Consider the following 71,673-nt stretch of genomic DNA (forward strand, 5'->3'; position numbering starts at 1 on the left):
GAGAGAATGTGTCAAACATAGGTAAGTGTGGAGAGAATGTGTCAAATGTGGGTAAGTGTGGAGAGAATGTGTCAAACATGGGTAAGTGTGGAGAGAATGTGTCAAACATGGGTAAGTGTGGAGAGAATGTGTCAAACATGGGTAAGTGTGGAGAGAATGTGTCAAACATGGGTAAGTGTGGAGAGAATGTATCAAACATGGTTAAGTGGAGAGAATGTGTCAAACATGGGTAAGTGTGGAGAGAATGTGTCAAAGGTGGGTAAGTGTGGAGAGAATGTGTCAAAGGTGGGTAAGTGTGGAGAGAATGTGTCAAACATGGGTAAGTGTGGAGAGAATGTGTCAAAGGTGGGTAAGTGTGGAGAGAATGTGTCAAACATGGGTAAGTGTGGAGAGAATGTGTCAAAGGTGGGTAAGTGTGGAGAGAATGTGTCAAACATGGGTAAGTGTGGAGATAATGTGTCAAACATGGGTAAGTGTGCAGAGAATGTGTCAAACATGGGTAAGTGTGGAGAGAATGTGTCAAACGTGGGTAAGTGTGGAGAGAATGTGTCAAAGGTGGGTAAGTGTGGAGAGAATGTGTCAAACATGGGTAAGTGTGGAGGGAATGTGTCAAACGTGGGTAAGTGTGGAGAGAATGTGTCAAAGGTGGGTAAGTGTGGAGAGAATGTGTCAAACATGGGTAAGTGTGGAGATAATGTGTCAAACATGGGTAAGTGTGGAGAGAATGTGTCAAAGGTGGGTAAGTGTGGAGAGAATGTGTCAAACATGGGTAAGTGTGGAGATAATGTGTCAAACATGGGTAAGTGTGCAGAGAATGTGTCAAACATGGGTAAGTGTGGAGAGAATGTGTCAAACGTGGGTAAGTGTGGAGAGAATGTGTCAAAGGTGGGTAAGTGTGGAGAGAATGTGTCAAACATGGGTAAGTGTGGAGGGAATGTGTCAAACATGGGTAAGTGTAGAGAGAATGTGTCAAACATGGGTAAGTGTGGAGAGAATGTGTCAAACATAGGTAAGTGTGGAGAGAATGTGTCAAATGTGGGTAAGTGTGGAGAGAATGTGTCAAACATGGGTAAGTGTGGAGAGAATGTGTCAAACATGGGTAAGTGTGGAGAGAATGTGTCAAACATGGGTAAGTGTGGAGAGAATGTGTCAAACATGGGTAAGTGTGGAGAGAATGTATCAAACATGGTTAAGTGGAGAGAATGTGTCAAACATGGGTAAGTGTGGAGAGAATGTGTCAAAGGTGGGTAAGTGTGGAGAGAATGTGTCAAAGGTGGGTAAGTGTGGAGAGAATGTGTCAAACATGGGTAAGTGTGGAGAGAATGTGTCAAACATGGGTAAGTGTGGAGAGAATGTGTCAAACATGGGTAAGTGTGGAGAGAATGTGTCAAAGGTGGGTAAGTGTGGAGAGAATGTGTCAAACATGGGTAAGTGGAGAGAATGTGTCAAACATGGGTAAGTGTGGAGAGAATGTGTCAAACATGGGTAAGTGTGGAGAGAATGTGTCAAACATGGGTAAGTGTGGAGATAATGTGTCAAACATGGGTAAGTGTGGAGAGAATGTGTCAAAGGTGGGTAAGTGTGGAGAGAATGTGTCAAACATGGGTAAGTGTGGAGAGAATGAAGCAAGGAGAGAAGTCCATCCATGGTTCAGTTCTTTGTGGCCATGAAGCAAGGAGAGAAGTCCATCCATGGTTCAGTTCTTTGTGACCATGAAGCAAGGAGATAAGTCCATCCATGGTTCAGTTCTTTGTGGCCATGAAGCAAGGAGAGAAGTCCATCCATGGTTCAGTTCTTTGTGGCCATGAAGCAAGGAGAGAAGTCCATCCATGGTTCAGTTCTTTGTGGCCATGAATCAAGAAGAGAAGTCCATCCATGGTTCAGTTCTTTGTGGCCATGAATTAAGAGGAGAAGTCCATCCATGGTTCAGTTCTTTGTGGCCATGAATCAAGAAGAGAAGTCCATCCATGGTTCAGTTCTTTGTGGCCATGAATCAAGAAGAGAAGTCCATCCATGGTTCAGTTCTTTGTGGCCATGAAGCAAGGAGAGAAGTCCATCCATGGTTCAGTTCTTTGTGGCCATGAATCAAGAAGAGAAGTCCATCCATGGTTCAGTTCTTTGTGGCCATGAATTAAGAGGAGAAGTCCATCCATGGTTCAGTTCTTTGTGGCCATGAATCAAGAAGAGAAGTCCATCCATGGTTCAGTTCTTTGTGGCCATGAATCAAGAAGAGAAGTCCATCCATGGTTCAGTTCTTTGTGGCCATGAAGCAAGGAGGGAATTCCATCCATGGTTCAGTTCTTTGAGGCCATGAATCAAGGAGAGAAGTCCATCCATGGTTCAGTTCTTTGTGGCCATGAAGCAAGGAGGGAATTCCATCCATGGTTCAGTTCTTTGTGGCCATGAATCAAGGAGAGAAGTCCATCCATGGTTCAGTTCTTTGTGGCCATGAAGCAAGGAGGGAATTCCATCCATGGTTCAGTTCTTTGTGGCCATGAATCAAGGAGAGAAGTCCATCCATGGTTCAGTTCTTTGTGGCCATGAAGCAAGGAGGGAAGTCCATCCATGGTTCAGTTCTTTGTGGCCATGAAGCAAGGAGAGAAGTCCATCCATGGTTCAGTTCTTTGTGGCCATGAATCAAGAAGAGATCAGTACTTTGTGGCCATGAATCAAGGAGAGAAGTCCATCCATGGTTCAGTTCTTTGTGGCCATGAAGCAAGGAGAGAAGTCCATCCATGGTTCAGTTCTTTGTGGCCATGAATCAAGAAGAGAAGTCCATCCATGGTTCAGTTCTTTGTGGCCATGAAGCAAGAAGAGAAGTCCATCCATGGTTCAGTTCTTTGTGGCCATGAATTAAGAGAAGTCCATCCATGGTTCAGTTCTTTGTGGCCATGAATCAAGAAGAGAAGTCCATCCATGGTTCAGTTTTTTGTGGCCATGAATCAAGAAGAGAAGTCCATCCATGGTTCAGTTCTTTGTGGCCATGAAGCAAGGAGAGAAGTCCATCCATGGTTCAGTTCTTTGTGGCCATGAAGCAAGGAGGGAATTCCATCCATGGTTCAGTTCTTTGTGGCCATGAATCAAGGAGAGAAGTCCATCCATGGTTCAGTTCTTTGTGGCCATGAAGCAAGGAGGGAAGTCCATCCATGGTTCAGTTCTTTGTGGCCATGAAGCAAGGAGAGAAGTCCATCCATGGTTCAGTTCTTTGTGGCCATGAATCAAGAAGAGAAGTCCATCCATGGTTCAGTTCTTTGTGGCCATGAATCAAGAAGAGATCAGTTCTTTGTGGCCATGAATCAAGGTGAGAAGTCCATCCATGGTTCAGTTCTTTGTGGCCATGAAGCAAGGAGAGAAGTCCATCCATGGTTAAGTTCTTTGTGGCCATGAATCAAGAAGAGAAGTCCATCCATGGTTCAGTTCTTTGTGGCCATGAATCAAAGAGAGAAGTCCATCCATGGTTCAGTTCTTTGTGGCCATGAAGCAAGGAGAGAAGTCCATCCATGGTTAAATTCTTTGTGGCCATGAATCAAGAAGAGAAGTCCATCCATGGTTCAGTTCTTTGTGGCCATGAAGCAAGGAGGGAAGTCCATCCATGGTTCAGTTCTTTGTGGCCATTAATCAAAGAGAGAAGTCCATCCATGGTTCAGTTCTTTGTGGCCATGAAGCAAGGAGAGAAGTCCATCCATGGTTCAGTTCTTTGTGGCCTTGAAGCAAGGAGGGAAGTCCATCCATGGTTCAGTTCTTTGTGGCCATGAATCAAGGAGAGAAGTCCATCCATGGTTCAGTTCTTTGTGGCCATGAATCAAGGAGAGAAGTCCATCCATGGTTCAGTTCTTTGTGGCCATGAAGCAAGGAGAGAAGTCCATCCATGGTTCAGTTCTTTGTGGCCTTGAAGCAAGGAGGGAAGTCCATCCATGGTTCAGTTCTTTGTGGCCATGAATCAAGAAGAGAAGTCCATCCATGGTTCAGTTCTTTGTGGCCGTGAATCAAGAAGAGAAGTCCATCCATGGTTCAGTTCTTTGTGGCCATGAAGCAAGAAGAGAAGTCCATCCATGGTTCAGTTCTTTGTGGCCATGAAGCAAGGAGGGAAGTCCATCCATGGTTCAGTTCTTTGTGGCCATGAATCAAAGAGAGAAGTCCATCCATGGTTCAGTTCTTTGTGGCCACACCAGCAGGGGGCGCTGACACGGTGACTTCACCGACAGCGGGTGCGCGTGGCCTCCACCACCTTCTGGTGCTTGCGTTTGTTGAACCTCCTGACGTAGTTGTTGCTCCTCAGGATGCCGTCGCCCGCCTTCAGCCTGCCGCCCAGCAGGGTCAGGAGGTCGGCAGGAAGATGGCGCCTCCGGTGGTAGATTTGTCCCATTGCAATGTATCTGCTGCCTGGGGAAGTGAGGGGAGCAGTGAGGGACAACCAGCTGATGCTATGGCGCTCCACACTTCTACACTGAGGGCCACAATTCAAGCATGCAGGGGCCATTTTGCTATTTTCATTTTCAAAAGATATATTTTTACCTCTCGAGTCTCACCTTTAGTCTCGGTCATAACACTTTTCTAAACAAGTCTTCTTTCACAAAGAAATCCCTACATGTCAAACTGGAGGACCCCAAAGTCTGTCAATAAATGACTCTTTGTTGTACTATAAGCATTCCTTCTTTCCATTTGGACAGGAACAAATACTCACCGTTTACACTTGAATCTTTTCCAAAGAACATATGAATGTAAAAGTGTTGAAAGTAAGACTTAGATGATTGATTAAGTTGTAAAAGTGTTGAAAGTAAGACTTAGATGATTGATTAAGTTGTAAAAGTGTTGAAAGTAAGACTTAGATGATTGATTAAGTTGTAAAAGTGTTGAAAGTAAGACTTAGATGATTGATTAAGTTGTAAAAGTGTTGAAAGTAAGACTTAGATGATTGATTAAGATGTAAAAGTGTTGAAAGTAAGACTTAGATGATTGATTAAGTTGTAAAAGTGTTGAAAGTAAGACTTAGATGATTGATTAAGTTGTAAAAGTGTTGAAAGTAAGACTTAGATGATTGATTAAGTTGTAAAAGTGTTGAAAGTAAGACTTAGATGATTGATTAAGTTGTAAAAGTGTTGAAAGTAAGACTTAGATGATTGATTAAGTGGAATATTTGCTCATTGGAGCCTCGATGGTTGAATTCATGTCTCTCAGGATCAATAAAGTATGTCATTCTATTTTTATTTGGAACAAATACAACTTTGATGGGGAAAAAAGAGGCTTTGTGTCAACATTGCAACTTATTCCACCTCTACACTCTTTTATTCCACTTTTTCTGACAGTATGTTAGCATGTGGCGCTAGCCATTAAGAAGTTAGCTGCAGGATGCCCTGTGATATTTGTACTATAACAATCTACAAGGTTACCAAAGTCTTCTTCTTTCTCTTCCCCTCCATTTATCATTTGTAACACAAGTTGTCATGACATGTATGAATTGTTGTATTTAAAACAATTGTATTGTTGACATGTATGAATTGTTGTATTTAAAACAATTGTATTGTTGACATGTATGAATTGTTGTATTTAAAACAATTGTATTGTTGACATGTCTGAATTGTTGTATTTAAAACAATTGTATTGTTGACATGTATGAATTGTTGTATTTAAAACAATTGTATTGTTGACATGTATGAATTGTTGTATTTAAAACAATTGTATTGTTTACATGTCTGAATTGTTGTATTTAAAACAATTGTATTGTTGACATGTCTGAATTGTTGTATTTAAAACAATTGTATTGTTGACATGTATGAATTGTTGTATTTAAAACAATTGTATTGTTGACATGTCTGAATTGTTGTATTTAAAACAATTGTATTGTTGACATGTCTGAATGCCAGAACCACCTCATCTGGCTCCTCTCCATGTGGCTTTACTTTGAGCTCCCCCCGGATGGCAGAGCTTCTCACCCTATCTCTAAGGGAGAGACCCGCCACCCGGCGGAGGAAACTCATTTGGGCCGCTTGTACCCGTGATCTTGTCCTTTCGGTCATAACCCAAAGCTCATGACCATAGGTGAGGATGGGAACGTAGATCGACCGCTAAATTGAGGGCTTTGCCTTCCGGCTCAGCTCCTTCTTCACCACAACGGATCGATACAGCGTCCGCATTACTGAAGACGCCGCACCGATCCGCCTGTCGATCTCACCATCCACTCTTCCCTCACTCGTGAACAAGACTCCGAGGTACTTGAACTCCTCCACTTGGGGCAGGGTCTCCTCCTCAACCCGGAGATGGCACTCCACCCTTTTCCTGGCGAGAACCATGGACTCAGACTTGGAGGTGCTGATTCCCATCCCAGTCGCTTCACACTCAGCTGTGAAGCGATCCAGCGAGAGCTGAAGATCCTGGCCAGATGAAGCCATCAGGACCAAATCATCTGCAAAAAGCAGAGACCTAATCCTGCAGACACCAAACCACATCCCCTCAACGCCTTGACTGCGCCTAGAAATTCTGTCCATAAAAGGTATGAACAGAATGGGTGACAAAGGGCAGCCTTGGCGGAGTCCAACCCTCACTGGAAACGTGTCCGACTTACTGCCGGCAATGCGGACCAAGCTCTGGCACTGATCATACAGGGAGCGGACCGCCACAATCAGACAGTCCGTTACCCCATACTCTCTGAGCACTCCCCACAGGACTTCCCGAGGGACACGGTCGAATGCCTTCTCCAAGTCCACAAAGCTCATGTAGACTGGTTGGGCAAACTCCCATGCACCCTCAAGGACCCTGCCGAGAGTGTAGATCTGGTCCACAGTTCCACGACCAGGACGAAAACCACACTGTTCCTCCTGAATCCGAGGTTCGGCTATCTGGCGCAGCCTCCTCTCCAGTACACCTGAATAGACCTTACCGGGAAGGCTGAGGAGTATGATCCCACAATAGTTGGAACAAACCCTCCGGTTCCCCTTCTTAAAGAGAGGAACCACCACCCCGGTCTGCCAATCCAGAGGTACCGCCCCCGATATCCACGCGATGTCTTGTCAACCAAGACAGCCCCACAGCATCCAGAGCCTTAAGGAACTCCGGGCGGTTCTCATCCACCCCCGGGGCCTTTAACTACCTCAGCAACCTCAGCCCCAGAAATAGGAGAGTCCACCACAGATTCTCCAGGCACTGCTTCCTCATAGGAAGACGTGTTGGTGGGATTGAGGAGGTCTTCGAAGTATTCCCTCCACCGATCCACAACCTCCGCAGTCGAGGTGAGCAGAACACCATCCTCACCATACACGGTGTTGACAGTGCACTGCTTCCCCTTCCCTTCTTGAGGCGGCGAGTGGTGGTCCAGAATCGCTTCGAAGCCGTCTGGAAGTCGTTTTCCATGGCCTCCCTGAACTCCTCCCATGTCCGAGTTTTTGCCTCCGCGACCGCTGAAGCCTCACACCGCTTGACCTGTCGGTACCTGTCCGCTGCCTCCGGAGTCCATCCATCCATCCATTTTCTACCGCTTATTCCCGTCGGGGTCGCGGGGGGTGCTGGAGCCTATCTCAGCTACAATTGGGCGGAAGGCGGGGTACACCCTGGACAAGTCGCCACCTCATCGCAGGCCTCCGGAGTCCTATTAGCCAAAATAACCCGATAGGACTCTTTCTTCAGCTTGACGGCATCCCTCACCGCCGGTGTCCACCAACGGGTTCTAGGATTACTGCCACGACAGGCACCAACCACCTTGCGGCCACAGCTCCAATCAGCCGCCTAGACAATAGAGGCGCGGAACATGGTCCACTCGGACTCAATGTCCAGCACCTCCCTCGACAATAGAGGCGCGGAACATGGTCCACTCGGACTCAATGTCCAGCACCTCCCTCGACAATAGAGGCGCGGAACATGGTCCACTCGGACTCAATGTCCAGCACCTCCCTCGACAATAGAGGCGCGGAACATGGTCCACTGGGACTCAATGTCCAGCACCTCCCTCGACAATAGAGGCGCGGAACATGGTCCACTCGGACTCAATGTCCAGCACCTCCCTCGACAATAGAGGTGTGGAACATGGTCCACTCGGACTCAATGTCCAGCACCTCCCTCGACAATAGAGGCGCGGAACATGGTCCACTCGGACTCAATGTCCAGCACCTCCCTCGACAATAGAGGCGCGGAACATGGTCCACTCGGACTCAATGTCCAGCACCTCCCTCGTGACATGTTCAAAGTTCTTCCGAAGGTGGGAATTGAAAGTCTCTCTGACAGGAGACTGCCAGACGTTCCCAGCAGACCCTCACAATGTGTTTGGGCCTGCCAGGTCTGTCCGGCATCCTCCCCCCACCATCGCAGCCAACTCACCACCAGGTGGTGATCGCTAGAAAGCTCCGCCCCTCTCTTCACCCGAGTGTCCAAAACATGAGGCCGCAAATCCCATGAAACAACTACAAAGTCCATCATGGAACAATTGTATTGTTGACATGTATGAATTGTTGTATTTAAAACAGGGGTCACCAACGCGGTGCCCGCGGGCACCAGGTCGCCCGTAAGGACCAGATGAGTCGCCCGCGGGCCTGTTCTAAAAAAAAAAAAAAAAAAAAAAAAAAAAATTAAAAAAAAAAAAAAAAATTTTTTTTTTTTTTTTTTTTTAAATTAAATCTACATAGAAAAAACACAAGATACACTTTCAATCAGTGCATCAACCCAAACAACCTCCCCCATGCACACTCATCCACACCCACTCACACAAAAGGGGTTATTTCTTTCTGCTACCAATATTCTGGTTCCCACAACATAGACAACACATCTGCAAGGGACACAGTCCCTGAAGCACACATGATTGTATAGGCTGCTGGTCCACTAACATTTTAATTAATTACTATTTTTTATGTAATTATTTTTATATTGTTTTACTTTCTTTTTTATCCAAGAAAATGTTTTTTATTTATTTATCTTATTTTATTTTATTTTTTTAAAAAGGGCCTTATCTTCAACAGACCAGGTTGTCAATGAAATTAGATTTGTTTAAAGGTTTTTTTTAAACCAGGCCCAGTCCAGATAATGTCCAAGTCGGACTCAGCAACACACACCTTCATTCATGTACACAGAAAAAAATTAGGGAACACAACAGATTGCATATAATTTATAAACAAAATTACATTTTCAAAATAAGCATTTATGTACAGTCCAGATTATGTCCAGGTCACTCAAATTAGGGAACACAACAACAGATATCATATAATCTATAAACATAATTATACTTTCAAAATAAGCCTTTGAGGACTTCTCATCTTTTTTTTAATGTTTTTTGGCATCATTATCGTTTTCAACCATGTAACTTTCTAAAATTAGAAAATACCGAATAAATGTTTTAAAGAAAGTAATACTAAGTGAATATCTGTTTTTGGCCTTAAAAATAAACATTTTACCGAGTACTATAATTAAATTGACTAAATCATGATAGTCAATGAACTCTCCTAAAATAACAGAAACCACATTAAGCTTCATAAACAAACCAATCCTTAAACACATTTTTTCAACTTCCACCCAAAATAAAGACACAATATGACAATACCAAAACAAATGCAGGGTGGATTCAGGCTCCTGACAACAAAATCGGCAATCATCTGACTCTGTCATATTCCATAATTTTAACATTTTCCCTGTGGGTAAGAAGTTATAAATAATTTTAATTTGAAAATAACGATTTTGCACATCTATAGTGGTTTTATAGATTAGTTTGAATATGGCATCCCATGGCAACGGGCAGTCAAAAAAGTCCTCCCATTGTCCATTTGTGTTGTATGAGGCAGCCTTCAAAGATTTATTTATTAAATAAAAATTATATATTTTTCTATTTATTTTAGTTCCTTTTTGCCAACTAGAATTTCTTGTTCGAGGTTTACAAACTAATAATTTAGTAGTTCCATAATTAATTATTTGTTTCCATCTTTTCCCAATTCCTCCAGTTAGTTGATAAAATGAAAATCTTGAGCAAGCATCACCATACGTAGCTCTAAATTCATCATACTTCATAATTTTACCATTCTCATTGATAATATCATTGACAAAAATGATTCCTCTTTCAAACATATTTTTCCAAAAGAAAGGCTTTCCATCTATTACAATATTAGAGTTCATCCATATTAACTGCTGCAAAATATCGTCTCTTTTTTTCTGGCACATAAAATTGAAAACACCACTATGAGTGGATTGTTTCCTTTATGAACCCCGCCATGTTCCCCAGCAGACTCTCTGGGAGGGGATCACTTGTAAAAAAGGATACAATTTCTATTGATACAGTACATGTTTTTTTTCCAAAAGGACATTTGTGTACCACTCAATGTTTAAATACATCTTTGGAACAATTGATGCTTTTAAAGACAGACACATAGCTTCAAGGTTGAGAAGTTTCAGGCCCCCATATTCATACTCTTTGTACAAAACATTTCTTTTAATCTTTTCTGGTTTGCCGTTCCAGACAAAATCGAAGACCCTCCGCTCATAAATCTTAAAAAAGTTTTGTGATGGAGCTGGTAATGACAAAAACTAATAAATAAATTGAGGAATAATTAACGAGTTGGCAATAGACATTTTACCATACAAGGTTAGGGATTTCCCTTTCCATAATTGCATAATTTTGTCCAGCTTTCTTAGTCGATTATCATAATTTACTGAGCCTAGATCTTCCAGATTCTCTGGGACAACAACACCAAGTATGTTAACTGGTCCATCTGTCCACAAAACAGGCACTTTGCATTCCATTCGAAAGGACGTTCCCTTTAGATTTCCGATCCTTAACATTTTGCATTGATTATAATTAAGCTTGAGGCCAGATTGCTGTGAAAATATGTCCAAAAGATTTAGAAGGTTCCGCAAACAATGAGGAAAAATCTTATCTTTGTGAATCAGCCTTTTCTGACATGAACTTCATCAAGAACAAACACAGAACACGCCTCACTGATGCACATCTGCAAGACTCACTCAGAGTTGCAGTGTCAAGTTACACACCAGAGTACAACACACTAGTTAACAGCATGCAATGCCAGGCTTCCCACTAACTGACAAAGAAACAGATAACAGATTTGGTGTCCAGTTCAAAGTGTGACACGATTTAAAAATTTGAGAGTTTACTTTTGTATTTTACATGAGTTATTATTTGTACAAACATGGTGCAAAGTAATTCATGATTTGTTAAAAAATGTTAGTGGCTAGCTAGTTAAAAATGGGATATTGTGATTTCACAAGACTGTCTTAGAAGTCATCATTTGAAAATGTTCAATATGAAAAATGTGCACTTAAATAAAATATAAAAATAAAGTGTTGCATATTGATATTTATCTGTTTCTATATATATTTATTGTGAGAAATCATTAAGATGATCAGTGTTTCCACAAAGATAAATATCATTAATTATTAATAATAACAGAGTTAAAGGTAAATTGAGCAAATTGGCTACTTCTGGCAATTTATTTAAGTGTGTATCTAACTGGTAGCCCTTCGCATTAATCAGTACCCAAGAAGTAGCCCTTGGTTTCAAAAAGGTTGGTGACCCCTGATTTAAAACAATTGTATTGTTGTATTATGACATCCACATACCACACTCACCTTGGACAGCCAATAAAAGGAGTAAAATTGGAATAAAAGGAGTAGAAGTGTAATAAATGGAATAGAAGTGGATAAAAGGAGTAAAAGTTGGAATAAAAGGAATAAAAGTGTAATAACAGGAGTAAAAGTGTAATAACAGGAGTAAAAGTGTAATAACAGGAGTAAAAGTGTAATAACAGGAGTAAAAGTGTAATAAAAGGAGTAGAAGTGGGAATAAAAGTGGAGTAGAAGTGTAATAAAAGGAGTATAAGTGTGAATAAAAGGAGTAAAAGTGTAATAATAGGAGTAAAAGTGCAGTAGAAGTGTAATAAAAGGAGTATAAGTGTGAATAAAAGGAGTAGAAGTGGATAAAAGGAGTAAAAGGGGAGTAGAAGTGTCATAAAAGGAGTAAAAGTGGAGTAGAAGTGTCATAAAAGGAGTAGAAGTGGGAATAAAAGTGGAGTAGAAGTGTAATTAAAAGGAGTAGAAGTGTGAATAAAAGGAGTAAAAGTGTAATAATAGGAGTAAAAGTGCAGTAGAAGTGTAATAAAAAGAGTATAAGTGTGAATAAAAGGAGTAGAAGTGGAATATAAGGGGTACAAGTGGAGTAGAAGTGTAATAAAAGGAGTAGAAGTGTGAATAAAAGGAGTAGAAGTGGATAAAAGGAGTAAAAGTGGAGTAGAAGTGTCATAAAAGGAGTAAAAGTGGAGTAGAAGTGTCATAAAAGGAGTAGAAGTGTGAATAAAAGGAGTAGAAGTGGGAATAAAAGTGGAGTAGAAGTGTAATTAAAAGGAGCAGAAGTGTGAATAAAAGGAGTAAAAGTGTAATAATAGGAGTAAAAGTGCAGTAGAAGTGTAATAAAAAGAGTATAAGTGTGAATAAAAGGAGTAGAAGTGGAATATAAGGGGTACAAGTGGAGTAGAAGTGTAATAAAAGGAGTAGAAGTGTGAATAAAAGGAGTAGAAGTGGATAAAAGGAGTAAAAGTGGAGTAGAAGTGTCATAAAAGGAGTAAAAGTGGAGTAGAAGTGTCATAAAAGGAGTAGAAGTGTGAATAAAAGGAGTAGAAGTGGGAATAAAAGTGGAGTAGAAGTGTAATTAAAAGGAGCAGAAGTGTGAATAAAAGGAGTAAAAGTGTAATAATAGGAGTAAAAGTGCAGTAGAAGTGTAATAAAAGGAGTATAAGTGTGAATAAAAGGAGTAGAAGTGGAATATAAGGGGTACAAGTGGAGTAGAAGTGTAATAAAAGGAGTAGAAGTGGATAAAAGGAGTAAAAGTGGAGTAGAAGTGTCATAAAAGGAGTAAAAGTGTGAGTAAAAGTGGAGTAGAAGTGGATAAAAGGAGTAAAAGTGGAGTAGAAGTGTCATAAAAGGAGTAAAAGTGGATAAAAGGAGCAAAAGTGCAGTAGAAGTGTAATAAAAGGAGTATAAGTGTGAGTAAAAGGAGTAGAAGTGGAATATAAGGGGTACAAGTGGAGTAGAAGTGTAATAAAAGGAGTAGAAGTGGATAAAAGGAGTAAAAGTGGAGTAGAAGTGTCATAAAAGGAGTAAAAGTGTGAGTAAAAGTGGAGTAGAAGTGTCGTAAAAGTGGATAAAAGGAGTAAAAGTGGAGTACAAGTGTCATAAAAGGAGTAAAAGTGTGAGTAAAAGGAGTATAAGTGTGAGTAAAAGGAGTATAAGTGTGAGTAAAAGGAGTATAAGTGTGAGTAAAAGGAGTATAAGTGTGAGTAAAAGGAGTATAAGTGTGAGTAAAAGGAGTATAAGTGTGAGTAAAAGGAGTATAAGTGTGAGTAAAAGGAGTATAAGTGTGAGTAAAAGTGCTGACCGAGTGTGATGTCAGGACATGGCTTGCTGCAGTGGAAGGTGTCCAGGACCAGGAGGTGCACTTTGAAGAAGAAGGAGTCAGGAGCGGCGTACAGACGACTGCTCTTGTAGAAGCCATCACTGCTCACCATCAGGGTGACTAGGCGTACTCCTCTACGCACCACCTCCAGCTGGTGAACCACACCATTGACGGCTGTCAGGACATGTTGAAGACCACAAGACATGTTGAAGACCACAGGACATGTTGAAGACCACGGGACATGTTGAAGACCACGGGACATGTTGAAGACCACGGGACATGTTGAAGACCACGGGACATGTTGAAGACCACGGGACATGTTGAAGGCCACGGGACATGTTGAAGACCACGGGACATGTTGAAGACCACAGGACATGTTGAAGACCACAGGACATGTTGAAGACCACGGGACATGTTGAAGACCACGGGACATGTTGAAGACCACGGGACATGTTGAAGACCACAGGACATGTTGAAGACCACAGGACATGTTGAAGACCACAGGACATGTTGAAGACCACGGGACATGTTGAAGACCACGGGACATGTTGAAGACCACAGGACATGTTGAAGACCACAGGACATGTTGAAGACCACGGGACATGTTGAAGACCACGGGACATGTTGAAGACCACAGGACATGTTGAAGACCACAGGACATGTTGAAGACCACAGGACATGTTGAAGACCACAAGACATGTTGAAGACCACAGGACATGTTGAAGACCACAGGACATGTTGAAGACCACAGGACATGTTGAAGACCACAGGACATGTTGAAGACCACGGGACATGTTGAAGACCACGGGACATGTTGAAGACCACAGGACATGTTGAAGACCACAGGACATGTTGAGCTTCCTCCTCCTCCTCCTCACCTACCAAACTGGCTGTAGCACAGGTGCTCCTTCTCCTCCTTCTCCTTCCTGCACTCGCTCATGCAGAAAGAGTCGTGCGTCGCCTCCGACTCTGCAAGGAAGAAAACATCTCAACTATTTGTCAACACAAACTGTAATATGCTGGCCTAAGAAGCAGAACAATGGAAGTTCCCTTTTGGGCTTCATCTTTGAAAAGGAGCATTGATTTAGACAGAAAACTGTGGTTGATCTTTGAAAAGGAGCATTGATTTGGACAGAAAACTGTGGTTGATCTTTGAAAAGGAGCATTGATTTAGACAGAAAACTGTGGTTGATCTTTGAAAAGGAGCATTGATTTAGACAGAAAACTGGGCTTCATCTTTGAAAAGGAGCATTGATTTGGCCAGAAAAAGTGTCATTGTGTAAGAATGATGCTGGCAAAAGAAGTGGGAAGTTCTTTCCTTGGTGAGTATTTGTGAAAAAGCAGCCTCGTATTTGACCTGAAAGTACATAACAGCTGTGAGAAAAAAGATATGCTGTCAAAAGAAGGAGGAATCTTTGTGTGTTTTTTTGATTGATTAAATGAGTCATGATCTTCAACTAAAACGCGTGAACATTCTGGCAAAAGAAGGAGAACATGTTGGGGTTTTTCTAATTGAATTAGTCCTTTCCTACCTTAAATAAATGTGAGTAAAACATGTGATCATGCTGGCAAAAGAAGGACAACGTGTTGGTATTTCTTTTATTAGATTAGCTATGATTTCCACCTTAAATGTGTGATCGTGCCGGTAAAAGAAGAGCGTCTTGCTATTTTTTTTAGCTTAGCCATGATTTTCACCTAACAAAATATGATCATGCTGGCAAAAGAGGAGGAAAAAAGTTGGTGTTAAAAGTTAACAGCCATGATTTTGGTCAGTATTTTTGAAAAATAACATTGATTGAGACCCAAATTGTACATTACAAAAATTGCAATAAAAAGGGGGACATTCTGTCTAAAGAACAGCAATAATAAGATGTGCTGGCAAAAGAAGAGGACTAAAAGCCCGGTAAGAGAGACCAGCGTGCTGACTAAAAGCCCGGTAAGAGAGACCAGCGTGCTGACTAAAAGCCCGGTAAGAGAGACCAGCGTGCTGACTAAAAGCCCGGTAAGAGAGACCAGCGTGCTGACTAAAAGCCCGGTAAGAGAGACCAGCGTGCTGACTAAAAGCCCGGTAAGAGAGACCAGCGTGCTGACTAAAAGCCCGGTAAGAGAGACCAGCGTGCTGACTAAAAGGCCGGTAAGAGAGACCAGCGTGCTGACTAAAAGCCCGGTAAGAGAGACCAGCGTGCTGACTAAAAGGCCGGTAAGAGAGACCAGCGTGCTGACTAAAAGCCCGGTAAGAGAGACCAGCGTTCTGACTAAAAGCCCGGTAAGCGAGACCAGCGTGCTGACTAAAAGCCCGGTAAGAGAGACCAGCGTGCTGACTAAAAGCCCGGTAAGAGAGACCAGCGTGCTGACTAAAAGCCCGGTAAGAGAGACCAGCGTGCTGACTAAAAGCCCGGTAAGAGAGACCAGCGTGCTGACTAAAAGCCCGGTAAGAGAGACCAGCGTGCTGACTAAAAGCCCGGTAAGAGAGACCAGCGTTCTGACTAAAAGCCCGGTAAGAGAGACCAGCGTGCTGACTAAAAGCCCGGTAAGAGAGACCAGCGTGCTGACTAAAAGCCCGGTAAGAGAGACCAGCGTGCTGACTAAAAGCCCGGTAAGAGAGACCAGCGTGCTGACTAAAAGCCCGGTAAGAGAGACCAGCGTGCTGACTAAAAGCCCGGTAAGAGAGACCAGCGTGCTGACTAAAAGCCCGGTAAGAGAGACCAGCGTGCTGACTAAAAGCCCGGTAAGAGAGACCAGCGTGCTGACTAAAAGCCCGGTAAGAGAGACCAGCGTGCTGACTAAAAGCCCGGTAAGAGAGACCAGCGTGCTGACTAAAAGCCCAGTAAGAGAGACCAGCGTGCTGACTAAAAGCCCGGTAAGAGAGACCAGCGTGCTGACTAAAAGCCCGGTAAGAGAGACCAGCGTGCTGACTAAAAGCCCAGGCTATGGACTGCTGTTGAAGTTGAAGTCAGGGAAGTTTCTTCCTTCCACACAAAGCTCACTGACCTGGTCTGAGGACGTCAAAGTGCTGCAGCAGGCTTGAAGAGCGGCGGTTGTAGCTGACCGCCGGCCGGCTGTTGTTTCGGGGTGGCGTCACAGCTATGCCCGCCTGGAAGAGGCCGGCCTTCCCTGGCCGGTTCTCCTCAGGGTCCATGCGTCGGCCGGGGGGGTCTCTGCCAGGAGCCGGAGCGCTTCTGGCTCTGGAGTTGGGATGGTCCTCTGGCTGGGTGGGCTGAGGCGGGCTGAGGCCCATCTGGACCGTGCGGTTTGCCGGTTTGGGAAGCAGACCGCTCGCTTCTCCTCGGCTTTTGTCAGTGCTCACTTCCAACATCTTGCCACCTTTCTTACTCTTGTTGTGGTGGCGCAGGACGGGGGACAGGTGGCTGTGCTTTGGCCACACGGAAGACGGGAGAGGATGGAACTTGGACTCGGACGTCCTGCTGCTCTTCTCCAGAAGCTCATTGATGGCCAGTGAAGGTTCTTTCACCATCAGCCTGCTCTGGTTGGTCTGGGGTGGCTCCACTAAAGTGCCCTGACTCTTTTCCAGGAGAGAATAGAACTCTGCAATTGAAAAGAACATCTCTAAGGACAACTAACATTTCTAAGGACAACTAACATCTCTAAGGACAACTAACATCTCTAAGGACAACTAACATTTCTAAGGACAACTAACATTTCTAAGGACAACTAACATCTCTAAGGGCAACTAACATCTCTAAGGACAACTAACATCTCTAAGGACAACTAACATTTCTAAGGACAACTAACATCTCTAAGGACAACTAACATCTCTAAGGACAACTAACATCTCTAAGGACAACTAACATCTCTAAGGACAACTAACATCTCTAAGGACAACTAACATCTCTAAGGACAACTAACATTTCTAAGGACAACTAACATCTCTAAGGACAACTAACATCTCTAAGGACAACTAACATTTCTAAGGACAACTAACATCTCTAACGACAACTAACATCTCTAAGGACAACTAACATTTCTAAGGACAACTAACATTTCTAAGGACAACTAACATCTCTAAGGACAACTAACACGGTTCACCGTGCGTGACTGCTCGCCGTCTGTTCGCTGTTGCGAAAAAGCTAAGTAGCGCTCTATCTGTGTGCTTTTAATTGTTCTACAGCTTTCTTTATCACTTCTCAAACATTTTTAGTGGTACTATTTAACTTGCAAATCACCCGATCTCTGTCCCACCCTTTCCTCAGCTAGCTAGCTGCTAAGCTAGCGCGGAGAAAGGCAGCGCCGGTCAGTAAGAAGCTACTCCTACAGACCGCGACCACTTCCCTGAGGACAGCAGGAACTTCACTCGGTGACAGAAAACACTGTGAGTAATGGCTTCCTGCGCGTCTTGCACCATACTCACGGAGAGGTTGGCTCTGCTAGAGGGCCGTGTCCGCCAGTTAGAGCAGAGTAATGTCGTAACTTTAGATGTTGCGGACACATCTGCTAGCGTTAGCTGTAGCGAGCTGACTAGCCCAGCTTGTAGCAGTCCTAAGCGGCCTACAAGCTACGGTGTACCGGTTGAGACGCATAATAGATTTAGCTCTTTAGCTAGTCCTACACCCCAGTCTACCGGGCACCACACCTTAGTTATAGGGGACTCCATCACCCGAAACATAAAGCTTAGCAAACCAGCCACAATAAAGTGTATCCCCGGGGCCAGAGCACCTGACATTGAAGCTAATCTTAGGGAGCTAACTCGCAACAGGCCTAGTAAACACGTACGACAGGCTAATCGCACCACTAATTATGCGAATATAGTTGTACACGTTGGCTCCAATGACACTAGAATGAGACAGTCAGAGATTACAAAGAGAAACATAGCCAGGACTTGTGATCTCGCCAGAAAGATGTCCAGGCATCGAGTAATTGTCTCTGGCCCCCTGCCTGCGAGAGGCAATGATGAGAGATATAGCAGATTAGTCTCGCTTAACACGTGGTTGGCTAGCTACTGTAGGACGCAGGGACTAACGTTTATTGATAACTGGCCCTCTTTCTGGGGCAAACCAGGCTTGCTGATGAGAGACGGCCTTCACCCTAACCAGGAAGGCGCCATCATCCTGTCTAGAAACATAGACTACTATTTAAGTCTCACTTGACTGACTACACTAGAGCAAGCCCGGTCACAGGCAATTACAATGTCTGTTAGTCCGGGTGAGGAGTCAGTTAAGCTAGAACTAGCCAGCGCCAGGCTGGATAATCCATGTACGCATAGCAATTCTCTTAGAATAATACACAATTCACATAATGTTTTTTCTGTTGTGTCTGTGTCAGAGGTGGACATGCATTCTACTGAGGTGGCAAATTATGATATGTCCAGTCTATTGCAGCACCAAGCAAACAATCGGAAAATTCCCGTCATATCAATTCCTAGATATGGTCGAAACTATTTAAAGTGCACTACGCATAATAAACGCAACATTGTTAATATTGCCACTACGGATAATCTTAACAAAAACTCGTCAAAACAGCCCAATACCTATAATATGGGCTTTTTAAACATAAGATCATTGTCTCCCAAGGCGTTATTGGTTAATGAGGTCATTAGAGACAACAATCTTAACGTCATTGGTCTTAGCGAAACCTGGCTCAAACCGGACGAATTTTTTGCGCTCAATGAGGCATCTCCTCCTAACTATACGAATGCGCATGTTGCCCGCCCTCTTAAAAGGGGAGGGGGTGTCGCACTAATATACAATGAAAATTTCAACCTTACCCCTAACCTAAATAATAAATATAAATCGTTTGAGGTGCTTACTATGAGGTCTGTCACACCGCTACCTCTCGACCTGGCTGTTATCTACCGCCCCCCTGGGCCCTATTCGGACTTTATCAGTGAATTCTCAGAGTTCGTTGCTGATCTAGTGACGCACGCCGACAATATAATCATAATGGGGGACTTTAATATCCATATGAATACCCCATCGGACCCTCAGTGCGTGGCGCTCCAAACCATAATTGATAGCTGTGGTCTTACACAAATAATACATGAACCCACGCATCGCAACGGTAATACAATAGATCTAGTGCTTGTCAGGGGTGTCACCACCTCCAAAGTTATGATACTTCCATATACTAAAGTAATGTCCGATCATTACCTTATAAAATTTGAAGTTTTGACTCTTTGTCAACAAGCTAATAATAATAATAACTGCTATAGCGGCCGCAACATTAATGCTGCCACAACGATGACTCTTGCTGACCTACTGCCTTCGGTAATAGCACCATTCCCAAATTATGTCGGCTCTATTGATAAACTCACTAACAACTTTGACGATGCCTTGCGCGAAATTATTGATAGTATAGCACCGCTAAAGCAAAAAAGGGCCCCTAAAAGGCGCACCCCATGGTTTACAGAAGAAATTAGAGCTCAGAAATTATCATGTAGAAAACTGGAACGCAAATGGCGCGCGACTAAACTTGAGGTTTTCCATCAAGCATGGAGTGATAGTTTAATAACTTATAAACGCATGCTTACCTTAGCTAAAGCTAAATACTACTCAAATCTCATCCGCCTCAACAAAAACGATCCTAAATTTCTGTTTAGTACAGTAGCATCGCTAACCCAACAAGGGACTCCTCCCAGTAGCTCCACCCACTCGGCAGATGATTTTATGAATTTCTTTAATAAGAAAATTGAACTCATTAGAAAGGAGATTAAAGACAACGCATCCCAGCTACAACTGGGCTCTATTAACACAAATACGACTGTATATACGACGGACACTGCCCTCCAAAATAGTCTCTCTATTTTTGATGAAATAACATTAGAGGAATTATTACAGCGTGTAAGTGGGATAAAACAAACAACATGTTTACTTGACCCACTTCCTGGGAAACTTATCAAGGAACTGTTTGTATTATTAGGTCCATCAGTGTTAAATATTATAAACTTATCACTTTCCTCCGGCACTGTTCCCCTAGCATTCAAAAAAGCGGTTATTCATCCTCTGCTCAAAAGACCTAACCTCGATCCTGACCTCATGGTAAACTACCGACCGGTCTCCCACCTTCCGTTTATTTCCAAAATTCTCGAAAAAACTGTTGCACAGCAGCTAAATGAACACTTAGTGACTAACAATCTCTGTGAACCTTTTCAATCCGGTTTCAGGGCAAATCACTCTACGGAGACAGCCCTCGCAAAAATGACTAATGATCTATTGCTAACGATGGATTCTGATGCTTCATCTATGTTGCTGCTTCTTGATCTTAGCGCCGCTTTCGATACTGTTGATCATAATATTTTATTAGAGCGTATCAAAACACGTATTGGTATGTCAGACTTAGCCTTGTCTTGGTTTAACTCTTATCTTACTGACAGGATGCAGTGCGTCTCCCATAACAATGTGACCTCGGACTATGTCAAGGTAACGTGCGGAGTTCCCCAGGGTTCAGTTCTTGGCCCTGCACTCTTTAGTATTTACATGCTGCCGCTGGGTGACATTATACGCAAATACGGTGTTAGCTTTCACTGTTATGCTGATGACACTCAACTCTACATGCCCCTAAAGCTGACCAACACGCCGGACTGTAGTCAGCTGGAGGCGTGTCTTAATGAAATTAAACAATGGATGTCCGCTAACTTTTTGCAACTCAACGCTAAGAAAACGGAAATGCTGATTATCGGTCCTGCTCAACACCAACATCTATTTAATAATACCACCTTAACATTTGACAACCAAACAATTAAACAAGGAGACTCGGTAAAGAATCTGGGTATTATCTTCGACCCAACTCTCTCGTTTGAGTCACACATTAAGAGTGTTACTAAAACAACTCTCTCGTTTGAGTCACACATTAAGAGTGTTACTAAAACAACTCTCTCGTTTGAGTCACACATTAAGAGTGTTAATAGAACAACTCTCTCGTTTGAGTCACACATTAAGAGTGTTACTAAAACAACTCTCTCGTTTGAGTCACACATTAAGAGTGTTACTAAAACGGCCTTCTTTCATCTCCGTAATATCGCTAAAATTCGTTCCATCTTGTCCACTAGTGACGCTGAGATCATTATTCATGCGTTCGTTACGTCTCGTCTCGATTACTGTAACGTATTATTTTCGGGCCTCCCTATGTCTAGCATTAAAAGATTACAGTTGGTACAAAATGCGGCTGCAAGGCTTTTGACAAAAACAAGAAAGTTTGATCATATTACGCCTATACTGTATATACCTTTATATACATATATATATATACCTATACTGGCTCACTTGCACTGGCTTCCTGTGCACTTAAGATGCGACTTTAAGGTTTTACTACTTACGTATAAAATACTACACGGTTTAGCTCCAGCCTATCTCGCCGATTGTATTGTACCATATGTCCCGACAAGAAATCTGCGTTCAAAGAACTCCGGCTTATTAGTGATTCCCAGAGCCAAAAAAAAGTCTGCGGGCTATAGAGCGTTTTCTATTCGGGCTCCAGTACTCTGGAATGCCCTCCCGGTAACAGTTAGAGATGCTACCTCAGTAGAAGCATTTAAGTCCCATCTTAAAACTCATTTGTATAATCTAGCCTTTAAATAGACCCCCCCTTTTTTAGACCAGTTGATCTGCCGTTTCTTTTCTTCTCTCCTCTTCTCCCCTGTCCCTTGCGAGGGGGAGTTGCATAGGTCCGGTGGCCATGGATGAAGTGCTGGCTGTCCAGAGCCGGGACCCCGGGTGGACCACTAGCCTGTGCATCGGTTGGGGACATCTCTGCGCTGCTGACCCGTCTCCGCTCGGGATGGTTTCCTGTTGGCCCCGCTGTGGACTGGACTCTCGCTGATGTGTTGGATCCACTGTGGACTGGACTTTCACAATGTTATGTCAGACCCACTCGACATCCATTGCTTTCGGTCTCCCCTAGAGGGGGGGGGGGTTACCCACATATGCGGTCCTCTCCAAGGTTTCTCATAGTCATTCACCGACGTCCCACTGGGGTGAGTTTTTCCTTGCCCGTATGTGGGCTCTGTACCGAGGATGTCGTTGTGGCTTGTACAGCCCTTTGAGACACTTGTGATTTAGGGCTATATAAATAAACATTGATTGATTGATTGATAACATCTCTAAGGACAACTAACATTTCTAAGGACAACTAACATCTCTAAGGACAACTAACATCTCTAAGGACAACTAACCTCTCTAAGGACAACTAACATCTCTAAGGACAACTAACATCTCTAAGGACAACTAGCATCTCTAAGGACAACTAACATTTCTAAGGACAACTAACATCTCTAAGGACAACTAACATCTCTAAGGACAACTAACATTTCTAAGGACAACTAACATTTCTAAGGACAACTAACATCTCTAAGGACAACTAACATTTCTAAGGACAACTAACATCTCTAAGGACAACTAACATCTCTAAGGACAACTAACATCTCTAAGGACAACTAACATTTCTAAGGACAACTAGCATCTCTAAGGACAACTAACATCTCTAAGGACAACTAACATCTCTAAGGACAACTAGCATCTCTAAGGACAACTAACATCTCTAAGGACAACTAACATCTCTAAGGACAACTAACATTTCTAAGGACAACTAACATCTCTAAGGACAACTAACATCTCTAAGGACAACTAACCTCTCTAAGGACAACTAACATCTCTAAGGACAACTAACATCTCTAAGGACAACTAGCATCTCTAAGGACAACTAACATTTCTAAGGACAACTAACATCTCTAAGGACAACTAACATCTCTAAGGACAACTAACATTTCTAAGGACAACTAACATCTCTAAGGACAACTAACATTTCTAAGGACAACTAGCATCTCTAAGGACAACTAACATCTCTAAGGACAACTAACATCTCTAAGGACAACTAGCATCTCTAAGGACAACTAACATCTCTAAGGACAACTAACATCTCTAAGGACAACTAGCATCTCTAAGGACAACTAACATCTCTAAGGACAACTAACATTTCTAAGGACAACTAACATCTCTAAGGAAAACTAACATCTCTAAGGACAACTAACATCTCTAAGGACAACTAGCATCTCTAAGGACAACTAACATCTCTAAGGACAACTAACATCTCTAAGGACAACTAGCATCTCTAAGGACAACTAGCATCTCTAAGGACAACTAACATCTCTAAGGACAACTAACATCTCTAAGGACAACTAACATCTCTAAGGACAACTAACATTTCTAAGGACAACTAACATCTCTAAGGACAACTAACATTTCTAAGGACAACTAACATCTCTAACGACAACTAACATCTCTAAGGACAACTAACATTTCTAAGGACAACTAACATTTCTAAGGACAACTAACATCTCTAAGGACAACTAACATCTCTAAGGACAACTAACATTTCTAAGGACAACTAACATCTCTAAGGACAACTAACATCTCTAAGGACAACTAACATCTCTAAGGACAACTAACCTCTCTAAGGACAACTAACATCTCTAAGGACAACTAACATCTCTAAGGACAACTAACATCTCTAAGGACAACTAACATTTCTAAGGACAACTAACATTTCTAAGGACAACTAACATCTCTAAGGACAACTAACATCTCTAAGGACAACTAACATTTCTAAGTACAACTAGCATCTCTAAGGACAACTAACATCTCTAAGGACAACTAACATCTCTAAGGACAACTAGCATCTCTAAGGACAACTAACATCTCTAAGGACAACTAACATCTCTAAGGACAACTAGCATCTCTAAGGACAACTAACATTTCTAAGGACAACTAACATCTCTAAGGACAACTAACCTCTCTAAGGACAACTAACATCTCTAAGGACAACTAGCATCTCTAAGGACAACTAACATCTCTAAGGACAACTAACATCTCTAAGGACAACTAGCATCTCTAAGGACAACTAACATTTCTAAGGACAACTAACATCTCTAAGGACAACTAACATCTCTAAGGACAACTAACATTTCTAAGGACAACTAACATCTCTAAGGACAACTAACATCTCTAAGGACAACTAACATTTCTAAGGACAACTAACATCTCTAAGGAAAACTAACATCTCTAAGGACAACTAACATCTCTAAGGACAACTAACATCTCTAAGGACAACTAACATTTCTAAGGACAACTAACATCTCTAAGGACAACTAACATCTCTAAGGACAACTAACATCTCTAAGGACAACTAACATCTCTAAGGACAACTACCATCTCTAAGGACAACTAACATCGCTAAGGACAACTAACATCTCTAAGGACAACTAACATCTCTAAGGACAACTAACATTTCTAAGGACAACTAACATCTCTAAGGAAAACTAACATCTCTAAGGACAACTAACATCTCTAAGGAAAACTAACATCTCTAAGGACAACTAACATCTCTAAGGACAACTAACATCTCTAAGGACAACTAGCATCTCTAAGGACAACTAACATCTCTAAGGACAACTAACATTTCTAAGGACAACTAACATCTCTAAGGACAACTAACATCTCTAAGGACAACTAACATCTCTAAGGACAACTAACATCTCTAAGGACAACTAACATTTATTCTTCCTTTTATTATTTACAATTACTTTTGGAAATAAGCATGTGTCTAAATGTTCTCTCTAGATCAAACTTTTTCCACTTTAAAAGCATGCTGGGGACATTTAGATCCTCACACTCACTCTGCCAGCTGGCAACACAACCTTGAAACAACCTGATGTTGAGCAACACAACCTTGAAACAACAACCTGATGTTGAGCAACACAACCTTGAAACAACCTGATGTTGAGCAACACAACCTTGAAACAACAACCTGATGTTGAGCAACACAACCTTGAAACAACAACCTGATGTTGAGCAACAAAACTTTGAAACAACAACCTGATGTTGAGCAACACAACCTTGAAACAACAACCTGATGTTGAGCAACAAAACTTTGAAACAACCTGATGTTGAGCAACACAACCTTGAAACAACAACCTGATGTTGAGCAACACAACCTTGAAACAACAACCTGATGTTGAGCAACACAACCTTGAAACAACAACCTGATGTTGAGCAACACAACTTTGAAACAACAACCTGATGTTGAGCAACACAACCTTGAAACAACAACCTGATGTTGAGCAACACAACCTTGAAACAACAACCTGATGTTGAGCAACACAACCTTGAAACAACCTGATGTTGAGCAACACAACCTTGAAACAACAACCTGATGTTGAGCAACACAACCTTGAAACAACAACCTGATGTTGAGCAACACAAACAACATTCCTAGTTTGGATCAACTACAACTTTCTTCTTTGGAGGTGTAAAAGCCAAGGAAAAGTAGTTCTGACTTACCGTTGAGGTGTTCCTCCGCCATGAGAAGAGGCAGCACGAGGAAGCAGACACACAAAGTAGTCCTCATGGTGCAGAAAGATGGTAAAGATGGTAAAGATGGTAAAGATGGTGTCGCTGCACATCAAGACAGAAAATGACAGCAGAGGACAGACTTTTAAAGACATGGCAGGACCTCCTAAACACTAATGACACACCCACTAATGACACACCCACTAATGACACACCCACTAATGACACACCCACTAATGACACACCCACTAATGCCACACCCACTAATGACACACCCACTAATGCCACACCACTAATGACACACCCACTAATGACACACCCACTAATGACACACCCACTAATGACACACCCACTAATGCCACACCCACTAATGACACACCCACTAATGCCACACCCACTAATGACACACCCACTAATGCCACACCCACTAATGCCACACCCACTAATGCCACACCCACTAATGCCACACCCACTAATGACACACCCACTAATGACACACTCACTAATGACACACCCACTAATGCCACACCCACTAATGCCACACCCACTAATGACACACCCACTAATGCCACACCCACTAATGACACACCCACTAGTGACACACCCACTAATGACACACCCACTAATGACACACCCACTAGTGACACACCCACTAGTGACACACCCACTAATGACACACCTCCAATTCCATCAACAGCAAAAAAAGAGGTTTTCCAACAAGGTTCATATATAATATGTGTACATTATAACAGTTCATATATAATATGTGTACATTATAACAGCTCATATATAATATGTGTACATTATAACAGTTCATATATAATATGTGTACATTATAACAGTTCATATATAATATGTGTACATTATAACAGCTCATATATAATATGTGTACATTATAACAGTTCATATATAATATGTGTACATTATAACAGTTCATATATAATATGTGTACATTATAACAGCTCATATATAATATGTGTACATTATAACAGTTCATATATAATATGTGTACATTATAACAGCTCATATATAATATTTGTACATTATAACAATTCATATATAATATGTGTACATTATAACAGTTCATATATAATATGTGTACATTATAACAGCTCATATATAACATGTGTACATTATAACAGTTCATATATAATATGTGTACATTATAACAGTTCATATATAATATGTGTACATTATAACAGCTCATATATAATATGTGTACATTATAACAGTTCATATATAATATGTGTACATTATAACAGTTCATATATAATATGTGTACATTATAACAGCTCATATATAATATGTGTACATTATAACAGCTCATATATAATATGTGTACATTATAACAGTTCATATATAATATGTGTACATTATAACAGTTCATATATAATATGTGTACATTATAACAGCTCATATATAATATGTGTACATTATAACAGTTCATTTATAATATGTGTACATTATAACAGCTCATATATAATATGTGTACATTATAACAGTTCATATATAATATGTGTACATTATAACAGTTCATATATAATATGTGTACATTATAACAACTCATATATAATATGTGTACATTATAACAGTTCATATATAATATGTGTACATTATAACAGTTCATATATAATATGTGTACATTATAACAGCTCATATATAATATGTGTACATTATAACAGCTCATATATAATATGTGTACATTATAACAGCTCATATATAATATGTGTACATTATAACAACTCATATATAATATGTGTACATTATAACAGTTCATATATAATATGTGTACATTATAACAGTTCATATATAATATGTGTACATTATAACAGTTCATATATAATATGTGTACATTATAACAGCTCATATATAATATGTGTACATTATAACAGTTCATATATAATATGTGTACATTATAACAGCTCATATATAATATGTGTACATTATAACAGTTCATATATAATATGTGTACATTATAACAGTTCATATATAATCTGTGTACATTATAACAGCTCATATATAATATGTGTACATTATAACAGCTCATATATAATATGTGTACATTATAACAGTTCATATATAATATGTGTACATTATAACAGTTCATATATAATATGTGTACATTATAACAGCTCATATATAATATGTGTACATTATAACAGTTCATATATAATATGTGTACATTATAACAGTTCATATATAATATGTGTACATTATAACAGCTCATATATAATATGTGTACATTATAACAGCTCATATATAATATGTGTACATTATAACAGTTCATATATAATATGTGTACATTATAACAGCTCATATATAATATGTGTACATTATAACAGTTCATATATAATATGTGTACATTATAACAGTTCATATATAATATGTGTACATTATAACAGCTCATATATAATATGTGTACATTATAACAACTCATATATAATATGTGTACATTATAACAGTTCATATATAATATGTGTACATTATAACAGTTCATATATAATATGTGTACATTATAACAGTTCATATATAATATGTGTACATTATAACAGCTCATATATAATATGTGTACATTATAACAGTTCATATATAATATGTGTACATTATAACAGTTCATATATAATCTGTGTACATTATAACAGCTCATATATAATATGTGTACATTATAACAGCTCATATATAATATGTGTACATTATAACAGTTCATATATAATATGTGTACATTATAACAGTTCATATATAATATGTGTACATTATAACAGCTCATATATAATATGTGTACATTATAACAGTTCATATATAATATGTGTACATTATAACAGTTCATATATAATATGTGTACATTATAACAGCTCATATATAATATGTGTACATTATAACAGTTCATATATAATATGTGTACATTATAACAGTTCATATATAATGTGTACATTATAACAGTTCATATATAATATGTGTACATTATAACAGCGTCATGTCCAAATGTATGTTTTATAAACTTTTACACACATTTTTTAAAATTATTGTGAACCCTTTTAAATGTAAAAAACAACCTAATGACTTTGTGTTAGCTTGATGCTACTCGCCAGTGACCTCCCCCTGGTGGTGGGAGTGGTGAACTGTAACAACTTCATGGCTGAATCTTGACCTCCCCCTGGTGGTGGGAGTGGTGAACTGTAACAACTTCATGGCTGAATCTTGACCTCCCCCTGGTGGTGGGAGTGGTGAACTGTAACAACTTCATGGCTGAATCTTGACCTCCCCCTGGTGTTGGGAGTGGTGAACTGTAACAACTTCATGGCTGAATCTTGACCTCCCCCTGGTGGTGGGAGTGGTGAACTGTAACAACTTAAGGGGTGAATCTTGACCTCCCCCTGGTGGTGGGAGTGGTGAACTGTAACAACTTCATGGGTGAATCTTGACCTCCCCCTGGTGGTGGGAGTGGTGAACTGTAACAACTTCATGGCTGAATCTTGACCTCCCCTGGTGGTGGGAGTGGTGAACTGTAACAACTTCATGGCTGAATCTTGACCTCCCCCTGGTGGTGGGAGTGGTGAACTGTAACAACTTCAGGGGTGAATCTTGACCTTCCCCTGGTGGTGGGAGTGGTGAACTGTAACAACTTCAGGGGTGAATCTTGACCTCCCCCTGGTGGTGGGAGTGGTGAACTGTAACAACTTCAGGGGTGAAGTTTGACCTCCCCCTGGTGGTGGGAGTGGTGAACTGTAACAACTTCATGGCTGAATCTTGACCTCCCCCTGGTGGTGGGAGTGGTGAACTGTAAGAACTTCAGGGGTGAAGTTTGACCTCCCCCTGGTGGTGGGAGTGGTGAACTGTAACAACTTCAGGGGTGAATCTTGACCTCCCCCTGGTGGTGGGAGTGGTGAACTGTAACAACTTCAGGGGTGAATCTTGACCTCCCCCTGGTGGTGGGAGTGGTGAACTGTAACAACTTCAGGGGTGAATCTTGACCTCCCCCTGGTGGTGGGAGTGGTGAACTGTAACAACTTCAGGGGTGAATCTTGACCTCCCCCTGGTGGTGGGAGTTGTGAACTGTAACAACTTCAGGGGTGAAGTTTGACCTCCCCCTGGTGGTGGGAGTGGTGAACTGTAACAACTTCAGTGGTGAATCTTGACCTCCCCCTGGTGGTGGGAGTGGTGAACTGTAACAACTTCAGTGGTGAATCTTGACCTCCCCCTGGTGGTGGGAGTGGTGAACTGTAACAACTTCAGGGGTGAATCTTGACCTCCCCCTGGTGGTGGGAGTGGTGAACTGTAACAACTTCAGGGGTGAATCTTGACCTCCCCCTGGTGGTGGGAGTTGTGAACTGTAACAACTTCAGGGGTGAAGTTTGACCTCCCCCTGGTGGTGGGAGTGGTGAACTGTAACAACTTCAGTGGTGAATCTTGACCTCCCCCTGGTGGTGGGAGTGGTGAACTGTAACAACTTCAGGGGTGAATCTTGACCTCCCCCTGGTGGTGCGAGTGGTGAACTGTAACAACTTCAGAGGTGAATCTTGACCTCCCCCTGGTGGTGGGAGTGGTGAACTGTAACAACTTCAGGGGTGAAGTTTGACCTCCCCCTGGTGGTGGGAGTGGTGAACTGTAACAACTTCAGGGGTGAAGTTTGACCTCCCCCTGGTGGTGGGAGTGGTGAACTGTAACAACTTCAGGGGTGAAGTTTGACCTCCCCCTGGTGGTGGGAGTGGTGAACTGTAACAACTTCAGGGGTGAATCTTGACCTCCCCCTGGTGGTGGGAGTGGTGAACTGTAAGAACTTCAGGGGTGAATCTTGACCTCCCCCTGGTGGTGGGAGTGGTGAACTGTAAGAACTTCAGGGGTGAAGTTTGACCTCCAAACTATATCAATGAATACAGTTCAGTATAAATAATAGACATTGTTTTCATACACTGCACTTCTTACTCAAACATTTGTGTGTTGAAATATTTAGTTGGGAATAAACAATGACTCTCCATTGTTTGGGAGCAGTTTAGCTTGTCTAGATATATTATATTATTATATGCTATTCTTGTAAAGATATATTATATTATTATATGCTATTCTTGTAAAGATATATTATATTATTATATGCTATTCTTGTAAAGATATATTATATTATTATATGCTATTCTTGTAAAGATATATTATATTATTATATGTTATTCTTGTAAAGATATATTATATTATTATATGCTATTCTTGTCTAGATATATTATATTATTATATGCTATTCTTGTAAAGATATATTATATTATTATATGCTATTCTTGTCTAGATATATTATATTATTATATGCTATTCTTGTCTAGATATATTATATTATTACATGCTATTCTTGTAAAGATATATTATATTATTACATGCTATTCTTGTAAAGATATATTATATTATTACATGCTATTCTTGTAAAGATATATTATATTATTATATGCTATTCTTGTAAAGATATATTATATTATTATATGCTATTCTTGTAAAGATATATTATATTACATGCTATTCTTGTAAAGATATATTATATTATTATATGCTATTCTTGTAAAGATATATTATATTATTACATGCTATTCTTGTAAAGATATATTATATTATTATATGCTATTCTTGTAAAGATATATTATATTACATGCTATTCTTGTAAAGATATATTATATTATTATATGCTATTCTTGTAAAGATATATTATATTATTATATGCTATTCTTCTATTAGGATGCGAGTGTAAAAGACTGACTTGTACTTGGCAAAGTTCTAATAAATGACGGAGGCGGTCTAGACTTCCTGTAAAAACGACCCAGATGGGACTCGAACCCACAATCCCCAGCTCCGGAGGCTGATGCCTTATCCATTAGGCCACTGGGTCGGCATACTACACCGACCGGAGAAAATGGTCTTATAAAGGCTGAGAGCGGACTCATGATTCGTGTTGGATTTGGTGACGCGTGCGCAGATATACGGTGTACTTTACATGACGTCATGGAGGGTGACAGTCTCGCGCTGATTTGGAAGACTTGGACGACTTGCTGTTCGTGCAGTTCACCAGAAGAGGGCGCCAACCACCTTCTTCATTTGGAATGAATGCCGAGGACATATTTGATCATCATTGTCAGACATGGTGAGACTAATTATACAACATCATTGAATATGAATCATTGTCAGACATGGTGAGACTATAATGACTACAAGATCATTGAATATGAATCATTGTCAGACATGGTGAGACTATAATGACTACAAGATCATTGAATATGAATCATTGTCAGACATGGTGAGACTATAATGACTACAACATCATTGAATATGAATCATTGTCAGACATGGTGAGACTATAATGACTACAAGATCATTGAATATGAATCATTGTCAGACATGGTGAGACTATAATGACTACAAGATCATTGAATATGAATCATTGTCAGACATGGTGAGACTATAATGACTACAAGATCATTGAATATGAATCATTGTCAGACATGGTGAGACTATAATGACTACAACATCATTGAATATGAATCATTGTCAGACATGGTGAGACTATAATGACTACAACATCATTGAATATGAATCATTGTCAGACATGGTGAGACTATAATGACTACAAGATCATTGAATATGAATCATTGTCAGTTCAGAAATTATTATTCGCACACAAGGGACAAACAAAAACAACATTGAAGAGAAATGTTTAATTACTTGGCTTGTTTATGCTGAAATTGTCGACATAAAGTTATCCTTACTAAGACCTGAATTTACAGTTTACATTGCAAAGTAATAATAATGTCATCTGGCGCTGTCCATACACAGGAAGTAAAAGTGAACTATTTAAGATGTGTGTATTCTATACAGTAAATATTTAAGATGAATGTATTCTATACAGTAAATATTTAAGATGAATGTATTCTATACAGTAAATATTTAGCTAACCTGTAGGAGCACACCAGCACGTGGAGAATTCGATATTGATTGGTTAGAGCGAAGGCATGAAAAAGAGTACTTTTATTTGGGAATTGTCGTAGCGGATGTAGTTGGTGTTAGTGCAGCTTGACGTGCAGCAGTGGTCCAGTCAGAGTACTTTTATTTGGGAATTGTCGTACAGGATGTAGTTGGTGTTAGTGCAGCTTGACGTGCAGCAGTGGTCCAGTCAGAGTACTTTTATTTGGGAATTGTCGTAGCGGATGTAGTTGGTGTTAGTGTAGCTTGACGTGCAGCAGTGGTCCAGTCAGAGTACTTTTATTTGGGAATTGTCGTAGCGGATGTAGTTGGTGTTAGTGCAGCTTGACGTGCAGCAGTGGTCCAGTCAGACTACTTTTATTTGGGAATTGTCGTAGCGGATGTAGTTGGTGTTAGTGTAGCTTGACGTGCAGCAGTGGTCCAGTCAGAGTACTTTTATTTGGGAATTGTCGTAGCGGATGTAGTTGGTGTTAGTGCAGCTTGACGTGCAGCCGTGGTCCAGTCAGAGTACTTTTATTTGGGAATTGTCGTACAGGATGTAGTTGGTGTTAGTGCAGCTTGACGTGCAGCAGTGGTCCAGTCAGAGTACTTTTATTTGGGAATTGTCGTAGCGGATGTAGTTGGTGTTAGTGTAGCTTGACGTGCAGCAGTGGTCCAGTCAGAGTACTTTTATTTGGGAATTGTCGTACAGGATGTAGTTGGTGTTAGTGCAGCTTGACGTGCAGCAGTGGTCCAGTCAGAGTACTTTTATTTGGGAATTGTCGTACAGGATGTAGTTGGTGTTAGTGCAGCTTGACGTGCAGCAGTGGTCCAGTCAGAGTACTTTTATTTGGGAATTGTCGTAGCGGATGTAGTTGGTGTTAGTGTAGCTTGACGTGCAGCAGTGGTCCAGTCAGAGTACTTTTATTTGGGAATTGTCGTAGCGGATGTAGTTGGTGTTAGTGCAGCTTGACGTGCAGCAGTGGTCCAGTCAGAGTACTTTTATTTGGGAATTGTCGTACAGGATGTAGTTGGTGTTAGTGCAGCTTGACGTGCAGCCGTGGTCCAGTCAGAGTACTTTTATTTGGGAATTGTCGTACAGGATGTAGTTGGTGTTAGTGCAGCTTGACGTGCAGCCGTGGTCCAGTCAGAGTACTTTTATTTGGGAATTGTCGTAGCGGATGTAGTTGGTGTTAGTGCAGCTTGACGTGCAGCAGTGGTCCAGTCAGAGTACTTTTATTTGGGAATTGTCGTAGCGGATGTAGTTGGTGTTAGTGCAGCTTGACGTGCAGCAGTGGTCCAGTCAGAGTACTTTTATTTGGGAATTGTCGTAGCGGATGTAGTTGGTGTTAGTGCAGCTTGACGTGCAGCCGTGGTCCAGTCAGACTACTTTTATTTGGGAATTGTCGTAGCGGATGTAGTTGGTGTTAGTGCAGCTTGACGTGCAGCCGTGGTCCAGTCAGAGTACTTTTATTTGGGAATTGTCGTAGCGGATGTAGTTGGTGTTAGTGCAGCTTGACGTGCAGCCGTGGTCCAGTCAGAGTACTTTTATTTGGGAATTGTCGTACAGGATGTAGTTGGTGTTAGTGCAGCTTGACGTGCAGCCGTGGTCCAGTCAGAGTACTTTTATTTGGGAATTGTCGTACAGGATGTAGTTGGTGTTAGTGCAGCTTGACGTGCAGCCGTGGTCCAGTCAGAGTACTTTTATTTGGGAATTGTCGTAGCGGATGTAGTTGGTGTTAGTGCAGCTTGACGTGCAGCAGTGGTCCAGTCAGAGTACTTTTATTTGGGAATTGTCGTAGCGGATGTAGTTGGTGTTAGTGCAGCTTGACGTGCAGCAGTGGTCCAGTCAGAGTACTTTTATTTGGGAATTGTCGTACAGGATGTAGTTGGTGTTAGTGCAGCTTGACGTGCAGCCGTGGTCCAGTCAGAGTACTTTTATTTGGGAATTGTCGTAGCGGATGTAGTTGGTGTTAGTGCAGCTTGACGTGCAGCAGTGGTCCAGTCAGAGTACTTTTATTTGGGAATTGTCGTAGCGGATGTAGTTGGTGTTAGTGCAGCTTGACGTGCAGCCGTGGTCCAGTCAGAGTACTTTTATTTGGGAATTGTCGTAGCGGATGTAGTTGGTGTTAGTGCAGCTTGACGTGCAGCCGTGGTCCAGTCAGAGTACTTTTATTTGGGAATTGTCGTAGCGGATGTAGTTGGTGTTAGTGCAGCTTGACGTGCAGCAGTGGTCCAGTCAGAGTACTTTTATTTGGGAATTGTCGTAGCGGATGTAGTTGGTGTTAGTGCAGCTTGACGTGCAGCCGTGGTCCAGTCAGAGTACTTTTATTTGGGAATTGTCGTACAGGATGTAGTTGGTGTTAGTGCAGCTTGACGTGCAGCAGTGGTCCAGTCAGAGTACTTTTATTTGGGAATTGTCGTACAGGATGTAGTTGGTGTTAGTGCAGCTTGACGTGCAGCAGTGGTCCAGTCAGACTACTTTTATTTGGGAATTGTCGTAGCGGATGTAGTTGGTGTTAGTGCAGCTTGACGTGCAGCAGTGGTCCAGTCAGAGTACTTTTATTTGGGAATTGTCGTACCGGATGTAGTTGGTGTTAGTGCAGCTTGACGTGCAGCCGTGGTCCAGTCAGAGTACTTTTATTTGGGAATTGTCGTACCGGATGTAGTTGGTGTTAGTGCTGCTTGACGTGCAGCCGTGGTCCAGTCAGAGTACTTTTATTTGGGAATTGTCGTACAGGATGTAGTTGGTGTTAGTGCAGCTTGACGTGCAGCCGTGGTCCAGTCAGAGTACTTTTATTTGGGAATTGTCGTAGCGGATGTAGTTGGTGTTAGTGCAGCTTGACGTGCAGCAGTGGTCCAGTCAGAGTACTTTTATTTGGGAATTGTCGTACAGGATGTAGTTGGTGTTAGTGCAGCTTGACGTGCAGCCGTGGTCCAGTCAGAGTACTTTTATTTGGGAATTGTCGTAGCGGATGTAGTTGGTGTTAGTGCAGCTTGACGTGCAGCAGTGGTCCAGTCAGAGTACTTTTATTTGGGAATTGTCGTAGCGGATGTAGTTGGTGTTAGTGCAGCTTGACGTGCAGCAGTGGTCCAGTCAGAGTACTTTTATTTGGGAATTGTCGTAGCGGATGTAGTTGGTGTTAGTGCAGCTTGACGTGCAGCCGTGGTCCAGTCAGACTACTTTTATTTGGGAATTGTCGTAGCGGATGTAGTTGGTGTTAGTGCAGCTTGACGTGCAGCCGTGGTCCAGTCAGAGTACTTTTATTTGGGAATTGTCGTACAGGATGTAGTTGGTGTTAGTGCAGCTTGACGTGCAGCCGTGGTCCAGTCAGAGTACTTTTATTTGGGAATTGTCGTACAGGATGTAGTTGGTGTTAGTGCAGCTTGACGTGCAGCCGTGGTCCAGTCAGAGTACTTTTATTTGGGAATTGTCGTACAGGATGTAGTTGGTGTTAGTGCAGCTTGACGTGCAGCCGTGGTCCAGTCAGAGTACTTTTATTTGGGAATTGTCGTAGCGGATGTAGTTGGTGTTAGTGCAGCTTGACGTGCAGCAGTGGTCCAGTCAGAGTACTTTTATTTGGGAATTGTCGTACAGGATGTAGTTGGTGTTAGTGCAGCTTGACGTGCAGCAGTGGTCCAGTCAGAGTACTTTTATTTGGGAATTGTCGTAGCGGATGTAGTTGGTGTTAGTGCAGCTTGACGTGCAGCCGTGGTCCAGTCAGAGTACTTTTATTTGGGAATTGTCGTACAGGATGTAGTTGGTGTTAGTGCAGCTTGACGTGCAGCCGTGGTCCAGTCAGAGTACTTTTATTTGGGAATTGTCGTAGCGGATGTAGTTGGTGTTAGTGCAGCTTGACGTGCAGCCGTGGTCCAGTCAGAGTACTTTTATTTGGGAATTGTCGTACAGGATGTAGTTGGTGTTAGTGCAGCTTGACGTGCAGCCGTGGTCCAGTCAGAGTACTTTTATTTGGGAATTGTCGTACAGGATGTAGTTGGTGTTAGTGCAGCTTGACGTGCAGCCGTGGTCCAGTCAGAGTACTTTTATTTGGGAATTGTCGTAGCGGATGTAGTTGGTGTTAGTGCAGCTTGACGTGCAGCAGTGGTCCAGTCAGAGTACTTTTATTTGGGAATTGTCGTAGCGGATGTAGTTGGTGTTAGTGCAGCTTGACGTGCAGCCGTGGTCCAGTCAGAGTACTTTTATTTGGGAATTGTCGTAGCGGATGTAGTTGGTGTTAGTGCAGCTTGACGTGCAGCCGTGGTCCAGTCAGAGTACTTTTATTTGGGAATTGTCGTAGCGGATGTAGTTGGTGTTAGTGCAGCTTGACGTGCAGCAGTGGTCCAGTCAGAGTACTTTTATTTGGGAATTGTCGTAGCGGATGTAGTTGGTGTTAGTGCAGCTTGACGTGCAGCAGTGGTCCAGTCAGAGTACTTTTATTTGGGAATTGTCGTAGCGGATGTAGTTGGTGTTAGTGCAGCTTGACGTGCAGCAGTGGTCCAGTCAGAGTACTTTTATTTGGGAATTGTCGTAGCGGATGTAGTTGGTGTTAGTGCAGCTTGACGTGCAGCCGTGGTCCAGTCAGACTACTTTTATTTGGGAATTGTCGTAGCGGATGTAGTTGGTGTTAGTGCAGCTTGACGTGCAGCCGTGGTCCAGTCAGAGTACTTTTATTTGGGAATTGTCGTACAGGATGTAGTTGGTGTTAGTGCAGCTTGACGTGCAGCCGTGGTCCAGTCAGAGTACTTTTATTTGGGAATTGTCGTACAGGATGTAGTTGGTGTTAGTGCAGCTTGACGTGCAGCCGTGGTCCAGTCAGAGTACTTTTATTTGGGAATTGTCGTAGCGGATGTAGTTGGTGTTAGTGCAGCTTGACGTGCAGCAGTGGTCCAGTCAGAGTACTTTTATTTGGGAATTGTCGTACAGGATGTAGTTGGTGTTAGTGCAGCTTGACGTGCAGCAGTGGTCCAGTCAGAGTACTTTTATTTGGGAATTGTCGTAGCGGATGTAGTTGGTGTTAGTGCAGCTTGACGTGCAGCCGTGGTCCAGTCAGAGTACTTTTATTTGGGAATTGTCGTACAGGATGTAGTTGGTGTTAGTGCAGCTTGACGTGCAGCCGTGGTCCAGTCAGAGTACTTTTATTTGGGAATTGTCGTAGCGGATGTAGTTGGTGTTAGTGCAGCTTGACGTGCAGCCGTGGTCCAGTCAGAGTACTTTTATTTGGGAATTGTCGTACAGGATGTAGTTGGTGTTAGTGCAGCTTGACGTGCAGCCGTGGTCCAGTCAGAGTACTTTTATTTGGGAATTGTCGTACAGGATGTAGTTGGTGTTAGTGCAGCTTGACGTGCAGCCGTGGTCCAGTCAGAGTACTTTTATTTGGGAATTGTCGTAGCGGATGTAGTTGGTGTTAGTGCAGCTTGACGTGCAGCAGTGGTCCAGTCAGAGTACTTTTATTTGGGAATTGTCGTACAGGATGTAGTTGGTGTTAGTGCAGCTTGACGTGCAGCAGTGGTCCAGTCAGAGTACTTTTATTTGGGAATTGTCGTAGCGGATGTAGTTGGTGTTAGTGCAGCTTGACGTGCAGCAGTGGTCCAGTCAGAGTACTTTTATTTGGGAATTGTCGTACAGGATGTAGTTGGTGTTAGTGCAGCTTGACGTGCAGCCGTGGTCCAGTCAGAGTACTTTTATTTGGGAATTGTCGTAGCGGATGTAGTTGGTGTTAGTGCAGCTTGACGTGCAGCCGTGGTCCAGTCAGAGTACTTTTATTTGGGAATTGTCGTACAGGATGTAGTTGGTGTTAGTGCAGCTTGACGTGCAGCAGTGGTCCAGTCAGAGTACTTTTATTTGGGAATTGTCGTAGCGGATGTAGTTGGTGTTAGTGTAGCTTGACGTGCAGCAGTGGTCCAGTCAGAGTACTTTTATTTGGGAATTGTCGTAGCGGATGTAGTTGGTGTTAGTGCAGCTTGACGTGCAGCCGTGGTCCAGTCAGAGTACTTTTATTTGGGAATTGTCGTACAGGATGTAGTTGGTGTTAGTGCAGCTTGACGTGCAGCAGTGGTCCAGTCAGAGTACTTTTATTTGGGAATTGTCGTAGCGGATGTAGTTGGTGTTAGTGTAGCTTGACGTGCAGCAGTGGTCCAGTCAGAGTACTTTTATTTGGGAATTGTCGTACAGGATGTAGTTGGTGTTAGTGCAGCTTGACGTGCAGCAGTGGTCCAGTCAGAGTACTTTTATTTGGGAATTGTCGTACAGGATGTAGTTGGTGTTAGTGCAGCTTGACGTGCAGCAGTGGTCCAGTCAGAGTACTTTTATTTGGGAATTGTCGTAGCGGATGTAGTTGGTGTTAGTGTAGCTTGACGTGCAGCAGTGGTCCAGTCAGAGTACTTTTATTTGGGAATTGTCGTAGCGGATGTAGTTGGTGTTAGTGCAGCTTGACGTGCAGCAGTGGTCCAGTCAGAGTACTTTTATTTGGGAATTGTCGTACAGGATGTAGTTGGTGTTAGTGCAGCTTGACGTGCAGCCGTGGTCCAGTCAGAGTACTTTTATTTGGGAATTGTCGTACAGGATGTAGTTGGTGTTAGTGCAGCTTGACGTGCAGCCGTGGTCCAGTCAGAGTACTTTTATTTGGGAATTGTCGTAGCGGATGTAGTTGGTGTTAGTGCAGCTTGACGTGCAGCAGTGGTCCAGTCAGAGTACTTTTATTTGGGAATTGTCGTAGCGGATGTAGTTGGTGTTAGTGCAGCTTGACGTGCAGCAGTGGTCCAGTCAGAGTACTTTTATTTGGGAATTGTCGTAGCGGATGTAGTTGGTGTTAGTGCAGCTTGACGTGCAGCCGTGGTCCAGTCAGACTACTTTTATTTGGGAATTGTCGTAGCGGATGTAGTTGGTGTTTTAGTGCAGCTTGACGTGCAGCCGTGGTCCAGTCAGAGTACTTTTATTTGGGAATTGTCGTAGCGGATGTAGTTGGTGTTAGTGCAGCTTGACGTGCAGCCGTGGTCCAGTCAGAGTACTTTTATTTGGGAATTGTCGTACAGGATGTAGTTGGTGTTAGTGCAGCTTGACGTGCAGCCGTGGTCCAGTCAGAGTACTTTTATTTGGGAATTGTCGTACAGGATGTAGTTGGTGTTAGTGCAGCTTGACGTGCAGCCGTGGTCCAGTCAGAGTACTTTTATTTGGGAATTGTCGTAGCGGATGTAGTTGGTGTTAGTGCAGCTTGACGTGCAGCAGTGGTCCAGTCAGAGTACTTTTATTTGGGAATTGTCGTAGCGGATGTAGTTGGTGTTAGTGCAGCTTGACGTGCAGCAGTGGTCCAGTCAGAGTACTTTATTTGGGAATTGTCGTACAGGATGTAGTTGGTGTTAGTGCAGCTTGACGTGCAGCCGTGGTCCAGTCAGAGTACTTTTATTTGGGAATTGTCGTAGCGGATGTAGTTGGTGTTAGTGCAGCTTGACGTGCAGCAGTGGTCCAGTCAGAGTACTTTTATTTGGGAATTGTCGTACAGGATGTAGTTGGTGTTAGTGCAGCTTGACGTGCAGCAGTGGTCCAGTCAGAGTACTTTTATTTGGGAATTGTCGTAGCGGATGTAGTTGGTGTTAGTGCAGCTTGACGCGTGCAGCCGTGGTCCAGTCAGAGTACTTTTATTTGGGAATTGTCGTAGCGGATGTAGTTGGTGTTAGTGCAGCTTGACGTGCAGCCGTGGTCCAGTCAGAGTACTTTTATTTGGGAATTGTCGTAGCGGATGTAGTTGGTGTTAGTGCAGCTTGACGTGCAGCAGTGGTCCAGTCAGAGTACTTTTATTTGGGAATTGTCGTAGCGGATGTAGTTGGTGTTAGTGCAGCTTGACGTGCAGCCGTGGTCCAGTCAGAGTACTTTTATTTGGGAATTGTCGTACAGGATGTAGTTGGTGTTAGTGCAGCTTGACGTGCAGCAGTGGTCCAGTCAGAGTACTTTTATTTGGGAATTGTCGTACAGGATGTAGTTGGTGTTAGTGCAGCTTGACGTGCAGCCGTGGTCCAGTCAGAGTACTTTTATTTGGGAATTGTCGTAGCGGATGTAGTTGGTGTTAGTGCAGCTTGACGTGCAGCAGTGGTCCAGTCAGAGTACTTTTATTTGGGAATTGTCGTACAGGATGTAGTTGGTGTTAGTGCAGCTTGACGTGCAGCCGTGGTCCAGTCAGAGTACTTTTAATTTGGGAATTGTCGTAGCGGATGTAGTTGGTGTTAGTGCAGCTTGACGTGCAGCAGTGGTCCAGTCAGAGTACTTTTATTTGGGAATTGTCGTAGCGGATGTAGTTGGTGTTAGTGCAGCTTGACGTGCAGCAGTGGTCCAGTCAGAGTACTTTTATTTGGAATTGTCGTAGCGGATGTAGTTGGTGTTAGTGCAGCTTGACGTGCAGCCGTGGTCCAGTCAGACGTACTTTTATTTGGGAATTGTCGTAGCGGATGTAGTTGGTGTTAGTGCAGCTTGACGTGCAGCCGTGGTCCAGTCAGAGTACTTTTATTTGGGAATTGTCGTACAGGATGTAGTTGGTGTTAGTGCAGCTTGACGTGCAGCCGTGGTCCAGTCAGAGTACTTTTATTTGGGAATTGTCGTACAGGATGTAGTTGGTGTTAGTGCAGCTTGACGTGCAGCCGTGGTCCAGTCAGAGTACTTTTATTTGGGAATTGTCGTAGCGGATGTAGTTGGTGTTAGTGCAGCTTGACGTGCAGCAGTGGTCCAGTCAGAGTACTTTTATTTGGGAATTGTCGTACAGGATGTAGTTGGTGTTAGTGCAGCTTGACGTGCAGCAGTGGTCCAGTCAGAGTACTTTTATTTGGGAATTGTCGTAGCGGATGTAGTTGGTGTTAGTGCAGCTTGACGTGCAGCCGTGGTCCAGTCAGAGTACTTTTATTTGGGAATTGTCGTACAGGATGTAGTTGGTGTTAGTGCAGCTTGACGTGCAGCCGTGGTCCAGTCAGAGTACTTTTATTTGGGAATTGTCGTAGCGGATGTAGTTGGTGTTAGTGCAGCTTGACGTGCAGCCGTGGTCCAGTCAGAGTACTTTTATTTGGGAATTGTCGTACAGGATGTAGTTGGTGTTAGTGCAGCTTGACGTGCAGCCGTGGTCCAGTCAGAGTACTTTTATTTGGGAATTGTCGTAGCGGATGTAGTTGGTGTTAGTGCAGCTTGACGTGCAGCAGTGGTCCAGTCAGAGTACTTTTATTTGGGAATTGTCGTAGCGGATGTAGTTGGTGTTAGTGCAGCTTGACGTGCAGCAGTGGTCCAGTCAGAGTACTTTTATTTGGGAATTGTCGTACAGGATGTAGTTGGTGTTAGTGCAGCTTGACGTGCAGCCGTGGTCCAGTCAGAGTACTTTTATTTGGGAATTGTCGTAGCGGATGTAGTTGGTGTTAGTGCAGCTTGACGTGCAGCAGTGGTCCAGTCAGAGTACTTTTATTTGGGAATTGTCGTAGCGGATGTAGTTGGTGTTAGTGCAGCTTGACGTGCAGCCGTGGTCCAGTCAGAGTACTTTTATTTGGGAATTGTCGTAGCAGGATGTAGTTGGTGTTAGTGCAGCTTGACGTGCAGCAGTGGTCCAGTCAGAGTACTTTTATTTGGGAATTGTCGTACAGGATGTAGTTGGTGTTAGTGCAGCTTGACGTGCAGCCGTGGTCCAGTCAGAGTACTTTTATTTGGGAATTGTCGTAGCGGATGTAGTTGGTGTTAGTGCAGCTTGACGTGCAGCAGTGGTCCAGTCAGAGTACTTTTATTTGGGAATTGTCGTAGCGGATGTAGTTGGTGTTAGTGCAGCTTGACGTGCAGCCGTGGTCCAGTCAGAGTACTTTTATTTGGGAATTGTCGTAGCGGATGTAGTTGGTGTTAGTGCAGCTTGACGTGCAGCAGTGGTCCAGTCAGAGTACTTTTATTTGGGAATTGTCGTAGCGGATGTAGTTGGTGTTAGTGCAGCTTGACGTGCAGCCGTGGTCCAGTCAGAGTACTTTTATTTGGGAATTGTCGTAGCGGATGTAGTTGGTGTTAGTGCAGCTTGACGTGCAGCAGTGGTCCAGTCAGAGTACTTTTATTTGGGAATTGTCGTAGCGGATGTAGTTGGTGTTAGTGCAGCTTGACGTGCAGCCGTGGTCCAGTCAGAGTACTTTTATTTGGGAATTGTCGTAGCGGATGTAGTTGGTGTTAGTGCAGCTTGACGTGCAGCAGTGGTCCAGTCAGAGTACTTTTATTTGGGAATTGTCGTAGCGGATGTAGTTGGTGTTAGTGCAGCTTGACGTGCAGCAGTGGTCCAGTCAGAGTACTTTTATTTGGGAATTGTCGTAGCGGATGTAGTTGGTGTTAGTGCAGCTTGACGTGCAGCAGTGGTCCAGTCAGAGTACTTTTATTTGGGAATTGTCGTAGCGGATGTAGTTGGTGTTAGTGCAGCTTGACGTGCAGCAGTGGTCCAGTCAGAGTACTTTTATTTGGGAATTGTCGTAGCGGATGTAGTTGGTGTTAGTGCAGCTTGACGTGCAGCCGTGGTCCAGTCAGAGTACTTTTATTTGGGAATTGTCGTACAGGATGTAGTTGGTGTTAGTGCAGCTTGACGTGCAGCCGTGGTCCAGTCAGAGTACTTTTATTTGGGAATTGTCGTACAGGATGTAGTTGGTGTTAGTGCAGCTTGACGTGCAGCCGTGGTCCAGTCAGAGTACTTTTATTTGGGAATTGTCGTAGCGGATGTAGTTGGTGTTAGTGCAGCTTGACGTGCAGCAGTGGTCCAGTCAGAGTACTTTTATTTGGGAATTGTCGTACAGGATGTAGTTGGTGTTAGTGCAGCTTGACGTGCAGCAGTGGTCCAGTCAGAGTACTTTTATTTGGGAATTGTCGTAGCGGATGTAGTTGGTGTTAGTGCAGCTTGACGTGCAGCCGTGGTCCAGTCAGAGTACTTTTATTTGGGAATTGTCGTACAGGGATGTAGTTGGTGTTAGTGCAGCTTGACGTGCAGCCGTGGTCCAGTCAGAGTACTTTTATTTGGGAATTGTCGTAGCGGATGTAGTTGGTGTTAGTGCAGCTTGACGTGCAGCCGTGGTCCAGTCAGAGTACTTTTATTTGGGAATTGTCGTACAGGATGTAGTTGGTGTTAGTGCAGCTTGACGTGCAGCCGTGGTCCAGTCAGAGTACTTTTATTTGGGAATTGTCGTACAGGATGTAGTTGGTGTTAGTGCAGCTTGACGTGCAGCCGTGGTCCAGTCAGAGTACTTTTATTTGGGAATTGTCGTAGCGGATGTAGTTGGTGTTAGTGCAGCTTGACGTGCAGCAGTGGTCCAGTCAGAGTACTTTTATTTGGGAATTGTCGTAGCAGGATGTAGTTGGTGTTAGTGCAGCTTGACGTGCAGCAGTGGTCCAGTCAGAGTACTTTTATTTGGGAATTGTCGTAGCAGGATGTAGTTGGTGTTAGTGCAGCTTGACGTGCAGCCGTGGTCCAGTCAGAGTACTTTTATTTGGGAATTGTCGTAGCGGATGTAGTTGGTGTTAGTGCAGCTTGACGTGCAGCCGTGGTCCAGTCAGAGTACTTTTATTTGGGAATTGTCGTAGCGGATGTAGTTGGTGTTAGTGCAGCTTGACGTGCAGCCGTGGTCCAGTCAGAGTACTTTTATTTGGGAATTGTCGTACAGGATGTAGTTGGTGTTAGTGCAGCTTGACGTGCAGCCGTGGTCCAGTCAGAGTACTTTTATTTGGGAATTGTCGTAGCGGATGTAGTTGGTGTTAGTGCAGCTTGACGTGCAGCAGTGGTCCAGTCAGAGTACTTTTATTTGGGAATTGTCGTAGCGGATGTAGTTGGTGTTAGTGCAGCTTGACGTGCAGCAGTGGTCCAGTCAGAGTACTTTTATTTGGGAATTGTCGTAGCGGATGTAGTTGGTGTTAGTGCAGCTTGACGTGCAGCAGTGGTCCAGTCAGAGTACTTTTATTTGGGAATTGTCGTAGCGGATGTAGTTGGTGTTAGTGCAGCTTGACGTGCAGCCGTGGTCCAGTCAGAGTACTTTTATTTGGGAATTGTCGTAGCGGATGTAGTTGGTGTTAGTGCAGCTTGACGTGCAGCCGTGGTCCAGTCAGAGTACTTTTATTTGGGAATTGTCGTACAGGATGTAGTTGGTGTTAGTGCAGCTTGACGTGCAGCAGTGGTCCAGTCAGAGTACTTTTATTTGGGAATTGTCGTACAGGATGTAGTTGGTGTTAGTGCAGCTTGACGTGCAGCCGTGGTCCAGTCAGAGTACTTTTATTTGGGAATTGTCGTAGCGGATGTAGTTGGTGTTAGTGCAGCTTGACGTGCAGCCGTGGTCCAGTCAGAGTACTTTTATTTGGGAATTGTCGTAGCGGATGTAGTTGGTGTTAGTGCAGCTTGACGTGCAGCCGTGGTCCAGTCAGAGTACTTTTATTTGGGAATTGTCGTACAGGATGTAGTTGGTGTTAGTGCAGCTTGACGTGCAGCAGTGGTCCAGTCAGAGTACTTTTATTTGGGAATTGTCGTAGCGGATGTAGTTGGTGTTAGTGCAGCTTGACGTGCAGCCGTGGTCCAGTCAGAGTACTTTTATTTGGGAATTGTCGTAGCGGATGTAGTTGGTGTTAGTGCAGCTTGACGTGCAGCCGTGGTCCAGTCAGAGTACTTTTATTTGGGAATTGTCGTACAGGATGTAGTTGGTGTTAGTGCAGCTTGACGTGCAGCCGTGGTCCAGTCAGAGTACTTTTATTTGGGAATTGTCGTAGCAGGATGTAGTTGGTGTTAGTGCAGCTTGACGTGCAGCAGTGGTCCAGTCAGAGTACTTTTATTTGGGAATTGTCGTACAGGATGTAGTTGGTGTTAGTGCAGCTTGACGTGCAGCCGTGGTCCAGTCAGAGTACTTTTATTTGGGAATTGTCGTACCGGATGTAGTTGGTGTTAGTGCAGCTTGACGTGCAGCCGTGGTCCAGTCAGAGTACTTTTATTTGGGATTGTCGTAGCGGATGTAGTTGGTGTTAGTGCAGCTTGACGTGCAGCCGTGGTCCAGTCAGAGTACTTTTATTTGGGAATTGTCGTAGCGGATGTAGTTGGTGTTAGTGCAGCTTGACGTGCAGCCGTGGTCCAGTCAGAGTACTTTTATTTGGGAATTGTCGTAGCAGGATGTAGTTGGTGTTAGTGCAGCTTGACGTGCAGCAGTGGTCCAGTCAGAGTACTTTTATTTGGGAATTGTCGTAGCGGATGTAGTTGGTGTTAGTGCAGCTTGACGTGCAGCAGTGGTCCAGTCAGAGTACTTTTATTTGGGAATTGTCGTACCGGATGTAGTTGGTGTTAGTGCAGCTTGACGTGCAGCCGTGGTCCAGTCAGAGTACTTTTATTTGGGAATTGTCGTAGCGGATGTAGTTGGTGTTAGTGCAGCTTGACGTGCAGCAGTGGTCCAGTCAGAGTACTTTTATTTGGGAATTGTCGTAGCGGATGTAGTTGGTGTTAGTGCAGCTTGACGTGCAGCAGTGGTCCAGTCAGAGTACTTTTATTTGGGAATTGTCGTAGCGGATGTAGTTGGTGTTAGTGCAGCTTGACGTGCAGCAGTGGTCCAGTCAGAGTACTTTTATTTGGGAATTGTCGTACAGGATGTAGTTGGTGTTAGTGCAGCTTGACGTGCAGCCGTGGTCCAGTCAGAGTACTTTTATTTGGGAATTGTCGTAGCGGATGTAGTTGGTGTTAGTGCAGCTTGACGTGCAGCAGTGGTCCAGTCAGAGTACTTTTATTTGGGAATTGTCGTACAGGATGTAGTTGGTGTTAGTGCAGCTTGACGTGCAGCAGTGGTCCAGTCAGAGTACTTTTATTTGGGAATTGTCGTACAGGATGTAGTTGGTGTTAGTGCAGCTTGACGTGCAGCAGTGGTCCAGTCAGAGTACTTTTATTTGGGAATTGTCGTAGCGGATGTAGTTGGTGTTAGTGCAGCTTGACGTGCAGCCGTGGTCCAGTCAGAGTACTTTTATTTGGGAATTGTCGTAGCGGATGTAGTTGGTGTTAGTGCAGCTTGACGTGCAGCCGTGGTCCAGTCAGAGTACTTTTATTTGGGAATTGTCGTAGCGGATGTAGTTGGTGTTAGTGCAGCTTGACGTGCAGCCGTGGTCCAGTCAGAGTACTTTTATTTGGGAATTGTCGTAGCGGATGTAGTTGGTGTTAGTGCAGCTTGACGTGCAGCCGTGGTCCAGTCAGAGTACTTTTATTTGGGAATTGTCGTACAGGATGTAGTTGGTGTTAGTGCAGCTTGACGTGCAGCCGTGGTCCAGTCAGAGTACTTTTATTTGGGAATTGTCGTAGCGGATGTAGTTGGTGTTAGTGCAGCTTGACGTGCAGCCGTGGTCCAGTCAGAGTACTTTTATTTGGGAATTGTCGTAGCGGATGTAGTTGGTGTTAGTGCAGCTTGACGTGCAGCAGTGGTCCAGTCAGAGTACTTTTATTTGGGAATTGTCGTACAGGATGTAGTTGGTGTTAGTGCAGCTTGACGTGCAGCCGTGGTCCAGTCAGACTACTTTTATTTGGGAATTGTCGTACCGGATGTAGTTGGTGTTAGTGCAGCTTGACGTGCAGCAGTGGTCCAGTCAGACGTACTTTTATTTGGGAATTGTCGTAGCGGATGTAGTTGGTGTTAGTGCAGCTTGACGTGCAGCCGTGGTCCAGTCAGAGTACTTTTATTTGGGAATTGTCGTAGCGGATGTAGTTGGTGTTAGTGCAGCTTGACGTGCAGCCGTGGTCCAGTCAGAGTACTTTTATTTGGGAATTGTCGTACAGGATGTAGTTGGTGTTAGTGCAGCTTGACGTGCAGCAGTGGTCCAGTCAGAGTACTTTTATTTGGGAATTGTCGTAGCGGATGTAGTTGGTGTTAGTGCAGCTTGACGTGCAGCAGTGGTCCAGTCAGAGTACTTTTATTTGGGAAGTGTCGTACCGGATGTAGTTGGTGTTAGTGCAGCTTGACGTGCAGCCGTGGTCCAGTCAGAGTACTTTTATTTGGGAATTGTCGTAGCGGATGTAGTTGGTGTTAGTGCAGCTTGACGTGCAGCAGTGGTCCAGTCAGAGTACTTTTATTTGGGAATTGTCGTAGCGGATGTAGTTGGTGTTAGTGCAGCTTGACGTGCAGCCGTGGTCCAGTCAGAGTACTTTTATTTGGGAATTGTCGTACAGGATGTAGTTGGTGTTAGTGCAGCTTGACGTGCAGCCGTGGTCCAGTCAGACGTACTTTTATTTGGGAATTGTCGTAGCGGATGTAGTTGGTGTTAGTGCAGCTTGACGTGCAGCCGTGGTCCAGTCAGAGTACTTTTATTTGGGAATTGTCGTAGCAGGATGTAGTTGGTGTTAGTGCAGCTTGACGTGCAGCCGTGGTCCAGTCAGAGTACTTTTATTTGGGAATTGTCGTACAGGATGTAGTTGGTGTTAGTGCAGCTTGACGTGCAGCCGTGGTCCAGTCAGAGTACTTTTATTTGGGAATTGTCGTAGCGGATGTAGTTGGTGTTAGTGCAGCTTGACGTGCAGCCGTGGTCCAGTCAGAGTACTTTTATTTGGGAATTGTCGTAGCGGATGTAGTTGGTGTTAGTGCAGCTTGACGTGCAGCCGTGGTCCAGTCAGAGTACTTTTATTTGGGAATTGTCGTACAGGATGTAGTTGCGTGTTAGTGCAGCTTGACGTGCAGCCGTGGTCCAGTCAGAGTACTTTTATTGGGAATTGTCGTACAGGATGTAGTTGGTGTTAGTGCAGCTTGACGTGCAGCCGTGGTCCAGTCAGAGTACTTTTATTTGGGAATTGTCGTAGCGGATGTAGTTGGTGTTAGTGCAGCTTGACGTGCAGCCGTGGTCCAGTCAGAGTACTTTTATTTGGGAATTGTCGTACAGGATGTAGTTGGTGTTAGTGCAGCTTGACGTGCAGCCGTGGTCCAGTCAGAGTACTTTTATTTGGGAATTGTCGTAGCGGATGTAGTTGGTGTTAGTGCAGCTTGACGTGCAGCAGTGGTCCAGTCAGAGTACTTTTATTTGGGAATTGTCGTAGCGGATGTAGTTGGTGTTAGTGCAGCTTGACGTGCAGCAGTGGTCCAGTCAGAGTACTTTTATTTGGGAATTGTCGTACAGGATGTAGTTGGTGTTAGTGCAGCTTGACGTGCAGCCGTGGTCCAGTCAGAGTACTTTTATTTGGGAATTGTCGTAGCGGATGTAGTTGGTGTTAGTGCAGCTTGACGTGCAGCAGTGGTCCAGTCAGACTACTTTTATTTGGGAATTGTCGTAGCGGATGTAGTTGGTGTTAGTGCAGCTTGACGTGCAGCCGTGGTCCAGTCAGAGTACTTTTTATTTGGGAATTGTCGTAGCGGATGTAGTTGGTGTTAGTGCAGCTTGACGTGCAGCCGTGGTCCAGTCAGAATACTTTTATTGGGAATTGTCGTAGCGGATGTAGTTGGTGTTAGTGCAGCTTGACGTGCAGCAGTGGTCCAGTCAGAGTACTTTTATTTGGGAATTGTCGTAGCGGATGTAGTTGGTGTTAGTGCAGCTTGACGTGCAGCAGTGGTCCAGTCAGAGTACTTTTATTTGGGAAGTGTCGTACCGGATGTAGTTGGTGTTAGTGCAGCTTGACGTGCAGCGTACTTTTATTTGGGAATTGTCGTAGCGGATGTAGTTGGTGTTAGTGCAGCTTGACGTGCAGCCGTGGTCCAGTCAGAGTACTTTTATTTGGGAATTGTCGTAGCGGATGTAGTTGGTGTTAGTGCAGCTTGACGTGCAGCAGTGGTCCAGCCAGAGTACTTTTATTTGGGAATTGTCGTACAGGATGTAGTTGGTGTTAGTGCAGCTTGACGTGCAGCCGTGGTCCAGTCAGAGTACTTTTATTTGGGAATTGTCGTAGCGGATGTAGTTGGTGTTAGTGCAGCTTGACGTGCAGCAGTGGTCCAGTCAGAGTACTTTTATTTGGGAATTGTCGTACAGGATGTAGTTGATGTTAGTGCAGCTTGACGTGCAGCCGTGGTCCAGTCAGAGTACTTTTATTTGGGAATTGTCGTAGCGGATGTAGTTGGTGTTAGTGCAGCTTGACGTGCAGCCGTGGTCCAGCCAGCCAGTCATCACGAAGCAGCTGAGACTAGACGTTAGTCTGCATGGAGGCCGACACTTCCGCTTGATTCCCCCTGCTTGGCGGCCTTTGGGAGGGTGCGTGTGGGGACGATTGTGTCATTTGCCCTGCTTGGCGGCCGTGTGGGGACTCTTGTGCGGCCATTGCAGCTGCTGATGTGCTATGGTGCTGACACAGCAAGCTAAGCTAGCGGGGAGGATTGTCAACAAGTCACGTGCTTTGTTCATTTCCAACAAAGTGCGTGAGGAAAGTTGTGATGTCTAACCACTAACCAGGGACTTGTCATGTCTAACCACTAACCAGGTACTTGTGATGTCTAACCACTAACCAGGGACTTGTGATGTCTAACCAGGGACTTGTGATGTCTAACCACTAACCAGGGACTTGTGATGTCTAACCACTAACCAGGGAGTTGTGATGTCTAACCAGGGACTTGTGATGTCTAACCACTAACCAGGGACTTGTGATGTCTAACCACTAACCAGGGAGTTGTGATGTCTAACCACTAACCAGGGAGTTGTGATGTCTAACCATTAACCAGGGAGTTGTGATGTCTAACCAGGGAGTTGTGATGTCTAACCAGGGAGTTGTGATGTCTAAACAGGGAGTTGTGATGTCTAACCACTAACCAGGGAGTTGTGATGTCTAAACAGGGAGTTGTGATGTCTAACCACTAACCAGGGAGTTGTGATGTCTAACCACTAACCAGGGAGTTGTGATGTCTAACCAGGGAGTTGTGATGTCTAAACAGGGAGTTGTGATGTTTAACCAGGGAGTTGTGATGTCTAACCAGGGAGTTGTGATGTCTAACCACTAACCAGGGAGTTGTGATGTCTAACCAGGGAGTTGTGATGTCTAACCACTAACCAGGGAGTTGTGATGTCTAAACAGGGAGTTGTGATGTCTAACCAGGGAGTTGTTATGTCTAACCACTAACCAGGGAGTTGTGATGTCTAAACAGGGAGTTGTGATGTCCAACCACTAACCATGGAGTTGTGATGTCTAAACAGGGAGTTGTGATGTCTAACCAGGGAGTTGTGATGTCTAACCACTAACCAGGGAGTTGTGATGTCTAAACAGGGAGTTGTGATGTCTAACCAGGGAGTTGTTATGTCTAACCACTAACCAGGGAGTTGTGATGTCTAAACAGGGAGTTGTGATGTCTAACCAGGGAGTTGTTATGTCTAACCACTAACCAGGGAGTTGTGATGTCTAAACAGGGAGTTGTGATGTCTAACCAGGGAGTTGTGATGTCTAACCACTAACCAGGGAGTTGTGATGTCTAAACAGGGAGTTGTGATGTCCAACCACTAACCATGGAGTTGTGATGTCTAACCAGGGAGTTGTGATGTCTAACCACTAACCAGGGAGTTGTGATGTCTAAACAGGGAGTTGTGATGTCTAACCAGGGAGTTGTGATGTCTAAACAGGGAGTTGTGATGTCTAACCACTAACCAGGGAGTTGTGATGTCTAACCAGGGAGTTGTGATGTCTAACCAGGGAGTTGTGATGTCTAAACAGGGAGTTGTGATGTCTAACCAGGGAGTTGTGATGTCTAACCACTAACCAGGGAGTTGTGATGTCTAAACAGGGAGTTGTGATGTCCAACCACTAACCAGGGAGTTGTGATGTCTAAACAGGGAGTTGTGATGTCTAAGCACTAACCAGGGAATTGTGATGTCTAACCACTAACCAGGGAGTTGTGATGTCTAACCACTAACCAGGGAGTTGTGATGTCTAACCAGGGAGTTGTGATGTCTAAACAGGGAGTTGTGATGTCTAACCAGGGAGTTGTGATGTCTAACCACTAACCAGGGAGTTGTGATGTCTAACCAGGGAGTTGTGATGTCTAACCAGGGAGTTGTGATGTCTAACCACTAACCAGGGAGTTGTGATGTCTAAACAGGGAGTTGTGATGTCTAACCACTAACCAGGGAGTTGTGATGTCTAACCAGGGAGTTGTGATGTCTAAACAGGGAGTTGTGATGTCTAACCAGGGAGTTGTGATGTCTAACCACTAACCAGGGAGTTGTGATGTCTAACCAGGGAGTTGTGATGTCTAACCAGGGAGTTGTGATGTCTAACCAGGGAGTTGTGATGTCTAACCACTAACCAGGGAGTTGTGATGTCTAACCAGGGAGTTGTGATGTCTAACCAGGGAGTTGTGATGTCTAACCACTAACCAGGGAGTTGTGATGTCTAAACAGGGAGTTGTGATGTCTAACCACTAACCAGGGAGTTGTGATGTCTAACCAGGGAGTTGTGATGTCTAAACAGGGAGTTGTGATGTCTAACCAGGGAGTTGTGATGTCTAACCACTAACCAGGGAGTTGTGATGTCTAAACAGGGAGTTGTGATGTCCAACCACTAACCAGGGAGTTGTGATGTCTAAACAGGGAGTTGTGATGTCTAAGCACTAACCAGGGAATTGTGATGTCTAACCACTAACCAGGGAGTTGTGATGTCTAACCACTAACCAGGGAGTTGTGATGTCTAACCAGGGAGTTGTGATGTCTAAACAGGGAGTTGTGATGTCTAACCAGGGAGTTGTGATGTCTAACCACTAACCAGGGAGTTGTGATGTCTAACCAGGGAGTTGTGATGTCTAACCAGGGAGTTGTGATGTCTAACCACTAACCAGGGAGTTGTGATGTCTAAACAGGGAGTTGTGATGTCTAACCACTAACCAGGGAGTTGTGATGTCTAACCAGGGAGTTGTGATGTCTAAACAGGGAGTTGTGATGTCTAACCAGGGAGTTGTGATGTCTAACCACTAACCAGGGAGTTGTGATGTCTAACCAGGGAGTTGTGATGTCTAACCAGGGAGTTGTGATGTCTAACCAGGGAGTTGTGATGTCTAACCACTAACCAGGGAGTTGTGATGTCTAACCAGGGAGTTGTGATGTCTAACCAGGGAGTTGTGATGTCTAACCACTAACCAGGGAGTTGTGATGTCTAAACAGGGAGTTGTGATGTCTAACCACTAACCAGGGAGTTGTGATGTCTAACCAGGGAGTTGTGATGTCTAAACAGGGAGTTGTGATGTCTAACCAGGGAGTTGTGATGTCTAACCACTAACCAGGGAGTTGTGATGTCTAACCAGGGAGTTGTGATGTCTAACCAGGGAGTTGTGATGTCTAACCAGGGAGTTGTGATGTCTAACCAGGGAGTTGTGATGTCTAACCAGGGAGTTGTGATGTCTAACCAGGGAGTTGTGATGTCTAACCAGGGAGTTGTGATGTTTAACCACTAACCAGGGAGTTGTGATGTCTAACCAGGGAGTTGTGATGTCTAACCAGGGAGTTGTGATGTCTAACCACTAACCAGGGAGTTGTGATGTCTAAACAGGGAGTTGTGATGTCTAACCACTAACCAGGGAGTTGTGATGTCTAACCAGGGAGTTGTGATGTCTAACCAGGGAGTTGTGATGTCTAACCACTAACCAGGGAGTTGTGATGTCTAAACAGGGAGTTGTGATGTCTAACCACTAACCAGGGAGTTGTGATGTCTAACCAGGGAGTTGTGATGTCTAAACAGGGAGTTGTGATGTCTAACCAGGGAGTTGTGATGTCTAACCACTAACCAGGGAGTTGTGATGTCTAAACAGGGAGTTGTGATGTCCAACCACTAACCAGGGAGTTGTGATGTCTAAACAGGGAGTTGTGATGTCTAAGCACTAACCAGGGAATTGTGATGTCTAACCACTAACCAGGGAGTTGTGATGTCTAACCACTAACCAGGGAGTTGTGATGTCTAACCAGGGAGTTGTGATGTCTAAACAGGGAGTTGTGATGTCTAACCAGGGAGTTGTGATGTCTAACCACTAACCAGGGAGTTGTGATGTCTAACCAGGGAGTTGTGATGTCTAACCAGGGAGTTGTGATGTCTAACCACTAACCAGGGAGTTGTGATGTCTAAACAGGGAGTTGTGATGTCTAACCACTAACCAGGGAGTTGTGATGTCTAACCAGGGAGTTGTGATGTCTAAACAGGGAGTTGTGATGTCTAACCAGGGAGTTGTGATGTCTAACCACTAACCAGGGAGTTGTGATGTCTAACCAGGGAGTTGTGATGTCTAACCAGGGAGTTGTGATGTCTAACCAGGGAGTTGTGATGTCTAACCACTAACCAGGGAGTTGTGATGTCTAACCAGGGAGTTGTGATGTCTAACCAGGGAGTTGTGATGTCTAACCACTAACCAGGGAGTTGTGATGTCTAAACAGGGAGTTGTGATGTCTAACCACTAACCAGGGAGTTGTGATGTCTAACCAGGGAGTTGTGATGTCTAAACAGGGAGTTGTGATGTCTAACCAGGGAGTTGTGATGTCTAACCACTAACCAGGGAGTTGTGATGTCTAACCAGGGAGTTGTGATGTCTAACCAGGGAGTTGTGATGTCTAACCAGGGAGTTGTGATGTCTAACCAGGGAGTTGTGATGTCTAACCAGGGAGTTGTGATGTCTAACCAGGGAGTTGTGATGTCTAACCAGGGAGTTGTGATGTTTAACCACTAACCAGGGAGTTGTGATGTCTAACCAGGGAGTTGTGATGTCTAACCAGGGAGTTGTGATGTCTAACCACTAACCAGGGAGTTGTGATGTCTAAACAGGGAGTTGTGATGTCTAACCACTAACCAGGGAGTTGTGATGTCTAACCAGGGAGTTGTGATGTCTAAACAGGGAGTTGTGATGTCTAACCAGGGAGTTGTGATGTCTAACCACTAACCAGGGAGTTGTGATGTCTAACCAGGGAGTTGTGATGTCTAACCAGGGAGTTGTGATGTCTAAACAGGGAGTTGTGATGTCTAACCAGGGAGTTGTGATGTCTAACCACTAACCAGGGAGTTGTGATGTCTAACCAGGGAGTTGTGATGTCTAAACAGGGAGTTGTGATGTCTAACCAGGGAGTTGTGATGTCTAACCAGGGAGTTGTGATGTCCAACAATTAACCAGGGAGTTGTGATGTCTAACCATTAACCAGGGAGTTGTGATGTCTAACCACTAACCATGGAGTTGTGATGTCTAACCAGGGAGTTGTGATGTCTAACCAGGGAGTTGTGATGTCTAAACAGGGAGTTGTGATGTCTAACCACTAACCAGGGAGTTGTGATGTCTAAACAGGGAGTTGTGATGTCTAACCAGGGAGTTGTGATGTCTAACCACTAACCAGGGAGTTGTGATGTCTAACCACTAACCAGGGAGTTGTGATGTCTAACCACTAACCAGGGAGTTGTGATGTCTAACCAGGGAGTTGTGATGTCTAAACAGGGAGTTGTGATGTTTAACCAGGGAGTTGTGATGTCTAACCAGGGAGTTGTGATGTCTAACCACTAACCAGGGAGTTGTGATGTCCAACCAGGGAGTTGTGATGTCTAACCACTAACCAGGGAGTTGTGATGTCTAAACAGGGAGTTGTGATGTCTAACCAGGGAGTTGTTATGTCTAACCACTAACCAGGGAGTTGTGATGTCTAACCAGGGAGTTGTGATGTCTAACCACTAACCAGGGAGTTGTGATGTCTAAACAGGGAGTTGTGATGTCTAACCAGGGAGTTGTGATGTCTAAACAGGGAGTTGTGATGTCTAACCACTAACCAGGGACTTGTGATGTCTAACCAGGGAGTTGTGATGTCTAACCAGGGAGTTGTGATGTCTAACCAGGGAGTTGTGATGTCTAAACAGGGAGTTGTGATGTCTAACCACTAACCAGGGAGTTGTGATGTCTAAACAGGGAGTTGTGATGTCTAAGCACTAACCAGGGAATTGTGATGTCTAACCACTAACCAGGGAGTTGTGATGTCTAACCACTAACCAGGGAGTTGTGATGTCTAACCAGGGAGTTGTGATGTCTAACCACTAACCAGGGAGTTGTGATGTCTAACCAGGGAGTTGTGATGTCTAAACAGAGAGTTGTGATGTCTAACCAGGGAGTTGTGATGTCTAACCACTAACCAGGGAGTTGTGATGTCTAACCAGGGAGTTGTGATGTCTAACCACTAACCAGGGAGTTGTGATGTCTAAACAGGGAGTTGTGATGTCTAACCACTAACCAGGGAGTTGTGATGTCTAAACAGGGAGTTGTGACGTCTAACCACTAACCAGGGAGTTTTGATGTCTAACCAGGGAGTTGTGATGTCTAACCAGGGAGTTGTGATGTCTAACCAGGGAGTTGTGATGTCTAAACAGGGAGTTGTGATGTCTAACCAGGGAGTTGTGATGTCCAACAATTAACCAGGGAGTTGTGATGTCTAACCATTAACCAGGGAGTTGTGATGTCTAACCACTAACCATGGAGTTGTGATGTCTAACCAGGGAGTTGTGATGTCTAACCAGGGAGTTGTGATGTCTAAACAGGGAGTTGTGATGTCTAACCACTAACCAGGGAGTTGTGATGTCTAAACAGGGAGTTGTGATGTCTAACCAGGGAGTTGTGATGTCTAACCACTAACCAGGGAGTTGTGATGTCTAACCACTAACCAGGGAGTTGTGATGTCTAACCAGGGAGTTGTGATGTCTAAACAGGGAGTTGTGATGTTTAACCAGGGAGTTGTGATGTCTAACCAGGGAGTTGTGATGTCTAACCACTAACCAGGGAGTTGTGATGTCCAACCAGGGAGTTGTGATGTCTAACCACTAACCAGGGAGTTGTGATGTCTAAACAGGGAGTTGTGATGTCTAACCAGGGAGTTGTTATGTCTAACCACTAACCAGGGAGTTGTGATGTCTAACCAGGGAGTTGTGATGTCTAACCACTAACCAGGGAGTTGTGATGTCTAAACAGGGAGTTGTGATGTCTAACCAGGGAGTTGTGATGTCTAAACAGGGAGTTGTGATGTCTAACCACTAACCAGGGACTTGTGATGTCTAACCAGGGAGTTGTGATGTCTAACCAGGGAGTTGTGATGTCTAACCAGGGAGTTGTGATGTCTAAACAGGGAGTTGTGATGTCTAACCACTAACCAGGGAGTTGTGATGTCTAAACAGGGAGTTGTGATGTCTAAGCACTAACCAGGGAATTGTGATGTCTAACCACTAACCAGGGAGTTGTGATGTCTAAACAGAGAGTTGTGATGTCTAACCAGGGAGTTGTGATGTCTAACCACTAACCAGGGAGTTGTGATGTCTAACCAGGGAGTTGTGATGTCTAACCAGGGAGTTGTGATGTCTAACCAGGGAGTTGTGATGTCTAACCACTAACCAGGGAGTTGTGATGTCTAAACAGGGAGTTGTGATGTCTAACCACTAACCAGGGAGTTGTGATGTCTAAACAGGGAGTTGTGACGTCTAACCACTAACCAGGGAGTTTTGATGTCTAACCAGGGAGTTGTGATGTCTAACCAGGGAGTTGTGATGTCTAACCAGGGAGTTGTGATGTCTAAACAGGGAGTTGTGATGTCTAACCAGGGAGTTGTGATGTCTAACCAGGGAGTTGTGATGTCTAACCAGGGAGTTGTGATGTCTAAACAGGGAGTTGTGATGTTTAACCAGGGAGTTGTGATGTCTAACCAGGGAGTTGTGATGTCTAACCAGGGAGTTGTGATGTCTAACCACTAACCAGGGAGTTGTGATGTCTAACCAGGGAGTTGTGATGTCTAAACAGGGAGTTGTGATGTCTAACCAGGGAGTTGTGATGTCTAACCACTAACCAGGGAGTTGTGATGTCTAAACAGGGAGTTGTGATGTCTAACCACTAACCAGGGAGTTGTGATGTCTAAACAGGGAGTTGTGACGTCTAACCACTAACCAGGGAGTTTTGATGTCTAACCAGGGAGTTGTGATGTCTAACCAGGGAGTTGTGATGTCTAACCAGGGAGTTGTGATGTCTAAACAGGGAGTTGTGATGTCTAACCAGGGAGTTGTGATGTCTAACCAGGGAGTTGTGATGTCTAACCACTAACCAGGGAGTTGTGATGTCTAACCAGGGAGTTGTGATGTCTAACCAGGGAGTTGTGATGTCTAAACAGGGAGTTGTGATGTCTAACCAGGGAGTTGTGATGTCTAACCAGGGAGTTGTGATGTCTAACCACTAACCAGGGAGTTGTGATGTCTAACCAGGGAGTTGTGATGTCTAACCAGGGAGTTGTGATGTCTAACCAGGGAGTTGTGATGTCTAACCAGGGAGTTGTGATGTCTAACCAGGGAGTTGTGATGTCTAACCAGGGAGTTGTGATGTCTAACCAGGGAGTGCGCAGGAATGGCCCAGTCAAGCTGCGGCTGACAGGTAAGACAACTTCATTAAACCTTCTTCTCTTTAAAGGCCTACTGAAAGCCACTACTAGCGACCACGCAGTCTGATAGTTTATATATCAATGATGACATCTTAACATTGCAACACATGCCAATACGGCCGGGTTAGATTAGTAAAGTGCAATTTAAAATTTCCCACGTAATATCCTGCTGAAAACGTCTCGGTACGATGACGTTTGCGCGTGACGTCACGGATTGTAGCGAACATATTGGGACAGCATTGTGGCCAGCTATTAAGTCGTCTGTTTTCATCTCAAAATTCCACAGTATTGTGGACATCTGTGTTGGTGAATCTTTTGCAATGTGTTTAATGAACAATGGAGACTGCAAAGAAGAAAGCTGTAGGTGGGAAGCGGTGTATTAGCGGCCGGCTGCAGCAACACAAACACGCAGCGGCTACGTCGTAGCCGGTGTTTCATTGTTTACATTCCTGACTGATGACAGTCAAGCTTTACCATTGGCCTGTGGAGAACTGGGACAACATAGACTCTTACCAGGAGGACTTTGAGTTGGACACGCATGCTTGTGGAGAACTGGGACAACAGAGACTCTTACCAGGAGGACTTTGAGTTGGATACGCGGTACCGTGAGTACGCAGCTGCGGCTTCCAAACATTTGATCGCTTGCCCGTACGTGCGTGCCGCTATGTGCATGTCACGTATGTAACTTTGTGGAAATATATGTGCTGTATGAACTTTGCGGAGGTGAACGGTACTTTGGGCTGTGGGATTGAGTGTGTTGTGCGGGTGTTTGAGTTGTATTGGTGGGTTATATGGACGGGAGGGGGGAGGTGTTTGTCATGTGGTATATTAAATATAAGCCTGGTTGTGTTGTGGCTAATAGAGTATATATATGTCTTGTGTTTATTTACTGTTTTAGTCATTCCCAGCTGAATATCAGGTCCCACCCGCTTCTCACAGCATCTTCCCTATCTGAATCGCTTCCACTGCCCTCTAGTCCTTCACTCTCACTTTCCTCATCCACGAATCTTTCATCCTCGCTCAAATTAATGGTGAAATCGTCGCTTTCTCGGTCCGAATCGCTCTCGCTGCTGGTGGCCATGATTGTAAACAATGTGCAGATGTGAGGAGCTCCACAACCTGTGACGTCACGCTACTTCCGCTGCAGATGTGAGGAGCTCCACAACCTGTGACGTCACGCTACTTCCGCTGCAGATGTGAGGAGCTCCACAACCTGTGACGTCACGCTACTTCCGCTGCAGATGTGAGGAGCTCCACAACTTGTGACGTCACGCTACTTCCGCTGCAGATGTGAGGAGCTCCACAACTTGTGACGTCACGCTACTTCCGCTGCAGATGTGAGGAGCTCCACAGCCTGTGACGTCACGCTACTTCCGCTGGTGGCCATGATTGTAAACAATGTGCAGATGTGAGGAGCTCCACAACCTGTGACGTCACGCTACTTCCGCTGCAGATGTGAGGAGCTCCACAACCTGTGACGTCACGCTACTTCCGCTACAGGCAAGGCTTTTTTATCAGAGACCAAAAGTTGCGAACTTTATCGACGTTGTTCTCTACTAAATCCTTTCAGCAAAAATATGGCAATATCGCGAAATGATCAAGTATGACACATAGAATGGATCTGCTATCCCCGTTTAAATAAGAAAATCTCATTTCAGTAGGCCTTTCTTCTCCTCCTGTGCTAACTTAGCCTGCTGCTAGCTGACATCTGCTGGCGATGTGGCGACTTTTACTTCACCATTTTTGTCTTTGAAGCATAGGATGGAGTTTGATTTCACCATATTTGTCTTTAGAAGCATGGGATGGAGTTTAGCCTGGAAGGTGTTTGATTTCACCATATCTGATTGATTGATTGATTGAAACTTTTATTAGTAAATTGCACAGTACAGTACATATTCCGTACAACTGACCACTAAATGGTAACACCCCAATAAGTTTTTCAACTTGTTTAAGTCGGGGTCCACTTAAATTGATTCATGATACAGATATATACTATCATCATAATACAGTCATCACACAAGTTAATCATCAGAGTATATACATTGAATTATTTACATTATTTACAATCCGGGATGTGGAGGTGGGGGGGGGTTAGGTTTGGTTGCTATCATCACTTCAGTCATCAAAAATTTAGAACCGAGAAATGGACATTGAAACAGTGTAGGTCTGACTTGGTAGGATATGTACAGCAAGTAGTGGACATAGAGAGAGAGAGAGAGAGAGAGATCAGAAAGCATAAGAAAAAGTGTCTACATTTGATTATTTACATTTGATTATTTACAATCCGGGGAGGGTGTTAGTTTAGGGTTGAAGTTGCCTGGAGGTGAACTTTTATTGCAGTTTTGAAGGAGGATAGAGATGCCCTTTCTTTTACACCTGTTGGGAGTGCATTCCATATTGATGTGGCATAGAAAGAGAATGAGTTAAGACCTTTGTTAGATGGGAATCTGGGTTTAACGTGGTTAGTGGAGCTCCCCCTGGTGTTGTGGTTATGGCGGTCATTTACGTTAAGGAAGTAGTTTGACATGTACTTCAGTATCAGGGAGGTGTAGCGGATTTTATAGACTAGGCTCAGTGCAAGTTGTTTAACTCTGTCCTCCACCTTGAGCCAGCCCACTTTGGAGAAGTGGGTAGGAGTGAGGTGGGATCTGGGGTGGAGGTCTAGAAGTAACCTGACTAGCTTGTTCTTTGGAGTTTAGATTTGAGGGTTTTGGAGGTGCTAGGGTACCAGGAGGTGCATGCGTAATCGAAAAAGGGTTGAACGAGAGTTCCCGCCAGAATCCTCATGGTGCTTTTGTTGACCAGAGAGGAGATTCTGTAGAGAAATCTTTTTTGTTGGTTGACCTTTTTGATTACATTGGTTGCCATTTTATCACAGGAAAGGTTAGCCTCTAGAATGGAACCTAGGTAGGTGACCTCATCTTTCCTGGTGATAACAATGTCACCCACTTTTATAGTGAAGTCATTGACTTTCTTAAGGTTGATGTGGGACCCAAACAGGATGGATTCTGTTTTACCCAAGTGTATGGATAACTTGTTGTCAGCGAGCCAGGTGCAAGTTCTACAGAGCTCAGCACTGAGGATTTTCTCCACCTGTGACTTGTCCTTGTCTGATACCAGCAAGGCCGAGTCATCCGCAAACAAGAACAATTCACAGTCGCATGCCGATGACATGTCGTTTATGTATATTAGGAACAGTAAAGGTCCCAATATACTGCCTTGGGGGACTCCACAGCTTACTGAGAGGGGTGGGGGACACGATGCCGTTCACCTCTACCACCTGTTCCCTCCCCTCCAAGTATGATTGCATCCAGCTCCATGAGTTTTTGTTAAATCCGATTGCTCTGAGCTTATCCAACAGTAGAGCGTGGTTAACGGTGTCAAAGGCCTTCTGAAGGTCCAGCATGACCATGCCGCAGTATTTGCCCGCGTCCACCTCATGTTTGATGTGGTCGGTCAGATAGAGAAGGCATGTGTCAGTGGAGTGGTTAGTTCTGAAGCCGGATTGGAATTTGTACATGAGTTTATTGGTGGCAACGTAACTATCGACCTGTTCATAAACTATTTTTTCCATTACTTTCGAAATGGAACTGAGAATAGAAACTGGTCGGTAGTTGCCAGGTTCCAATTTGCTTCCTTTTTTAAAGAGGGGAGTTACTCTTGCTATCTTAAAGTCTTTTGGTACTTGGCCTTGTAAAATTGGTAGGTTTATTATGTGCGAAATGATTGGGGCAATGATGGAGGCAGAGTCCCTGAGAAATCTGGAGGGGATATTGTCAAGGCCGGTGGCCTTGTTTGGGTGGAGCGTGCTCAATTTTTTAAACACCTCATCAGCTGAGACCATTTCTAATTTGAAATCATCGTTGGATACTCCTAGCTTTCTGTAGAAGGCTTTAATGTGTTCTACACCAAAGCGACCAGAGTGGTGGGACAGCTTGTTGACAAGAGTTGCGGCTATGCTGGTGAAAAAGGTGTTAAGTCTGCTTGCTACCTCCATTTTGTCTGTAATGAGGGAGTCACCCTCCTTGATGCTGATGTTGGTGAGTCTGGTTTTAAGTTTCTGGCTGCAACCTGGAAGCTGGTTGTTGAGAATTTTCAAGAGCTCACGTGGCTTATTTGTGTTTTCCTCTATTTTGTCGCTAATGTAATTTTTTGTTAAGGATTTGGTCAGGTTGGTTGTCTTATTTCTTAATTTATTGCATTGTTTTTTGAGAGTTGAAATGAGTGATTTGAGGTTGTTACTATTGGGTTGTTTATCTACTTCAATTTTACACTTTTGGTATTCTGAGTATTTTCTGTCTCTGTCTTTTATGGCAGCTAATAGGTCCGGATTCATCCATGGTTCAGAGCGGGCTTTGATCCTCACTGTTCTCACGGGAGCCATGTCATTTAGTATCTTTAGGAAGCGATCCCAAGCAACATTGACCAGGTTGCTCGTGAGCACAGGGGACCAGTCCCACTCATCTAATTTTAAGTTGTGGAGGTAGATTTCATTTTCGCGGGCTTTGGACCGGTTGAAAACAAGGACCATGGTAGTATGAAGGAGCCCCGAAATCCTGTGTATGCCGCGGGTCTAGACGCCGCGTCCTCGACCGTCAGGGACCGGGGAGAGGCTGCGTGGACCCCCGCCACACTGTCTCCACAGCAGACCGGGGTGTTGATGTCGACAGTCACCTCGTTGACCGTCGCCGCGCCGCTCACCGCCGTGCCGTTTGCCGCCGGGCTGCTGCCTTCGCCGATGTCTGGGTTGTCCTCCGCCGCCGACCGTGTCGATGAACGGGGCGAAGTCCTCCGTCGAGCCGCCGATCGCTGGAGTACAGGTGAGCTTGAGTTGAGATGAGCAGATAGGAGGTCCCGCAGCTAAGTTAGCTTCAATGGCGTCGCTAGCAGTAGCATTGCTAAGCTTCGCCAGGCGGGACAACATTAACCGTGTGGTTACAGGTCCAGGGTTGAGTTCAGTGTCTCCTGAGAGTAGAAGTAATAGTAGTATTGTTGATCTTCGGTCTATCCTTCCAGTCAGGGGCATGTATCTTTTGTTTCGATCTACAGTCAAGCACGAGGCTATCATGTTAGCTCTGAAGCTAAAGTGCTTCGTCGATGTATTGTCGATGAGATAAAAGTCACTGTGAATGTCCATTTCGCGTTCCCGACTCTCATTTTCAAGAGGGTAAAGTATCTGTCTTTAGAAGTCTGGAAGGAGTTTGATTTCACCATATTTGTCTTTAGAAACATAGGATGGAGTTTGATTTCACCATATTTGTCTTTAGAAGCATGGGATGGAGTTTGATTTCACCATATCTGTCTTTAGAAGCATGGGATGGAGATATCTGCAATGTGGCAAGTTGTATTTCACCATATCGGTCTTTAGAAGCCTGGGGTAGAGATATCTGCAAACCTCACATGTTTACAGATGTTGCTCTACGATTCATCACTTACTGATATGCAGTATTTTGGCATGACTTTAGACATAGCAGTGGTGATTGTCAGTATAATTCTACACATTAGGAAACAAATGAGTTATGATATTGACTGTACTTACTTACTGTATCATCTTTGCAAAGGCAGCAGTGTAAGCAGTGCTTCTAGTTAATTACTGTCATGCCCCCACTTGCCCCCTGGACGCCTATTCAACTGGTAGGAGGCCACAGGGAATGCCCATGGACACGTTAGAAAGACTATGTCTCCCAGGTGCCCTGGGAACATCTTAGGATACCTCGCAGGAACTGGAAGAAAGTAGCCGAGTAAAGTAAAGTCTGGACTTCTCTGCTTAGGTAGCTGTCCCTGCGACTCCAACGTGGATAACCAGAAGAAGATGGATGGTTCCTAATTGGGTCGGTACAGGTGGACCGTTAAGATTCAGTTGCATTAGCAGCAGCCCAGATGTTAAACTTACAATATAAACAGTAGTTGTCTTACTACATTATTTAGCGTACTATTGTATCTTTAATTTATGACAGTGAAGTAAACACAATAAATTAGTGTATGCGAATAATCATAACATTTTATCACTTGTTTTTTCTTAGCCGGCAAATGTTGATCAGCTCATTTGTTGAGTAATTTAAGAATCAGAAATGCTGATGCTAGCTGTTAGCTCCTTGGCAGTTTGGGCAAGATGGCTCGGATGCAGGACACTTTCCCTTTCTTCGAGCTCTACAAGCAGTGCATGTATACTTTGTTTAGTCCTCATTTGATGAAGCTCTGCTTAGTATTGCTTCCAATGACCATCAGGAGGAGAAGTTTTGTACAATTAAAGATTTATTTTCACCAAACATACACACAATTCACAAGTGTATGGATACATTCTGCAACACACTAGAGGTCAAAATGTTTTCAACACAAACACGTGCACACACACGTGCACACACACAAACACACACACACACACACATAGGTAACAATATGATGATCCCAAAAATAACTTTCAAGAGTCAAAACAATATTCTATATTCCACCTGATATGTTTAGTCAGCTTATTGGATAGTGTTGAAGTGAATGTGGGAGGTGGAGGTGGAGGTGGAGGTGGAGGTGAGGTCATCTTCTTCGCAGGCGTAACTCCATGTCATCTTCATCTGGCACCATCAGATGGTCCACTGAGTAGTGGGCATCGTCGCCGATGTCCTGGAAGAAATACTCCTCGCTCTCGCAGCTCTCCGCCCCATTCTGACACTCTGGGTCTTTATGGCTTTCATGGCTGGTACTGTCACTGGCCTTTGAGGTTCCACTGGTGTCATGGCTGCTGGTCTCACTGGATTCACTGCTTTCATGGTTGGTACTGTCACTGGCCTTTGAGGTTCCACTGGTGTCATGGCTGGTGGTCTCACTGGATTCACTGCTTTCATGGTTGGTACTGTCACTGGCCTTTGAGGTTCCACTGGTGTCATGGCTGGTGGTCTCACTGGATTCACTGCTTTCATGGCTGGTACTGTCACTGGCCTTTGAGGTTCCACTGGTGTCATGGCTGGTGGTCTCACTGGATTCACTGCTTTCATGGCTGGTGGTATCGCTGGATTCACTGCTTTCATGGCTGCTGGTCCCACTGGATTCACTGCTTTCATGGCTGCTGGTCCCACTGGATTCGCTGCTTTCAAGACTGGTGGTGTCACTGGATTCATTGCTTTCAAGACTTGTGGTGTCACTGGATTCACTGCTTTTAAGACTGGTGGTGTCACTGGATTCACTGCTTTTAAGACTGGTGGTGTCACTAGATTCACTGCTTTCATGGCTGCTGGTGTCATGACTGTTACTGCCAGTGACCTTAGTGCTGTCATTGATGGTCCTACTGGTGTCACTTACTTCTTCACTGCTGCTTTCACTGTTGTCAACAATGTCATTTACGCTCTTGATGCTGTAGCTTAGTACATTAGCCTTAATTGTCTGGTAGGTGTCACTACTGTGGATGTTGATGACCTTTTCACCGCTCTCACTGCTGACGTTGTCGCTGGCCTTACTGGTCTCACTACTGCTATTGTTGCTGGCCTTACTGGTCTCACTGCTTTCACTGCTGGTGTTGTCGCTGGCCTTACTGGTCTCACTGCTTTCACTGCTGCTATAATCGCTGGCCTTACTGGTCTCACTGCTTTCACTGCTGCTATAATCGCTGGCCTTACTGGTCTCACTGCTTTCACTGCTGCTATTGTTGCTGGCCTTACTGGTCTCACTGCTTTCACTGCTGATGTTGTCGCTGGCCTTACTGGTCTCACTACTGCTATTGTTGCTGGCCTTACTGGTCTCACTGCTTTCACTGCTGGTGTTGTCGCTGGCCTTACTGGTCTCACTGCTTTCACTGCTGCTATTGTCGCTGGCCTTACTGGTCTCACTGCTTTCACTGCTGATGTTGTCGCTGGCCTTACTGGTCTCACTGCTTTCACTGCTGCTATTGTCGCTGGCCTTACTGGTCTCACTGCTTTCACTGCTGCTATTGTCGCTGGCCTTACTGGTCTCACTGCTTTCACTGCTGATGTTGTCGCTGGCCTTACTGGTCTCACTGCTTTCACTGCTGCTATAATCGCTGGCCTTACTGGTCTCACTGCTTTCACTGCTGATGTTGTCGCTGGCCTTACTGGTCTCACTGCTTTCACTGCTGCTATTGTCGCTGGCCTTACTGGTCTCACTGCTTTCACTGCTGATGTTGTCGCTGGCCTTACTGGTCTCACTGCTTTCACTGCTGCTATAATCGCTGGCCTTACTGGTCTCACTGCTTTCACTGCTGATGTTGTCGCTGGCCTTACTGGTCTCACTGCTTTCACTGCTGATGTTGTCGCTGGCCTTACTGGTCTCACTCCTTTCACTGCTGGTTTCCTGACTACCCTTGCTGGTTTGACTACTGTCTATCACACTGCTCATTAGTATGGTCTTGATGACAAGGATCTTGTTACTGGTTTGACTGGAGTCATGGCTGTCACTACCCTCATTTGTGTCAGTGATGGTGGTCTCATTGGACTCAGAGCTTTCGCTGCTTGTGCTGTCTTCGGTCTGACTGTTTTCATGACTGGTGCTCTTGCTGTCGTCCGTTCCGAAGCTCTCTTCTGGTGCCTGGATGGGATAGCTTTGGTCCTTGGCTTCATTGCTCTCACTGCCGGTACTGTCATGGCTTTCAACAGCCGTGCTTGTTGTGTCTGCTTCCTGAGGGTGCTGTTTGTGCTCATTTGACTGACTTGCGGGTTGGTGCACGTAACTAGCATAATGTGGATCCCAACTCTAAACCAGAGAAAAAAAAAGTTGTCTTAATTTAGCCAGTAAGGTAGGGACAATCCTCAATATGTTGAATAAATCACCTGTTGGTATTGGTACTGTTGGAGGTAATGCTGATAGTGTGGATCATAGGAACCTCCGCTTTGAGCCTGAAAGAGAATGAACAGACTTTACTGAAATACTGCTGCGTTTTATTCAAGAGAAAATCCAAAATAAGTCACGTGGAGAGTAAATCACCTGTTGTTGGTACTGCTTGAGGTAATGTTGGTAGGAATGCAGATCATACGATGCCTGAGCCTGAAAAGTAGAATTAATAGACATATATTGATACTCTTCAACATTAATAACGATAAGTAAAATATACTTTTTTTAACAGTAATTTGTGTCCCTGATTGCTGTTTATGATCACAAAATGGGACAACAATTCCCTCTTGTTAGACGAGCCTGTGCACCCACCACTTCATGCAAGACATCGTGATCTCAGGGCCTTCAATCCACTGTTTGGTTGGTCTGAGAAGACTCATCCAAGTACAGTTCATGCTCATAGACTTAGATCTAATCCAGTGCTGGTGGTGCCAGAACTGATGAAGCCTACTCGGATGAGAGGAGAACCATCTTCTAGAACCAACCAAACAGTCAATTGAAGGCCCTGAGAGGACTGGGACCTGATGAATGGGAACATCCATAGACATAAAGACAGCATCATTTAAAAAATTAAAAATAAACTTATCTACACATCTTAAAATAAATACTATCCATCAGTCAGTTACAGACGTGGGACCTGGAAGTTTGATCATTGAGTTTTTCTTCAGAAACTCAGTGCTTGTCAATAATTCTCTCCCCTGACATACTGGAAGTCCCTTACCTCTCCCTGACATACTGGAAGTACCTTACCTCTCCCTGACATACTGGAAGTCCCTTACCTCTCCCTGACATACTGGAAGTACCTTACCTCTCCCTGACATACTGGAAGTACCTTACCTCTCCCCTGACATACTGGAAGTCCCTTACCTCTCCCTGACATACTGGAAGTCCCTTACCTCTCCCTGACATACTGGAAGTACCTTACCTCTCCCTGACATACTGGAAGTCCCTTACCTCTCCCTGACATACTGGAAGTACCTTACCTCTCCCCTGACATACTGGAAGTACCTTACCTCTCCCTGACATACTGGAAGTCCCTTACCTCTCCCTGACATACTGGAAGTACCTTACCTCTCCCTGACATACTGGAAGTCCCTTACCTCTCCCTGACATACTGGAAGTACCTTACCTCTCCCCTGACATACTGGAAGTACCTTACCTCTCCCTGACATACTGGAAGTCCCTTACCTCTCCCTGACATACTGGAAGTACCTTACCTCTCCCTGACATACTGGAAGTCCCTTACCTCTCCCTGACATACTGGAAGTACCTTACCTCTCCCTGACATACTGGAAGTACCTTACCTCTCCCTGACATACTGGAAGTCCCTTACCTCTCCCTGACATACTGGAAGTCCCTTACCTCTCCCTGACATACTGGAAGTCCCTTACCTCTCCCTGACATACTGGAAGTCCCTTACCTCTCCCTGACATACTGGAAGTCCCTTACCTCTCCCCTGACATACTGGAAGTACCTTACCTCTCCCTGACATACTGGAAGTCCCTTACCCCTCCCTGACATACTGGAAGTCCCTTACCTCTCCCCTGACATACTGGAAGTACCTTACCTCTCCCTGACATACTGGAAGTCCCTTACCTCTCCCTGACATACTGGAAGTCCCTTACCTCTCCCTGACATACTGGAAGTCCCTTACCTCTCCCTGACATACTGGAAGTCCCTTACCTCTCCCTGACATACTGGAAGTCCCTTACCTCTCCCTGACATACTGGAAGTACCTTACCTCTCCCTGACATACTGGAAGTACCTTACCTCTCCCTGACATACTGGAAGTACCTTACCTCTCCCTGACATACTGGAAGTCCCTTACCTCTCCCTGACATACTGGAAGTCCCTTACCTCTCCCTGACATACTGGAAGTCCCTTACCTCTCCCTGACATACTGGAAGTCCCTTACCTCTCCCTGACATACTGGAAGTCCCTTACCTCTCCCTGACATACTGGAAGTCCCTTACCTCTCCCCTGACATACTGGAAGTACCTTACCTCTCCCTGACATACTGGAAGTACCTTACCTCTCCCTGACATACTGGAAGTCCCTTACCTCTCCCCTGACATACTGGAAGTACCTTACCTCTCCCTGACATACTGGAAGTACCTTACCTCTCCCTGACATACTGGAAGTCCCTTACCTCTCCCTGACATACTGGAAGTCCCTTACCTCTCCCCTGACATACTGGAAGTACCTTACCTCTCCCTGACATACTGGAAGTCCCTTACCTCTCCCTGACATACTGGAAGTCCCTTACCTCTCCCTGACATACTGGAAGTCCCTTACCTCTCCCTGACATACTGGAAGTCCCTTACCTCTCCCCTGACATACTGGAAGTACCTTACCTCTCCCTGACATACTGGAAGTCCCTTACCTCTCCCTGACATACTGGAAGTCCCTTACCTCTCCCCTGACATACTGGAAGTACCTTACCTCTCCCTGACATACTGGAAGTCCCTTGCCTCTCCCTGACATACTGGAAGTCCCTTACCTCTCCCTGACATACTGGAAGTCCCTTACCTCTCCCTGACATACTGGAAGTCCCTTACCTCTCCCTGACATACTGGAAGTCCCTTACCTCTCCCTGACATACTGGAAGTCCCTTACCTCTCCCTGACATACTGGAAGTCCCTTACCTCTCCCTGACATACTGGAAGTCCCTTACCTCTCCCTGACATACTGGAAGTACCTTACCTCTCCCTGACATACTGGAAGTCCCTTACCTCTCCCTGACATACTGGAAGTACCTTACCTCTCCCTGACATACTGGAAGTCCCTTACCTCTCCCTGACATACTGGAAGTCCCTTACCTCTCCCTGACATACTGGAAGTCCCTTACCTCTCCCTGACATACTGGAAGTCCCTTACCTCTCCCCTGACATACTGGAAGTCCCTTACCTCTCCCTGACATACTGGAAGTCCCTTACCTCTCCCTGACATACTGGAAGTACCTTACCTCTCCCTGACATACTGGAAGTCCCTTACCTCTCCCTGACATACTGGAAGTAGCTTACCTCTCCCTGACATACTGAAAGTCCCTTACCTCTCCCTGGCACTGTCTGAGTCAACCTAACATCATGACCAATGAAAGTATCAAACCTATTCAAAATGTACTCACTTGTTGGCCATTTTCCTCCGAGCTCTGAAAGAAAAGACATAAAAAATGAAAATGATGCATGCAAAGGAGAACATCCCAACACTATGTTACCTGTTGCTGGTACTGGGGGTTGTAATGTTGATAGGGTTGGGGATCATAGGACCCTCCAGTCTGAGAACATTCAATGATACCGTTCAACATGGAAATGATTACTTTACTGCTGCCGGCGTCCATCATTAAGGTGTGGAATAAATCACCTGCTGTTGGTTGTAATGCTGATAGGAACCTCCAGTCTGGGCCTGAAAGACAATTAACATTAACATCTCTCTCGTGGCGGTATAGCTCGGTTGGTAGAGTGGCCGTGCCATCAACCTGAGGGTTGCAGGTTCGATTCCCGCTTCCGCCATCCTAGTCACTGCCGTTGTGTCCTTGGGCAAGACACTTTACCCACCTGCTCTCAGTGCCACCCACACTGGTTTAAATGTAACTTAGATATTGGGTTTTCACTATGTAAAGCGCTTTGAGTCACTAGAGAAAAGCGCTATATAAATATAATTCACTTCACTTCACTTCACTCTCTTCTAAGCTAAGCTGCCAGTTACAGACACAAGAATGTACAGACTACAGGTGTCATCAGAGTGCAATTAGTCAAAGGAGATGTCCTCTGGGTCTTAAACAGGAAATACACTCACCGATTCGCTTGATTCGCTCGACTCGGCAACATCATTGAAAGAAATCTGCCAAGACAAAAAGATCTATTGCATTTTTTCCCTTATATTTGAAAAATGGTTCGTCTCGGATGTAACCGACCACTCTCAATGACATGCTTTTCACAACAAAATCTGTACTCACGGGTTTGGTAAGGACGGCCCCAATCAGGCAAAAGGTTAGTATGAGGACCCGCATACTGGAATGCAACACAACATTCAGTTACTACAGCCCTGCAGTCACGCAGTAAGACCTTTAGGAACTGGAATTTGATTTGATTTTTGATTTTTATTAAGGATCCCCATTAGCTGGTTGCCTCAACAACCCACTAGTCTTCCTGGGGTCCAAATACATGACACATGTCGTCAGAGTTAAAAATATGTATTTTTGAGGAAAAAGAGGCATCTTTTTGTTTGGACAGATTTGCCTGTCTTAAGTCATTTCTGGGGAAAGGCACTTGAAATGAAATGGAGAACTGAAGGAAGCCAAAGAAGTCAAAGAAGTTGTTGTCAAAAACATCAAGCAAGTGGACAAACCATCTGGACTGCAAGAAGAAGAAACAAAAAGCGAAGGTAATCACATCTTCATATACGACAGAGATGGTGTGGAATTGAACAACATCAAACAATGCATTCCATTCATGATCTCCACCAATAACAGATTGCTGTTCTCATCCAGAAATGACCCATACATTGGGTTATTCTGTCAATATAATCACGCCAGTACTGTATTAATGATCTTGTATTGATTTCAACGTCTTTACTTATTATAAATGTTCATTTTTATTAACAATCATTTTCATTACTCTTATCATTTTTTATCCCTATTTTTATGATTTTAAGTTTGCTGTCACGTTTTAATTCTCAATACTTTTTAACACACAAAGTGGACAACATTTAGTTGACAAAAAAGATGTAAGAGTGAATGACTGCTTAGTAATCCACATGGAAAAGGGGAAGGATTAAATGAGCTCTGCTTCCTTTTCGGACTTGTTGAATTGAATTGTCAGAAAAAAAAACAACACGTTGTTTTCCTAAATGTCCCATCAAACACATCCAACTGCCATTTTTAACCTCACATTTAACAAATCAAAGTTAAATACTGACTTTTCATTGACATTTTCGTA

The 71,673-nt window shown here is 44.0% G+C and overlaps 2 protein-coding genes and 1 non-coding gene across 4 annotated transcripts in view; all 3 read right to left on the reverse strand.

Moving 5' to 3' along the window:
• Window positions 1-3,865: 3,865 nt before the first annotated feature.
• LOC133639425 (UPF0450 protein C17orf58-like) lies at window positions 3,866-25,798 on the reverse strand. Of its 2 annotated transcripts, XM_062032718.1 has the most exons (6): window positions 25,660-25,798; window positions 16,364-16,918; window positions 14,255-14,341; window positions 13,482-13,546; window positions 13,355-13,414; window positions 4,242-4,383 (listed from the first exon to the last, which is right to left on the reverse strand). In XM_062032718.1, exons 1-6 carry the CDS (start codon window positions 25,724-25,726, stop codon window positions 4,318-4,320), a joined length of 900 nt encoding a protein of 299 aa, XP_061888702.1. In that variant the 5' UTR covers window positions 25,727-25,798; the 3' UTR covers window positions 4,242-4,317. The 2 variants fall into 2 exon arrangements, with proteins under 2 accessions (XP_061888701.1, XP_061888702.1); XM_062032717.1 differs by having other exon boundaries at window positions 3,866-4,383; window positions 13,355-13,546.
• A 5,660-nt stretch (window positions 25,799-31,458) lies between these two features.
• On the reverse strand, window positions 31,459-31,531 carry trnar-ccg (transfer RNA arginine (anticodon CCG)). The gene has a single exon. It is a non-coding gene; the product is annotated as a tRNA-Arg (tRNA).
• A 32,669-nt stretch (window positions 31,532-64,200) lies between these two features.
• LOC133639433 (uncharacterized) overlaps window positions 64,201-71,673 on the reverse strand; it is an 8,171-nt gene continuing 698 nt past the window's right edge. Inside the window, exons 2-10 of the mRNA XM_062032723.1 lie at window positions 70,692-70,746; window positions 70,532-70,576; window positions 70,097-70,138; window positions 69,951-70,010; window positions 69,861-69,884; window positions 66,827-66,886; window positions 66,673-66,738; window positions 65,290-66,595; window positions 64,201-64,566 (exon numbers count right to left, since the gene is read on the reverse strand). Of these exons, the coding sequence (XP_061888707.1) occupies window positions 64,430-64,566; window positions 65,290-66,595; window positions 66,673-66,738; window positions 66,827-66,886; window positions 69,861-69,884; window positions 69,951-70,010; window positions 70,097-70,138; window positions 70,532-70,576; window positions 70,692-70,745 (1,794 nt within the window). The 5' untranslated portion in view covers window position 70,746 and the 3' untranslated portion in view covers window positions 64,201-64,429. The remainder of the gene's footprint in view (window positions 64,567-65,289; window positions 66,596-66,672; window positions 66,739-66,826; window positions 66,887-69,860; window positions 69,885-69,950; window positions 70,011-70,096; window positions 70,139-70,531; window positions 70,577-70,691; window positions 70,747-71,673) is intronic.

This window comes from Entelurus aequoreus, linkage group LG22, assembly GCF_033978785.1.
Source record: "Entelurus aequoreus isolate RoL-2023_Sb linkage group LG22, RoL_Eaeq_v1.1, whole genome shotgun sequence".
NCBI classification, from domain to species: Eukaryota; Metazoa; Chordata; class Actinopteri; order Syngnathiformes; family Syngnathidae; genus Entelurus; species Entelurus aequoreus.

What these genes read in the sequence shown, in the direction of transcription:
- LOC133639425 (XM_062032717.1), bottom strand. Translation starts at nt 25,726, where the DNA reads ATGAGGACTACTTTGTGTGTCTGCTTCCTCGTGCTGCCTCTTCTCATG. An exon ending in CCTGTGCTACAGCCAGTTTG is followed by an intron (nt 13,547 to 14,254) that starts GTAGGTGAGGAG and finishes ATGTCCTGACAG; the next exon opens with CCGTCAATGGTGTGGTTCAC. An exon ending in ATGTCCTGACATCACACTCG is followed by an intron (nt 4,384 to 13,354) that starts GTCAGCACTTTT and finishes TCACTTCCCCAG; the next exon opens with GCAGCAGATACATTGCAATG.